General features: G+C 42.8%; 5 protein-coding genes and 2 long non-coding RNA genes across 14 annotated transcripts; 1 reads left to right on the forward strand and 6 right to left on the reverse strand.

The window, feature by feature from the left end:
* Positions 1-14,217: 14,217 nt before the first annotated feature.
* LOC9267670 (clathrin light chain 3) lies at positions 14,218-15,983 on the reverse strand. The gene is made up of 3 exons (XM_015790490.3): positions 15,434-15,983; positions 15,143-15,296; positions 14,218-15,041 (listed from the first exon to the last, which is right to left on the reverse strand). The coding sequence occupies exons 1-3, from the start codon at positions 15,901-15,903 to the stop codon at positions 14,574-14,576; spliced, it is 1,092 nt and encodes a 363-aa protein (XP_015645976.1). The 5' UTR covers positions 15,904-15,983; the 3' UTR covers positions 14,218-14,573.
* A 2,204-nt stretch (positions 15,984-18,187) lies between these two features.
* On the reverse strand, positions 18,188-28,341 carry LOC4343162 (uncharacterized). 7 transcript variants are annotated; one of them, XM_026027248.2, is made up of 10 exons: positions 28,073-28,341; positions 26,137-26,555; positions 25,819-25,955; positions 23,297-23,410; positions 23,154-23,222; positions 22,577-22,694; positions 21,582-21,742; positions 21,375-21,504; positions 19,427-20,906; positions 18,188-18,503 (listed from the first exon to the last, which is right to left on the reverse strand). In XM_026027248.2, exons 2-10 carry the CDS (start codon positions 26,452-26,454, stop codon positions 18,499-18,501), a joined length of 2,532 nt encoding a protein of 843 aa, XP_025883033.1. In that variant the 5' UTR covers positions 26,455-26,555; positions 28,073-28,341; the 3' UTR covers positions 18,188-18,498. The 7 variants fall into 7 exon arrangements, with proteins under 7 accessions (XP_025883033.1, XP_066168070.1, XP_066168069.1 ...); XM_066311973.1 differs by lacking the exon at positions 19,427-20,906; XM_066311972.1 differs by lacking the exon at positions 18,188-18,503 and having other exon boundaries at positions 18,697-20,828; positions 26,137-26,454.
* Positions 28,342-31,389: 3,048 nt separating this feature from the next.
* LOC4343164 (acetylornithine aminotransferase, mitochondrial) lies at positions 31,390-33,528 on the reverse strand. The gene is made up of 3 exons (XM_015792513.3): positions 33,034-33,528; positions 32,511-32,927; positions 31,390-32,149 (listed from the first exon to the last, which is right to left on the reverse strand). The coding sequence occupies exons 1-3, from the start codon at positions 33,487-33,489 to the stop codon at positions 31,697-31,699; spliced, it is 1,326 nt and encodes a 441-aa protein (XP_015647999.1). The 5' UTR covers positions 33,490-33,528; the 3' UTR covers positions 31,390-31,696.
* A 2,315-nt stretch (positions 33,529-35,843) lies between these two features.
* LOC4343165 (glutamate--cysteine ligase B, chloroplastic-like) lies at positions 35,844-40,485 on the reverse strand. 2 transcript variants are annotated; one of them, NM_001422137.1, is made up of 16 exons: positions 40,367-40,457; positions 39,995-40,266; positions 39,266-39,416; positions 38,964-39,071; positions 38,724-38,816; positions 38,514-38,597; positions 38,338-38,406; positions 38,174-38,244; positions 38,032-38,100; positions 37,781-37,874; positions 37,574-37,663; positions 37,399-37,479; positions 37,129-37,221; positions 36,829-36,909; positions 36,664-36,733; positions 35,844-36,524 (listed from the first exon to the last, which is right to left on the reverse strand). In NM_001422137.1, exons 2-16 carry the CDS (start codon positions 40,240-40,242, stop codon positions 36,436-36,438), a joined length of 1,491 nt encoding a protein of 496 aa, NP_001409066.1. In that variant the 5' UTR covers positions 40,243-40,266; positions 40,367-40,457; the 3' UTR covers positions 35,844-36,435. The 2 variants fall into 2 exon arrangements, with proteins under 2 accessions (NP_001409066.1, XP_066168071.1); XM_066311974.1 differs by having other exon boundaries at positions 35,921-36,524; positions 39,995-40,255; positions 40,367-40,485.
* Positions 40,486-43,122: 2,637 nt separating this feature from the next.
* LOC107281543 (uncharacterized) lies at positions 43,123-43,826 on the reverse strand. The gene is made up of 2 exons (XR_001547386.2): positions 43,688-43,826; positions 43,123-43,498 (listed from the first exon to the last, which is right to left on the reverse strand). It is a non-coding gene; the product is annotated as an uncharacterized lncRNA (long non-coding RNA).
* Positions 43,827-49,074: 5,248 nt separating this feature from the next.
* On the reverse strand, positions 49,075-52,980 carry LOC4343166 (protein MODIFYING WALL LIGNIN-1). The gene is made up of 3 exons (XM_015789123.3): positions 52,852-52,980; positions 52,545-52,750; positions 49,075-49,582 (listed from the first exon to the last, which is right to left on the reverse strand). The coding sequence occupies exons 1-3, from the start codon at positions 52,939-52,941 to the stop codon at positions 49,321-49,323; spliced, it is 558 nt and encodes a 185-aa protein (XP_015644609.1). The 5' UTR covers positions 52,942-52,980; the 3' UTR covers positions 49,075-49,320.
* Positions 52,981-67,445: 14,465 nt separating this feature from the next.
* Positions 67,446-69,798, forward strand: LOC136357181 (uncharacterized). Its single transcript, XR_010742356.1, has 3 exons — positions 67,446-68,135; positions 68,346-68,426; positions 69,563-69,798. It is a non-coding gene; the product is annotated as an uncharacterized lncRNA (long non-coding RNA).
* Positions 69,799-70,320: the final 522 nt, after the last annotated feature.

Raw genomic sequence — 70,320 nt, forward strand, 5'->3', positions numbered from 1 at the left:
CCAAATGGAGGTGCGCCATCTCCTTCCGTCATCGGCTACAACGCCCCCAAGACTTCAGCGCTTCTCCGAGGGCTTATCAGAGAACTAGCCGATGCCGGCAAGAAGCGGAAAACCAGATCATCGGCTGAGGATACTTTAGTCCCAGCTTTAAAGAAGAAAATTAAGCCGAAGAAGACCACACCAGCTGACGATCTGCCTGCTCTAGATCCATCCATCGAACAAGCTCTGGATGAAGAAGTAATTGGAGATGATGTCGATCAAGCTGCAGCCGAAATAAGTGACACAGAAAAAACACCATCGGCTTCACCCAAGTAGACCCCTCCAACTGCTTCTGCCCCAGTCCACTTCTTAAGAGTAAGCAGCTTTCTTTGACTCCTTTTGTAATCGTTTTACCTTATGGCCGATTCCTCACAGTTTTAGTAATTACAGAAAAAGAAAACTGCTATGAAGAAGAAATCGGCTGCGCCAACTCCTAAACCGGTTCCACCAGTAAGATGCTCTCAATCATCTCATTAACTGATCTGGGCCAATTATGTCTAACATTTGTCCCTTTTGCAGCCTCCTCCTTCTTCTTCACCTCTTGTGCAGATCGAATCAGGCGACCGCACCCCATCGGCTGCAGACAGTCATCATGTTGAAGAGGAAGAACAACCAGCTACTCCTGCTATTCCAGTAAGTTTTGTTGACATAAATTTGAGATCGGCCAATCATGTCTTGATCCTTAACCATCCATGATATTATCTTTTGCAGGTTTTAGCCGATCTGTTCTCCTTCGACATCAAAGATTACCTCGATGAAACGGAAGAAGACACCACCAGCAAGGCAACAGCTCCTCTGTCTGATAATGTGAAGAGAACTCTTGAGGATATCTCTAATCGGCTAGAAGCAACACTAGATAACCTGGTGACCAACTGTGGCTCGATCCGGGTAAGATTCACAGATATCCAAGCTCTCCTTCCAGATAATTTAGCCGATGCCCTTACTCTAGCCGTCTATCTTGAGCAACACCAATTCAAGCTGGAGAAGGCCAGGCAGAGGTTAGCCGATCGCCGGGAGCGCAAAAACATCGAAGCTACAATCCAGCACAATCGGCAGCTTGTGCATGCAGAGAAATCCAAACTTGATCAGTTGTCTGAGGGCCCGATCAAATCAAATATCGATCGGCTTGAAGCTCGTAAGATTGATCTCATGGCACAACTCCAAGAATGCAATGCTGAGCTGGATATGGAGCACAAGAAACTAGCCGATCTCCCGCAAGCTGTCGAAGAACAGAAGGCAAAGCTGAAATCGGCTATCAAGAACGTCGCTGATATGACCAAATCCTTGAGAGTCATCCCTGTAACCGACGCTCAAGATTCCCAAGCCATAGAAGAAGTAGAACAGATTAGACAAAGGGCTATATCGGCTATCCAGCGATATTTGTCTCAGTGACTTTCTATGTAACAAACTTTAGAAAACTTTTGTAATCGGCTAAGATACCCTAGTAACTTTGTTGTCTGTATAATCCTTGTGCCGATTAACATATTTCCCAAATACGCTTAAAAATTTGCGATTTTCCATGTATGTGCCCCCCTAATTTTAAAATGTCCAAAACATTGATAAAATTATAAAAACGACTAAGGGCAATATAACCATATCGGCCATTGCACATCGGCAACCTGCAACCGATTACAATAAAAAAAACTAAGGGCGATATAACCATATCGGCCATCTCAAGGCGATGTAAACACATCGGCTATCATGTATCGGCAACATCAGCCGATCATGCGTTAACACAAACACTAGGGTAATATTTCTTCAAGTATTTGCCATTTAGTGCTCTGCCATAAACTTCTCCATCGAGTCCTCGCAACATGTAAGCTCCCTTAGATACCACCTTATGAATCTGGAACGGTTCTTCCCAATTCGGCGACCACTTGCCGAATTTGCTATCTCGAGTCCCAATCGGCAAAATCAACTTCCATACGAGTTCACCTTCCGAAAAATCTTTGGGCACTACTTTCTTATTATAATGCCGGGCAACTCGCTCCTTATCCTAAGTAACTTTTGCAAGAGCTCGTAACCGTGATTGAACCAGATCCTCCCTTTCATCGGCCATAAGGTTATAATACTCATCGGCTGTTAAAGTAACTTGCAGCTCCGTTCTTCTTGAGCCGATTCTAACCTCCCATGGCAAAACGGCCTCATGACCATAAACAAGTTTATAAGGAGAAACCTGTATCGATCCATGACAAGCCATCCGATAAGACCATAACGCCTCAGCTAACCGAGTATGCCATTGCCGAGGAAAATCAGAAATTTTCCTCTTAATCAACTTGATCAAGCTCTTATTAGATGCCTCGGCTTGCCCATTAGCTTGTGCATAATATGGTGAAGAATTCAACAATTTAATTCCCATGCTATCGGCAAACTGAACAAACTCATCAGATACGAAAATCGAACCCTGGTCGGTCGTAATAGTTTGAGGGATACCAAATCGATAGATTATATGCTCTTCAACAAACTGTATAGCATCCCCAGAATCAACTTTCTTTAAAGGAATCGCCTCTACCCACTTGGTAAAATAATCTGTTGCCACCAATATAAACTTGTGACCTTTGCTCGATGGTGGATTAATCATGCCGATCATATCAATTCCCCAACCTCTAAAAGGCCATGGTTTTATAATAGGATTCATAGCCGATGCCGGCGCTCTCTGCATCGCTCCAAACTTCTGACAATCTTGACAACCTTTATAATATCTGAAACAATCCTCGAGCATCGTCAGCAAAAAATACCCGGCACGTCGAAGCAACCACTTCATTTTATGAGCCGACTGATGAGTGCCACATAACTTCGCCGATTGCAACTTTTGCCTAATCGGCACTCAAACATTTAAGCAACACCCCATCAATCGTCCGATAATAGAGCTCATCATCCAACAAGGTGTATTTCAAAGCCTTATAACGCAATTTCCGCGAAGCCGATTGAGATGGATTTTGTAAGTATTGAAACACATCATATCTCCAATCATCGGCTGTAACCGTAGCAATCTCTATCTCAATATCTTTTGTCATCGGCTTGTATCCTGACGCTCCTTGAGCCAAGTCATTAGCCTCTATATTCTGATCTCGAGATATGTGCTTCAAAGTTACTAGCCGAAACTCATTCATCAACTTTCAGCATTTTCTGTGGTAAATCATCAATGATCGTCCTTGCATTCATACTCTCCTGCCAATTGACTGATCACCAACAACGAATCACCCATAATTTCAATAGCATCGGCTTCAACTTCCTAAAGCAACTGTAACCCTTTTAAAACTGCTTCATACTCAGCCTGATCATTAGTTACATAATGTTTAATAGTATAGGCAAACTCAAAACTTGCCCCCCAAGGCGAAATTATAACCAAGCCAATACCACAACCATGAGTGCATATAGATCCATCAAAGAATAATGTCCAAGGCATAATGTCAACCAAGCCGATTGAACCATCACGATGATCCACAATAAAATCGGCTATAGCCTATCCCTTAATCGCCTTTGGTGACTCGTACCGAAGATCAAACTCCGTTAAGGAAAATATCCACTTACCAACTCTCCCTTTTAAAATCGGAGCCGATAGCATGTACTTGATCACATCGGCTTTACATACCACAGTGCATTCATTGGACAATAGGTAATGCCTGAACTTAGTGCAAAAGAAATACAAACACAAGCACAATTTTTCCACAGGAGAATACCTTGTTTCTGCATCCAAGAGCCGACAACTTAAATAGAACACTGCCCTCTCTTTTCCTTCAAGCTCTTGAATCAACACCGAACCAATTGACTTGTCACCAACCGATAAGTATAACCTGAAAGGTATCCCTTTTTGTGGAGGAATTAAAACTGGTGGGGAACTAAGATATTCCTTGATATTATCCAAAGCTTTCTGTTGTTCTGCCCCCCAAGTAAATTGCTGATTGGCCTTCAATCTTAATAATGGTGTAAAAGGCTCTAATCTTCCAAATAAATTAGAAATAAACCTCCTGACGAAATTTATCTTGCCGATCAACTCCTGTAACTTCTTGTCCTCTGGAGGTTGAATCTTTTGAATAGCATTAATACTCCTCTGAGCAATCTCAATCCCCCTCTTATGAACAAGAAATCCCAAGAACTGGCCAGCCGATACACCAAAAGCACACTTTGTCGGATTCATCTTCAAGCCGTATTTCCTGGTCCTCTCGAAAACTTTTCTCAAATCGGCTATGTGATCCTCTATTTCTTTAGATTTAACAACCACATCATCAATGTAGACTTCAACCAACCAGCCGATCAAATCATGATATATATAATTCATGGCCCTTTGGTACGTAGCTCCAGCACTCTTCAAGCCGAAAGTCATTACAACCCATTCAAACAAGCCGATCGCACCAGGACACCTGAAAGCTGTCTTATGGATATCTTCTTCAGCCATGAAAATCTGATTATACCCCGCGTTTCCATCCATAAAACTTAATATCTTATGTCCTGAAGCAGCATCAACCAACTGATCGGCCACTAGCATTGGATATTCGTCCTTTGGGGTAGCTTTATTCAAATCTCTAAAATCAATGCATACCCTCACCTTACCATTTTTCTTGATAACAGAAACTATACTAGAAACCCACTCAGCATATCGGCAAGGACGAATAAAACCAGCATCATACAAACGTTTGATTTCAGCCTTGACAGGTTCAAGCATATCGGCTTTGCATCTTCTCAGGGGCTGCTAGTGCGGTCTAACCCCTGGTTTGAGAGGTAGCCGATGTTCAACGATTGATCGGCTGAGTCCTAGCATCTCATAATATTCCCAAACGAAGCAGTCTTTAAACTCTTTCAAAAACTCTATCAGCTTGGTTCTAAATTCTGAAGATAAATTCTTACTAATAAATGTCTACCTTGGTCGATCACCCGGACCTATATCTATTTCTTCTAAATCATCAGCCGACATGAAACCTTGACCTTGCTTGTCATTGAGATCATCTACTGTATCCTTGGTGTAGACGTTTGAACCCTCCACGACGCCCTCAAAGTAATAGGTTGGGTTCTCCATCTTTAATTGGTTGTATATCAGAATCGGACACTTTTAGAAAATCTCCATCCCAAACCTTTCCAGATAAACAATCAAGGCCATCCATCTCCCAAAGAGCTAAATCAGCACTGGCAACATTAACTGACCTGTCGGCTGGCACAATCTCAATCTTGTCGCCTTGCCATTGAATCAAGCATGGATGCATGGTCGAAGGAATGCAACAATTGGCATGAATCCAATCCCTTCCAAGCAACAAGCTGTAAGAACATTTCCCATCGATGACAAAAAATGTGGTAGGAATTGTTTTACTGCTGACTGTCAGTTCCATGTTTAGAACACCCTTTGTTTCTAATGGATTGCCACCAAAATCTTTGAGCACCATGTTTGTCTTGATGAGATCCTCGGCATTTCTACCCAATTTCCTGAACGTAGTATAAGGCATCAAATTTACCGCAGCCCCACCATCGACCATCATCTTAGACATCAGCTTCCCATTGACATAGCCATTTATATATAATGGTTTAAGGTGTCGATTCTCTGTCCCCCTAGGCTTTTCAAAGACTGCCTGTTCTGGCAATAGAACCAACTTAGCCGATTCCTCTTCCACCTCGTCGACATCGGCTTGATCGATCCAAAATTCGGCCGGCAAGGTAAAAACCATGTTAATTGACGCTGTTACCACACTCTTCCCTTTTGCCAACCTCTTTGCATCATCGGCTGCGACATCATTGGCCCCAGGAGCTTGACCCTTAACATGCCACTCCTGCTTCGGTTTTGCCTTCCTCAGCCGATGATTAATTTCTTGCTCGACCTCCTGAAAGCGTTCCCTATTCCCCAACCTTTGAACCCTTCTCTTCTGATTCTTTGTAAAAATACCAGAAGGACACCACTGAGTCTTCCTATCTTCATCATCCTCCAAGTAACTATGTTGGTTTACTGGGCCCAATCTTTGATGAACAGGGACTCTTGTTTGCTTCAGCCGATTGTTTCCATTGTATGATCGGCTCGAACTTTCCGCAACATCACCGCATCCAGGACAATCCTCGATAGTTGGTAACCTCATACCCTCGTTCTAGCAGAACCTAAAGAACTCACAGCCCCAATGAGGATCAAAACTACCATCATCCTCTTTATAACATCTCTCTTGTTGCTTGTCATATTTCCTCTGATACTTATTTATAACCTTGGCCGAATTCATCTGAAAACCTCTCGTACGTCTAGCATCGGCTGTTCGGCCATCAACCTTCATCGGCCGCTTGGAATCATCAAACTTAATCTTGCCTCCCTCAATAGCCACCTGAATCTGCTGTCTGAAAACTTTGCAATCGTTAGTAGAATGAGATCCAGAATTATGCCATTTGCAATACCTCTTTTTGCCTAACTCCTCAGCCGATGGAATCGTATGACCAGGAGGAAGATGGATTTGCTTTTCTCGAAGCAGCAGATCAAAAATTTTGTCAGCCTTGGTAATATCAAAATCATACCTCTCTTCTTTCCCAGAATTCTTTACCCATTGGCACGGTATAACCTTTTTACTCCTTACCCATTCGGCTGCAGCTATTTCAGAGTCATCATCATCGTCATCCGACCCATACATGTAAGGACACACATGATTAACCCTCTTAGAGCTCTTCCTAGCTTCCGCAAACCTCTGTTCGTGCAATGTTACCTTCTGTATAAGATGTGACAAGCTATCAAAGTCTTCAGATGAGAATTTCTCCCTAATCAGACCAATCATGCCCTGAAAGGCTAAATCGGCTAATTGGGCATCAGTCAAACTTAAGCTGAAGCACTTATTCCTCATCTCCTTGAATCTCTGAATATACTCATGCACAGGTTCATTATGCCTTTGCTTAATCACTGTCAAATCGGATAATTTCATCTCATGAACTCCGCTGTAGAAATAGCTGTGAAATTGTTTCTCCAAGTCGACCCAACTGTTGATTGACCCATACGGCAAAGAAGAAAACCAAGTAAAAGCCGATCCAGACAAGGACAACCGGAACAACCTAACTCTCAGAGCGTCTACAGCCGATGCTTCACCACATTGAGCTAGAAATCAGCTAATGTGTTCATAAGTTGATACACCATCTTGTCCCGAAAACTTGGAGAAATCTGGAACTTTAAATCGGATAGGAAGAGGAACTCTTTCAAACCACTCAGGGTAAGGTTGCCGATATAAGTTTCCAGTATCTTTTGGTTTAAGCCCGAACTGTTCCCTCATCACGTCAGCAATCACATCGGCCCATGGTCGTTGCTGAGCTGCTCCTTGCGATTGTTGCTGCATTGGCTCGAACTGATTACACTGAGGAGTGAACTGAGGTTGAGTTAGCCCCCCTTGCTGATATTGGGCTTGCGGGGAAGGAGGTCGATATTGATAATTCAAATTGCCCCCTTGGTAGTTCTGGTAATTCGGTTGAATATTTTGCACCAAGTGCTCAGGTACAATCTGGGGCATTACCGTATGATCTGGCTGCATATGGTGAACCAAACCCTCTGGAACAACCTGATTCAGGACGTGTCTAGCCAATTGTCCGGCCGATTGATTCATCAAGCCTTGCTGGTGAATCGGCTGGATAGTTTGCTGTCTAGACGGCGTTTGTTGAATCGGCTGTTGCTGGACCGGATCAACAGTAGGTTGAGGGGGTAAAAACATAGCAGCAACCTGGTCTTGTGTCAGCCGATTTGTCACCTGCCCACTATGCTATGGCTGCTCCCTCATCAACAGCCGAGGATTAATCGGCTGGCCTGGTGCCAATGCTGCTGGAGCAGGTAAAGGAGTCAACGGCGGTACCGTCGGCTGAGCTGAAGGTGCAATGGGAGGAACTGGTTGGGCAGACAGTTGAGCACCAGTGATCAAAGGCCGATAATTTGGGAAGACACCCCCTTGCAAATAAACCGGGCCTGCAGCCTGATGCTCGGTTATTGATCCATCGGCTATTGATTTCATCATGTTTGACAAGGTATTGACTAATACCCCAGACTGATTGATCAAAGCATTGTGCACAACATAATCAACCCGATCTTGGAAATTGTTGAAGAAATCCTGCACTGTCTCGCCGTCTTGATTAAGATTTCCTCCTTGTGGCCCATGAACACCATCACCTTGAACTCCATGTACCCCTTGAGAGTTTTCACCCTGATTCTCTTGAGCCGAGCCGTCGGTAGCACCTTTGTCACTTGGTTGAGCCGATTCTGAGCCTCTCTTCCCTTCTCATTCCTTAGAAATACTGGTCTCAGGCTCATCAGGAACTACCTTTATCTTATACTTCTGAACCAATGTTCCTTTGCGAGTCTGCGTGAATGATTTTAAGAATTGATCCCGCGCTTGTTGCATCATTGCTTCGAAGTCCTTCTTTTGATCAGGTGTGAACTTTTCCGGATCAACAGTCACAACGTTCCCTTCATTGATGTATCTGAGGCCCAGCATCTGGATTTTCTCCTTAACAGAACCTGGACTAGCCGAGGATGGCGACAGCGGCAGCTTCTCGGCCATGAGGAAGGTTGTTTTCTGACTTCTAATCAGTCTCACCGGGCGTGCCAAAAGCGTGTTGACAGAAAACACGAGGCCTGGGAGATCTGCTTAACTTTAGTGCAGGTCCAAAACTCGCCTTCGGACGTGTGAGCGTGCCAGTTGATTTGATCCTGCAATCAACAAGAAATAAAGACAAAGAAACCACAATTAATCCTATAAACGATAGTCGATCGGCTAGGTGCCGATGACATATCATTTATCTTTGAGCCGATGTCATATATGTATCGATCGGCAATCATGAATAAATAAGAAGAAACTAAATCTACTCGATCGGCTGTAGATATTAACAATATATATATTCCCTATATCGATATATACTTAAATCAAGTGATTGGGATAGATCGGACGCCATGCCGAGACAGTATAAATCATTTAGATCGAAATATATACTAATAATGGGACTATATATATGTTTATAGCATAGCCGATCAAATAGATCTAGCGTGTATCGGCTAATACTCCGATACCACTCTATATCAAGATATTAAAGCAAGAAAAATATATCGAACAGAAGCCTAATATACTTAAATGCAACAAGATCTTAACATAAAGGGCACATTTAACATATCAATCAAGCATATGGAATAAAAGTAGTTAAATCAGGTAAGATCGGCTGAAACCCCGATACTACCCTAATAGGCAACCAGAAGGCAGGCTAGAGATTGATATTCTAAACACGACTTAATAGATCAAACTCAACTGATGCAGCATTAAGTATGAAAAGAAGAACAATATCTAGACAATCAAACCGCTGAAAGTTTCATAGAGTGGTGGATATCCGATATAATTTGAATCAACATCGATATTTAACCTAATCGGCTGTCCTCTACCAACAGATGTTAGCCAATTGTAGGTTAGATAACGATATTGCTAAAAATTATGTAAGATATATGATAACTCGACGAATTACATAAACAAGATTAGAGTGTCATGAAGATGGAAGCACCAATCCCGAGAATGCAAACCGCCATAACAAGTTTTACCTCTTGTTGAAGATCGAAACCGATGCAGCTCAACCCGAAAGCAAGAACTTGTCAAAATAAAACTAAAGCAAAAAGGATGGCGATGCGCCGAGATTGTATTGAACGTCTGTTTTTTTTTTACATGAGGCTCGGGGTCTATTTATACCCGAGAATTCTAAGATGTGTCCATACCGGACATGACTATTATCTCTAACAAACTCTAAAATACCATAAGTCTTTACGGCAGACTTTTGCCCAAACATATCTCTAAGGAAATTACATAAAATATCCTAATTAATAGATATAATTGCCTTCTCAGGACTCTATCCTTGCGTGGCAATCACCATGAAGCACATTAACTCAACCCGATATCGCACACCAAGTCGTATTATCGGAATCGGCTATATTGGCTAACCCCGTCCGACTCAAACTCTGTCGATCCTGACCGTATCCGTTGGATACAGCCGATTCTTTCTCTGTTTCCGCAACGATCTTCGTCCTGGACTCCACTTCGATCTAACCTTCTTCTCCGATGCTGACACTACCAAATTTGGTCGTTAACAAATTCCTACCAGATAAATCAAATGCCATAAGTGGCAGCAACAAAAGGAAGAAGATGGAAACTGAAACGGAGGTATCATATTTTTTTCAATTGTCTTCTTTGTGATTAAGCTTTTTTTTTTTACTATTCCTCTTTTTCATTGTATTTTTACTAGGTATCATTCTTTTTCTTTTCATTCTTTCTTCCATATGTTTTTCAGAGTAGCAATCTCCATGTTGCCCTTGACACACGAACAAACAGTAGCCCTTTTGGATTTGGTGACATCTTCATAGTTGAGTATCCTGAATCGCCTCACCAAGATACATTGTAAGTATCAACAATTTTTTTTTGATTTATCTCACTCACAGTCACATCCTTTTCTGTACATGTTTTTTTTTTACTTCACACTTTCATTTTTTATGTAGACACGACTGCGGGTTCTGTGTTATGAGGATGCTCGAGTGTCACAGTGGCAGGAGTCTTGTTGGATATACGACGGTACTGGTTTTTTTGCTACCAAAAATCGGTTGTTTGTTCCATCTCTAGAGAAATGCTCATTGGTTCTCATATTGTTTCATTTTTTTCCCCAGAGAGACACCATGAAATACCGCAAGCAGTTATGCCATAGGTTGATTTACCATCGCTTCAACGACCTACATCCACATCGCGTCATCTAAAGCTAGTGACGGTGTTTGTTTTAAAATGTAAAGGCAACTCCATAGTGCTTTTGAACCATGTACTGACCTCCCCCCCCCCCCCCCCCCCCCCCCCCCCCCCAACAAAAAACAACCAGGCCAACTATCTGGTGGTACCACCATTTTTTTTTGTTTTAAATCATGTGAATATGTGAACAAATGTCACCATGTAATGGCTACTGCAGTGTCACCATGTGAAATACATCCAGATTTATTTTTCATTTGCAGCACTCAACTTTTTTTATGCCTGTTGTGTGATAACTTTTTTTAAAAATATATATCGCGAATTTAAACCATGAAATCGAAATGTCAATAAGTATCTGGGGGGTTGGTACCTAAAATGTTTTTTTCTCTCGTATTTGAAAGGTATCAGGGTCTTGGTACCTCACAAAATGGGGTTGGTACCTACAAGCATCGGAGGCTTTGATTGGTACCTCCCAGTGAAGGTATCATGACATGGTACCTTGGTACCTCACACAATGGGGTTTGGTACCTAGTACCAAGTACCACATCTGAACCTAGGGTTACTGTGGAACATATGGTACCTGCTACCACCACCTTGTCTAAACTAGGTACCAGACCTGGTACCTCAAAGAAAACCCAGGTATCAGGTATAAACCTAGGAACCAGACATGACACCTCACAGGATAGGGGTACCAGCCTCACAAATATAGGTACCAGGGTCTGGTGCCTAGCAATAACCAAGGTACCAGACCTAGTACCTCACATAAAACCCAGGTACCAGGTCTAAACCTAGGAACCATACATGGTTCCTCACAGGATAGGGGTACCAGCCTCACACAATACAATACAGGTACCAGGGTCTGGTGCCTAGAAACAACCAAGGTACCAGACCTGGTACCTCACAAAAAAACCCGGGTACCAAGTCTTAACCTAGGAACCAGACATGGTTCCTCACAGGATAGGGGTACCAGCCTCACACAATACAGGTACCAGGGTCTGGTGCCTAGAAACAACCCAGGTATCAGGTCTGGTACCTCACAAAAAAACCAAGGTACCAGGTCTTAACCCAGGCACCAGACCTGATACTTTACAGCACATGGTCACTATAGGTATCATGACTGGTACCACACAGTCATGACCAGCTCACTACATGTATCAGTCATGACCAGCTCCGTACATCTCACAACAAGGTACCAAGATCACCTCACAGTACAAGTATCAGATAAAATTCAAGTCTCAAGTGCAACAAAATTTGACATTCTCTGACCATACATCACAATTGTTCAGAAGCTTTCAATTCAGTATCAGGCATCATCATCATGACTTGATACTTGTTCCATCGCTCTTTCAACAGAGACATCTTCCTTGCCACTCTGTTGTTCTTTGATACTTCTTTCACCAAGGAAATCACTCCCTTCATTTGCTATCTTTTCTATCATTCTTCCAGCGGATCCAACCGAGGAGTCCATTTTTTAACTGAAACTGCAACTGCATGAATAATTCACACATTTTTTTCAGTAATTTTTTTGGCCCCACACAGGCAGAACACAAACCATTATAGCTTGAAAAAAAATAGAGACATGCTGGTACCTACACTAGAGACAAGCTAATACCTAAACTAGAGAAAAAAAACTCATGCCCAAAAACTAGAGAAGATGATACCTATCTGGGAGGACGAAGGAGCACTCCTGCTCGGAGTGAGGCGTGCTGGGTTCTGGCTGGGGCCGCTCGGAGTAGTTGCGGCGTCGCGGAGCGTCACCGGTGAGGTATCGCACACCTCCGCGCGTGATACCGAGCGGGGTTCTGGCTTGGGGGAGTCCCTACTTGGAGTAGTTGCTGGCGGTGCCGGCGAGGTATCGAGGGTTCGGGGCCTCGATACGGGGCGGAGGAAGAAGCACTCCTGCTCGGAGTAGTTGTGGCGTCGCGGAGCGTCGCCGGCAAGGTATCGCGCGCAGAGGCGCGCGATACTGAGCTGGGTTCTGGCTGGGGCCGCTCAGAGTAGTTGCGGCGGCCCTCTGCGCCACTGGCGAGGTATCGCGCGCAGCTGCTTTCTGGTTGGGGTTGCTCTGAGTAGTTGCGTATCAGCCGGGTTCTAGATGGGGAATCGAGCAGAGTTGACCTTGGTCGGAAAAACGACGAAGTCTGGTATTAAATCTGTCGGGGTGGTTTTGTTAATTATCCCATGACTACTGCGTTGCAACGGAATCCCGTACGGTAGCTGCCCTCATCCTTCAAATGAAGTACACGTATAGTCATCTTGCTGCCATGGGACACTTGGCATACCATTGAAAAAATAATTAGGTACGTAGTACTTCCTCCGTTTTATATTATAAGACTTTCTAGCATTGCCCATATTCCAGGGGCGAAGCCAGGATAAATGGTCACCGGGGTCAGTATTAACCAGGGTTTACGTTTTTGACCAAAACCAACCAAAAATCATGTAATTTGATGTTTCGACGTGGGACGAAAAGTATATTTTGAGTGAAATTTTGAATGTTTTTTAGAATTCACGACAAAACTATATCAAAACTTATTAAAATTTGGTGAAAAATATCGTATCGCTACATTGGAATCCAACACTAACTCGGAAATGTCATCTAGTTTGTAATTAATGATCTAAGACTATACAAAATACAAGACAAAATAATGACAATACATTATGATAAAATGAAATGACTACAAATTTGTTAGAAACCATACATTATTAATTTGTAAAAGACACCAAATGAACCAAAGATTATCAAAACCACTGATTCTTGCCTTTCGTTCTGCTAGAAAAAAAATGATATAAGATGTCAAGATGTGCAGCGCTGGTGCGGGACAAAGTGCTCGAAGGAATATGATGGCGCAACAAGAGAATTTGTGGAGTTATTTTTGGACCCAAATCTCAATCCTATATGTATATTGGGCTGATGTATAAATCATAAGTGCTAGCTAATTTTTTATTTGTTGTTTGTTAGTATCGTTCCTAGTCACTAATTGGGCTTTGACAGAACAATCAGTAATATCACTAGGGTCTAGTTTTTCTCTTTGCTGGGGTCATAGATGGTAAAATAAAGAGGGGTAGGAGAGGTTCGCAAAACATCGTTCGAGTCAACTTATCCCTATGAATGGTTGTAGCTTCGCCCCTGCCATATTCAGCAATGCTAGAAAATCTTATAATATGAAATGGAGAAAGTATAACCATATAAATCGAAGTACTTGCGCTGGGTCGAAGACTCGACCTAAATGGATAGGTTCCACCAAAAGAAACATAACCGTCGGTAAAACGCACTCATGCTCACGCTGTGTGGATGCAAAACTGAACAACTCTTAACTCTGTCGAACATCTACAAATAACTGAAGAACAGAGAAAACAGTATGTGTGAGCAGAGTTTGCACTGCATATACTAGCGGGCTGATTCGCTTCAGATCGTATCTTCCAGCCAGCTGCTGCAAGTATACAGAATCCAGAAGAAAATTAACGTGCAGATACTACGTGCAACTAGCAAAGCAAATTTCAAAGTTACGAATCCAAAGGAACGCTTTTGGCACTGAAGATTATCAGCTCATAATCTGACAACCAACCGAGTTATTCGCTGCACACATATACAGTGACTAGCTGAGTGCCCGTGCGTTACAACGGAGAAAATAATTCACACCTAACTACGACTCAATATATAAATGATGCAAAATTGTGAAAAATGCAAAAGAGAAAGGAACAGCTTACGCCTAAATCTCTTATTCTAACATGAACATAGAAGAGAGAGAGAACCATGCATGATACTAGCTGTTTCTGAATTTTATCAGAGTCCACGAATTCCGTAGCAATTTGGCTGTCGATCAATGCAGCCTTGTCCGATCACTTCTTGGCCGTCTCCTCGGCTGCCGCCTTGTTCGCCTGCGCATCCGCCGCCGCCGCGGCGGTCACCGGCGGACCAGCCGCGGCCTCCTTCTCGCCTCCGGCCGCCTTCTTCTCAATCTCTCCAGCTGCCTTCTCTGCCTCGCCGTCCTTGTTGGCGTCCGTGTCGCCGCCGGTGTCCTTCGCTGGCTGCGGCGGAGGAGGCGCCATGTGCGGCGGCGGGGTCTGCTTGAGCTTCATGAGGACCTGGCGCATCCGGGAGAGGTCGGTGGGCTTGCCGGGCTTGGTGCCCTGGACGACCACCACGCCGGGCTGCTTCGCCTTGGCGTTGGCCTCCGCCGACTGCTTCTCCCTCCTCTTGCCCCGCTTCTCCAGCCCCGGGATCTCGTGCGGCACCATCTCCGCGATCGCCTTCCAGTACTGCTTCTCCGCCTCCCCGTGGAACTTCTCCTGCTTCGCCAAGAACAGCTGCACCATCCATGGCGATGATGGCGGGTCAGTCTGATAGTTCACGAGTTGTATGATGTGCAGCTCATCAATGGCGGAGAAGAAGATGGTGACCGACCAACCTTCTCCCGGTCTCTGTTCTGAGCCCGGTTGGTGTCGCCGTTGAGCTTGCGCTTCTCGGCGAAGGATCGCTTGAACTCGTCGGCTTCCGCGATGATCTCGCCGCGCCGCTCCCTCTCCTTCCGCTCCTTCTCCTCCAGCATCAGCGCGTTTTGGCTGCAGAATTAAACCCATCGATTTCTTGATTTCTTTTTCGATCAAGCTTTGGGGGAGGCGGCAGATCAGATCAAGAAATGCGCGCGAATTGATGCTTTTTGGGAGATTATGGGATGATCGGAGTGGAGCACACTCACCGGCGCCACTCACGCCGGAGGATGCCCTCCTCCTTCATGGCCTCGGGCGGCGGCAGGACGGGCCCGTCGTCGCCGTCTCCGGCGCCGGCGAAGAGGTCGTCGTCGATGCCACCGCCGTCGCCGACCACCACGCCGCCACCCATGACGTCGCCGATCTGGTCCACGTGGCCATTCATCACGTCCCCCGACCCGCCGTACCCATACGCGGCGCCGCCGTTCGAGCTCGAGCCCAGGGGAATGCCGGCGCCGACGCCGCCGTCGGTCCCGGCGCCGGCGCCAGCCAGGTCGTCCTCGGAGGCGGCGGTGCCGAAGGACGAGTAGGACGTGGCGAAGCGGTGGCCACGGCGCAGGGCGCCGAGGCCGCCCTGGGCGCCGTCGGCGGCGGGGTCGAAGGGAGCGGGAGGGAGCACGTCGTCGTCGTCGGCGTCGCCGTCGCCGGCGACGGCCGCGACGGAGTCGAAGGATGACATGGCGATGGCGCACGCGCGCGGTAGGATGGGATAGCGGCTTAGCGGATCTTTGGGAGGTTTTTTTGGATCCGACAAGAGTGTTGGAGAGGAAGAGGGAGGTACCGTTATTTTCTTAGAGACATTGCTCGGTTAAGTTTGACCGTTATTTTCTCGTTTTGACATTTTTTTTACATAATAATTTTTTTTTGGCTTTTACTTAAAAAAACTACGACATAATTTTATAAATGAATAATGATTACAAAATTACATCTTATAACTTAAGGAAAACTAATTACAGTGTATTGTATAAACTTTGCCCATCCTTTTTATTTCCGTAAGTTTTACTCTTTCCATTGCATACTTTGGATCACTTCCATACTCTTTTGTTAGTTGACCATAATTTTTTATGAAAATTAATACAACATATTTGCTGTAAAAGAAATCTATTTATACGATACATAAATAATTTTTAATAACAAATAAATAATACTAGTTTAGTCATTTCTACAAATAAATAATATATCGCATAATAAACTCATATATACTATTTAAAATGTTAGTTGTGGTAATATCCATTTCCACACCATCCTTACCAGGCTACCACTGACATGTGGGCTCCATAATCTATACTATTATATTATATTATATTATATTACAATGAGTCATCTCCCGTTTCATTATTGGCTCTCTCCAAATTTCAAAATCACCTACTTGTTCAATAAAGAAAATTATAGTATTGCCTGAACTAAATAAGTGCTTATTAATTGATTTAATAAGGTAGAGACTCAATTTGTTTTCTGTTACAATACATTGGCTCTAAGCTAGTAATTATAATATTATCATATAACAAATTTCTACCCTATAACAATATACTACATAAATTTATATGTTTCTTTATACCAAAATGTAAAATGGACTTTTTGATAGAAATGAATGGTCAGCTTAAGATCAACTGATGAAAAAGGAGTAAGAGAGAAAGAGAGAATCTATTATATGCCACCGAGTTTATCACAAGTCCATAATTTACCACTGACTTTGTCACGTTCTATAATATATCATCAACTTTGGCTTAACTTCTACGATTTACCATTGTCGTCCGGTTAGCCTTCGTTAGTACTGTACAATTTTGTCCAAATGACCAAAATACCCATATGATAAAAACTTTCAAAATTTGGACAAAAATTCTGAAATATCAGATATTAAGTTTTTGGCAAAATTTTGGATTTTTACAATCTTATATTTCTAATATGATATTTTGAATTTTTGTCCAAATTATGGAAGTTTTTTTCCTAGGGGTATTTTGGTCATTTGGACAAAATTATATAGTGCTAGGAGGCTAATCGGACAGTGATGGTAAATAGTAGAAGTTAAGTAAAAGTCGGTGGCATTTTATAGAATGTGATAAAGTCAGTGGCAAATCGTAGAGCCGTGACAAACTTAGTGGTATATAATGGATTCTCTCTAATAAAGATCAAAACTAAAATTCGAAGATAGACAATGTAATGAGCAAAACCCCACAGTATAAAAGGGATTGAGGAATATTTCAGGAGTATATAGGGAATATTTCAGTTAGCGTGAGTATGCATAACTGTTATTTCTCCCAATAGCTTACTAGAGCTATATATATTCCTTCTTTTTCGTAAATCAGAAAAGTAGAATCTTCGAAATCATCAGCCCATGAAGTAGAATCTTCGAAATCATCGGCTGATGATTATGTCGATCAAAGTTCACTCGTTTCACCGCCGACTAACGTCTAATCAATGTGGAAGACAACACAGGTAACTGAGCCGTAAATAAGTGATTCGTCCAAGCGAACCCAATCTGATGAGGACACCACCACAAGAGCACTATACTAATAGGGAACCTCCAGTACAACGCCTTTAAATAGATCGAGACATCTAGAATATCGTAATCGCTATCCCCGAACATATAGAACATTTTTTTTTTACTTGTAGGGTCTACCGAAGACATGGAAGAGAGACGGGGCATCACAACATCGTCTCTAGGAGGATAAATAGTGCCCACATGTGTCACTGATGTCTCTCCTCAAGTGGTAGCCGGCTCTCCCACAACAGCAATGGTGGCTACCAAACGGATGAATTGGCCGAATTGGCCACAGTAGGAGAAGTCTAGAATGGATGAATTGGCCGAGCTCTCAGTATACTGGTCCTTCAATTGCTAGTCTGGCTAGTCTGAACACGGTTTTCTAAAGAGGCAATTTCATTCTTACCCCTATTTTAATATCCAACATTAATTTTATCTCTGTTTTTTAGGTTTTTTTATTTCTTTTTTTTAAGAAGCCAAATTTTACTCCCACTTTGGACTGGAGGATGGATATGGACATGTTGACGGTATTAAATTTTTTATGAAAATACATCCATACCTTTACTTGCTATTACACATTTCACACTTTGTTTGTCAATTGTGCATCTGCCCCCTATTTGTACATGCAGCTAGTAGTTCTGATAAATTAACTTTGACAGAATTTCAACAAAATTTTGTTTCCGGCACCGCGTTCCAGAATAGCACATTCCACCGTCGCCGTGGACAGCTTGAGCTTGCTAAGCATCAACACGAACCATGAAGTCAGAGGCTGGGACATACGACTTCCAAGAATCAGCCTGCAAACGAATGGTTCCACGTGTTTCAATACCTTTGAATTGAATTTCTTATGACGATTGAGAAGATAGCGCATGCAAGAAAAAATAAATGCAGACATCGTCGTTTTTACAGATATGAACCATCATATTGGTTAGCCTTGTCTAGTGCACAAACCAAAATCAGTTAAACATTCCAGTAAAGTAAAATAAAATATGGCTAAGTTAGAGAACTCATTTCAAATAGAGTGAATAAAAATCGAATCCTCATGTCATTACATCTTAGGAATCAACAAGATACCTATCAAGCACAAGTTCACAACTAAAGAAAACTACTACATTCCCCTGAGAAACCTTATTTTGCTGAGAGGCCAAGACCTGAAACAAATTATTGAGACAGCCTCTAAATGGAATCTGGGACTGAAATTATTGAGGCAAAATAAACGGATCAACTGCAAAAAATGGGAATCCTTAGTTTCCAACTCTTTTCAGACTCCCAGCACGCCCAGATATATACATACAGGCATAGCAGAAATGTATGTACAGATATTCTGAAGCCACAACGTTAGAACAGCTCAAAACCACACTATGTTAGTTGGTGCCCAGAATCATTCTGTTCCAGCCCTACCTAGACTTCTCATTGTGCACCTCGATTGTACCTAAATCAACCTATTTCTAAAGTCTCAGGATTTATCTGGTCCAGGGACCTCGAAATTGCCTGTTCGTTAAGTTGGGCATTCCAGGATTCTGTTGTATCAGGTTTGTCCACTGCATGTTATTCAGAGAACCTACAGATGCTACATGACTGCTTGAACTACTGGGCAGATTCTGGGTGTAACCATATATACTAGGAGCTTGAAGATTTGTGCCTTGAGTTCTAGGAACAAAACTTCCAGACATAGGAACTTGGTTCCTTATTTCAAGGAGCTGGCTAGGGCTGGACCTACCAGATTGCATGTGTAGCGACGATGACGGTAGTCTGTACTGGGCCAAAGCACTGAAGAGGCTTCCATCTGTGTTGCTGCTTCCAACTGGAAAGGCCTGGGGCAAGCAGTTATTTGACTCCATTGCAGGCCAATTATCATGTGGCTGGTGCTCCTGAGGGAAGCGGTTATATCTATGATCCATAGAACCAGAAGAAGCGAAAGAATGCTGTTCAAGGATAGAATTGTTTCCTTTAGTTTGAAAACTCACATCAGAATACAAATTCTTGTGAAGTTCATCATAAAGGACACTGTTGCTCTGATCAACCAACTGTTGCTCCTGCAAGGGACTGGGAAAGTGAGTGGGCTGAGAGAATCGGTTGTTGTCCAAAGAATGCAAATCAGTTGACTGCCCAATGCAATCTGTATGTTCAAGGGAGTAAGGAAGCATTCCAATGTCATTTGCTACTGTCTGGACCTGACCATTGCTTTGCCGGTTTGAACAAGGTTGCATAAATGACGCTGGATTGTCCATTGGGAAGGCAGCCGCAATGGTGACTTGTGACTGCTGCTGACTTAAAATACCATTCTCCATGCAAACTACAGAACCCTGTTGTCCAGCAGGGAGATGTCTATGCCCAATCTGTAAGCCACCTGAACCATTATACACGCTACTATTCTCCAGTGGAAGGTAATAGGAATCATCAGGTTCAGGCAACTCCCATAAATCTTTAACACCTTTTGCTGCTTGACCATTTAGATGTTCTTCCACAGGAATTTGTCCCCCTGAGGTGTTGGAAAGCAATGTGGAACTGTTTGATGGTATCACTGTAGTATTCTCAACCTCTTTCGAATCCATAGTTACATCATTCATCTCTGGATAACTGTTTACTAAAGAAATATCATTTGCACTATGGCCTTTGTCTATCATAATTTTGTATCTGGTGCCTTTCAGGCCCTGATTTTGCTCATGAGCATGCATTGATGGCCCTGTGTAAGTAATGCCCTCAAGACTTTGAGCTTGTGTATTTTGGCTCTCACGAGTGTCAATGGGAGCGGTTGTATAACAGGTAGTCTTGATCTGCCGTCTCTCTGGGCTATGATCAATAATAGTTGTATCTGTATAGCTTATTTCTTTGAAATCTTCAGCTTGAACATCTGGACCATCATTACTGAATTTTGTATTCACGAAATCTTCATTCTGCTCCTCTACGTTGCTGGCACAGAATGAAATGCTTCTATCTGCACAGCTGGTGCCCTTGTAATCTTGGGCTTGCAAATCAGAGTTCTCCCTACCCTGACTATCATGATGGTCAGCAGATGTTTCAATATGCTTGGTTTCATCATCATCACAATCTTGACGAGATGGGCAATGATCATTACCACCTTGCAACATATCTTCAGACAACTGTTCTACCAGAGCATCCTGCAAATCAGTGCTGCCGTCATTTTCGCAGGCACCATGTTGACCAAGCTCTTTTGTTATGCCTGCTAACTGGTCTGCCTTCTCATCATAAACAAAAATAAATAAACCATAATCATCTATTGAGTACTCAAATAATTATTTCTTTTCAAAGGAAATTATGTCCGTATAAATAAGTAGAACCCCTACAACTAATCGAGTGTTATTGTGTTAACTTTCTCTAGAAAATGACAAGGTACTACAACATATCAGTAAGAAAACACTGCACAGCAATTTCCCTTCAGTAATGACAATTTTTTAGATCTTCCACAGTAGATCCATTACAAATCAGTATTTTATACACATGGTAACAGAGTTTTAGAATGAACATCATGTCGAATAGTAACTTTGCTGCTGTGTATGATATGATACATGAAAAATACAAGACACATAGTAGTAGGAACAAAGTGATATCATCCACTATATTTTTCATACATTCAAGTAAAATACCTTGATCTGGAAAATCAAAAGACTTTCAAACAAGAATTGAAAGGATTAGTCACAGCGAACCTTTCTCATGATAGATACATTCTTTTCGCCTAGCTCAAGACCAAGTAAATTTCTCAGTTTCTCTGTTGTCACCCTATTGTTCTTAAGGACCTCGAAAGCAGCAGGTATATCATTGCAGGATATGTTCAACCTATATGCAAATAATTTACCATAAGAATCTTGAACCCAAAAACAAGATAAAAATGTTAAAATTAAAATGTTACTAACCAATGTTCACGCAGTCTCCTCTGTTCATCATCTATTAATGTTCCATATGGTTTTACATGGAATTTATCAAGGTTACCAATTACACGAGTAAGATGCTTGGTTTTAATGCCATCACCAGACTGCTTCATGCTCTTAACAAGGTTGTGCTGTGTTCTGCTGATCTGAAAAAGTTAAACAAGCATTAATATCACAGAACATCGAATTATATATTCCATATAGTAAAGTATATTACATATGATTGGTCAAAATTAGATATCTGTTATTTTCTGTAAATATTAGTCAACATTCAGAACTATATAATTGTTTAGATTAGCTACATGCGTTAACTGGAAAGAATCATCAAATATACTTTCTAAAAGCTCTGCTGCAAAATATTATATATTAAATATTATTGTCTTTTTATGCTAAAGAAACAATTTGGCAGTTAGATTGCCATCTATCCAAATTTGTAATCAAATTTACACAGCTCTAGCTGCGGTTAATGTTACACAGTAAAACAAGACTATTAATTCTTCAAAAGAATTGGGAAAGAAGATAACAATAATTTAGGAACTAAATAAGAGAAAGGGGTTATATATGTGAGATAATGGTAATTAAGCAATTTAAGATTTTTATTATAGAGCTGATATCATTCATTAAGCATTTAATTTTGCTTTGTAATATAATCCTCAAAACTAGAAGAAAAGGAAATAAAACTTTGGGAGCAAAGAAAGCAAATATACAAATAGAAGGTTAGTTTCAGCAATATATACAAGTTTGGCAGCTAAATGTCTCCTTTTTTATTTTAAGATGGGCACTGAAACTAATTGCATGATTTCCATTTGGCTATTACAGAGGTGCACAAATACAAGACTGAGCTCATTGTTCTTTCTTAATGAAGCTCCAATACTCTCCCGAGAGAGAGAGAGAGAGAGAGAGAGAGAGAGAGAGAGAGAGAAGCTCAAATAGCCAATGCTGAACAAAAATACTTCATTATGGCTCACATAACATCTTACCTCAATATATGACATAAACTTCGAAACATCACTACTCTGTGCAACCTTCAAGGGCATTTCACTACTGGTAACTTTTGGTCGCGTATCTCCTTGCTTGTGTTTAGCAAGGTTATTATCCCTGCACACACATAACGGATAGAGGTTTTAGCAATTCAGAAGTCCTTTGTTGAAATTAGATAGCATCTCTCTACTTAAATATTTAATCAGATTATGTCTTTTTTTTCCTTAAAAAAGTCAATTGGTAAAAGAAACATTGATGACTGTTTATACAATTAGAAAACTAAGCTATTTTAATGCACAACAACGGCAGTAATTGAATATGTCGATATGATTAGCCAGAAAACTAAGGCACTTGGCAATTTTAAAGCACTGAAATGTTAGAACTACACATTGATCGTGTTACTTGGAACACCACTCAAATGTGAAAAAGGATAGTCCAACGGCAATATAATGTATGATTTGAAGAACAGAAGGATGAATAGATGATAATTTTGCAAGTGGAATTTAAAAGGAAATGAGAAACAGTAATTTATCAAGATACAGAATATAGAAGATCAAAAAATTTAAGAAGCATAACCTGAACATTATTTCTGGATCATCAGAACTTAGCCATCTCTTCTTCCATTTCTTCAAGGACTCAACCATGCTGCACAATTATCTTAGCATAAATATCATAGCCAAAATGGTACATTTATAACAGAATTGGATGGTTTGGTATACTTGGAATGGTAGTTATTCAGGTTAACACGATATGCCTTCTCGTCAGCTCTAATTTGCTTCTCCTTATTAAGTAAGGCATCTGGGTGAGTATCACCATAGCAAAGAGAGGAGGACCTGTAATTTAATAATAATTCAATCAGCAATCAACATCTTGCAGAAATTGAGAAGTATAGAAGTCTAGTGAACAATTTTAAAAGACAAAAGAAGTGCAGTGCAATATCATTTGTGAACAACTGAACAAACAGGCAGGCGTTGTCCTGGAGCAGGGCTGTCAGGGCGACTGTCCTGGGCCCCGGACCCAAGCCCACATGTGCACCACGAGTTAGTTATGTATCGGTAGCCAGGAGACTAGTAGAGGCCCGTGCAAGCCAATAATTGCTCTCATTCCGCTTCTGCCGCAAGTTACGAAAAGTTGACAACGCCTTGTTCCCTATTTTTCCAAAATGTACACTGATGCAGCTCCTAATCTCCTGTTTGGTTGCTTTCTTTCACATAATTGATTTGAAGAATTTCAACCCGGCCCATATCTAGTTTTGCAAGATCAACTCCAAAAAATTGGATCTTTGCTTCATAGTCAAAATAAAACATCGAGGTAAGACAAGATTATTAGATCCAAACATTGTTGCTAAATCGTAAAGCCGAGTCGAGATACCATCTACCGAATAGGAGACTAGTATTGACTAGTCATTGAGTTGACTATTCTATCATGGTGTTACTACATATATCGATTACTTCTACTGCTAGGATGTTATTACTTGCTGTGCCTAATGGACCCAGTGGAGCTCTCCTCTCATCTCCCTTTCACTCAATAGGGCCTGATAGGCCAGGTCTCCCAAACAACTCACTGTTGCAGCCTTCACTGCACTCCTTTGCGTCTTCTGTTGCCAGCAAGTCAAGTCGTGCCGCTGAAGTGGTGCTCCATGAAAGACTTTAGGATTGGTCATAGGTAGGACATGAAAACAGTGAATCCAGAATATTCTTGTTATTTTGATTTCCTTGGTATTGCTTTATTTCTATAATACATTTGCACTAATTTTTAATGGTAATGTGTCCTTTTCTCATTTCAGCACTCCTCTCAGAGCGCTTGAGGACTTTGTCTTATACGTATTTTTCTTTGTTCTATTTCAGTTTATACATGATCAAAATTTAGGTGCTTTTGTTCCTTATTCCTACCAAATCTTGTATTATTGTATGGTATAAATTACTGTATTTAGCTGATGCGATATTCTCTCATGCTCCAGAGTGTATATCCTAGTAGTGTGTAATATTTTTTGAACATTACATTTGTTACTATAATAAAATTACTGTTAGCACCTGCATCATAAACAGGACTTCATGATCCTTGGACAATCATGGTAGTAAACATCTGCTGGAGGGAGGTCGCTTGGTGACAACTTCAACTAGAATGGACGGTGATGTGAGGCAGGGATTCTAGATTAATCTGTAATAGAACTGGGGAAGACCAGGGCTCTGTTTAGGGACTTGTTTATTCGTCTTTGTTTGACAGAAAGAGATGCCAGCCCCATTTATAGATGAGTTGACCCACGGGATGCTTATCTCTAAAACTAAGGAAATAGATAACAACTCAATAATATCTCTAAAATAACAACTGAATACTGCTGATACAGTATCAAATGGGAAAATAGTGATTGTTCACATGCATGAACGGTCTATCGATTGTAATTCATGTACGTGACAGACAATGTGTGCAACCACATGCCTAATAGGAATTATGCATGAAATAGGATAAAAATGAACTCTAATGTCAGCAACTAGCCCACTATATCACTTTTAATGGTGTGGATCAACATGTATTGCCTACAAAATATGATGAGTGTAAAGGGAACATTCTGGGGTATCAGTGGCTTTTGGTGTTAGTATGAGCCTTCCAGAATGAGTCATAGTCCCTCAATTTGGTAGCTCTTGAAATCCAATTTAAAGGTTTTGTTTGATATGCAAAAGTACATTTTGACATTATGTTAGCTTATGCATTATTCTATTAATCATATATTCATATTGGAGCTAGTAATTGTTCGGCGTACATAAATACCAGGTAGAATATTTTAGAAAGCTGATCACATTTACGTAACACTTAGAAAGAGAGTTGGCATGTGAGCTGGAGCAACACATCCCAAGCCCCAGCTTTAGCAGGACAAACAATTATATGTTCAACAAAAACACAAAATGAATAAGGGACAAACTGCATGACTTCTATGATGGATGTAAAACATACCTAACTTGTTCCCATGAGAATATGCCAAACAAAATAAAATAAAATATTCAAATGGAGAATCACGCCACATCTATGCAAGGCAAAAAGGAGTTCTACGAGGAAAAGCATATATCCACCTGTTTCAAACCTTATTGATATTTTTTGAACATACACTAGAATGAAGATGAAACAAGTAGGCCCCTACAGAGGCAATTTCTAAAATTGTACTAGAACGCAATAAAAAATGCAGCTAAAATGTCTAGAAGTGCAAATGGAAGTGATCACAGAAATCACATCATAGAGAACTTGCCAGCTGAGGGAAGGATTTCCAAAGTGATAATTTTGGCCTTTAAGCAATAAATGAACATTTTCTTCTGCATCAATCTCAGTTGGAAGAAACTGTATGAGAAACTTTCTGTCAGCTTCTGTCAGACATGTATCCCAAACCTATAATCAATTCACAATTGTCAATATTAATATGTAATAAGAGTATACCCCTGTAATGGGGCATCAAGATATCAAGATCATTATTCTAAAGCAATTAAAGCTTTAGCACGAAAAGGCAGGCATTGTGAAAAATAGATGGCAAAAGAACAAAGCTTACATACAAAGGATAAACTAATCACACCTTATAGGACAGCACACTTCTCAAGTTCTCCAAGGAAAATGTCTCTGGAGGAATATATGTAACATCAGCCAGCCCTGAATCATGCTTCTGTCTGGAATCTATGAATGGTGCCAAGTCTGACCACAAAATCCCAACTTGTTCCTTTTGGGGAACCACTCTCTTTTGATAGTCATCCCATTTAAGAGCAATTTGAGACTTCAAACTTATATGGCAATTAGAAGACTCAACTTTTGACTTCTTCCATGTCCTGTTTTGATCTGAGTTAGTAGACCTTATTATACGTTTCTTTTGCTTGCCTGCTGCCATTCTGCAGGTCATCTGATCATAAAATGGAGGTTGTAAATCTTTTTACCAATATATGACTCTAATATTGCCTCTACACTAATGTATGTCCCATGTCAATGAAAAACAGGCTGCACCTGAAATGTACAATAATTTGGTTTGGTTGGTAGCTCAAAGACAATTGGTAACAGGAAAAAATATATATAGATTTTTCAGTCAACTTAACTGTGGACCTAGGTATACCAGTTAAAGACAGAAAGATGATGTAAGAAAGTAAGAAAAAAAAAGCTTCCCGACCACCCAAAGCTTGTTACAGCAAGTTTGACACACCCAAGCAACAAGACATCCTACAAGGAAGACGATTATCATGCAATGTTGTCTGGGTGACACCACACGGCCTCCAGGCACCCGGCCACCCACAGAGAGTTAACTGAGGTGATCGCAAGTTCCCCAAGTTAAGCAACCACTGCAAGCCCTCTGCAGCCTTGTTCCTCCCTCATATACCTTAAACACCTTTTTTGGATAAACATGACAGCATCAAAAGAAAACTAAATTTTACATCTTACTGTTTAGTATTCACGAGTCGTAGCAATTCATAATCCATTTTAGCATTTCAATTTTCTATTTTGCATAAATAGTACTTTATATCACAATTAAAATTTAAGAATGCAATTACATAAGAAAAGTGCCACTTTGAAGGAAAAATACCAAATCAATATATAGAATCACGAAGGATATTTGTCAGTAATGTAAATTATTTCATAAATAAGATTGTGACTGTCCAAATGAGCAGTCATGTAATTCCAACGAACGCTAAAAGTTAAGATAAGTTTGTGTGTATTGACCCCGTGATGAGTATAATAACTGTCTAATAAAAATTGACCAGATTTTACACCAAAGAAAATCAAATTTTAAAATTTAAGATAACTAATATGGCTGCAGGCTGCTAGTATCTGAACAAACTGTTCCTACAAAGTTAAGATACCCAAAGGTTTTAACCCAATCCATCGTGTCATTTGGCTGGCATTGCTAACAGGTGTGCCTAATTTAAATTCATAACTTCTCATATATCTGCGACTCAAGTATTCATCACAGCCAAATGTCATTGTCAGTAGTTCTCCTACTTTCCATATCACTTCCATGTTAAAACAAACTATAGGTTGCAGCCAATCAAAGTGTCAACAAATCTAGGGCCATCAAAGTTTAAACTTTGTCCTTAAGTTGAGAGGGCCTATTGACACAACAGCGGCCAGCAAGGGTGAATCCCCACAATAAATGTGCTCTCCCAAAAGTGCCAGCACTACGAAATCCGGAGCAACATAAAGTCAATATGAACCGCAATCCGTGCCTAGTGTTTGTTCAAGAAATACACGGAACCACAACAATTAGCTGCTACCATTATCGAATTATAACCAAATTCATGGAGTATTCCTCCCCCCAACCCCCCTCTACACGATTCTCCAAGGGTTCCATCACGAACGCAACAGGAACGGACGAGAACCCTACCGCTCCCCCCGAGGGCAAACCGACCGCATCGATCCCTAACGCGTCTACTCCCAAGTCCCAAACCACCCACCCACCCACCCCACCCATCCTTCCATCCATCGGATCTAGGAGGCCAGGACCAGATGCCGCGGAACGCGCGTACACGTACCTCGCGGTCGCTGCGGGAGAGGGCTAAGCCTCTCCTCCTCCCTCGTCGTCGGTGGCGGCGGCAGCGGCGGCGGCGCGGGAGCCTCGGCACCCAGTTCTGCGGCGGGGGGAAACCCTAAACCGGCCGCGCCCCTGAGGGCTGAGGCTGAGGTCTCCGCCGAGAGGAATCTGGGGCGGCGGCGGCGGCGGCGGGGGATGGTGGGGTGGAGGTAAGCAGGGGAAAGGCCCTGGATAAAGTAGAGAGCGGGGATAGGGGAAGCGACGCCACACGAGGAGGGAGGAGGAAGGAGGGAGCCTTCTATGTGGAGCGGTTTTGCGCCCCGATCCGGGTAACAAACGGTCATAGACTTACCTTCAACTTCAATATCAAAAATCAAAAGAGAGACGCTACAAAACGGAATGCTGTTCGAACGGGACAACATTAATATGGTAGTTACGATTCGGTCCCTGCGATTTACGGTGATATGTCCTAAATATCCCAGATCCAAAAATCAAGGTGCAAAACCAGGTTCCTCCTCGGCATCGCGCGCGATACCTCGTCGGCGTCGGCGACACCCAGATCCTCGTCGGCGACGGCTGGCAACCTCATTGGCGACACCCAGATCCTCGTCGGCATCGCGCGCGGAGCGCGTGATACCTCGTCGGTGTCGGTGACACCCAGATCTTCGTCGGCCACGGCCCGCAACATCGTCGGCGACACCCAGATCTTCCTCGGCATCGCGTGCACGATACCTCGTCGGCGACACCCAGATCCTCCTCGGTATCGCGCGCCACCGCACGCGATACCTCGTCGGCGACGGCCGGCAACCTCGTCGACGACACCAAAAACATCCTCGGCATCGCGCACTACCACGCGCGATACCTCGTCGGCGACGCCAACTATATCCTCGGCTTGCACGGGCAATACCTCATCGGCGCTGACCACAACCAGAACACTCCTCGGCGTTGATAGGTATTTTCATCTAAACTTGATACCTAATACTAGATGTTTTGAAACTTGATACCTAGTACTAGATGTTTTGAAACTTGATACTTGATACTAGATGTTTTAAAACTGGATACCTTATACTAGATAGATGTTTTAAAACTTGATACCTGATACTTCTGTAAGTAGAAATGCTAAATTTGTATCAAAATTGGTGAAAAAAGAAAACTGGTAATATTGTCCATGGTAATCTTACACTTATGTTTTGTGCTCATTTATCAATGTTTGTGCTCTTGCAAAAAGGCTGATAATTATTTTTTAGTAATCTGGTACTTCTGATTGTAGAACTGAAAAAAGTTTGATGAAAATTGGTACTAACCTGATAATGGTATGTTTGTCTAATTTGAGCCGTATAGAATTTAATGTTTTTTTTTTGTTTTGCACTATCAAAATGTGAAGGGGGAGTGGAAAAAAGTATGAGTTCGTCAGTTAGTTCTATTGAAAGAAGAATGGAAGATCTTCAAAACATGGGTGCTGGGGCTTGTGTTTCTGCTGAAACAAGTGTGAATGAGCAGGCTACAAGTGTGGGTGAGAGATGCTGAAGTTCTGAGGACAGCACTGCTTGAAGCTGGAATAGTCACAGGACCCACAAGTATTTTGCAAGTTGATGCTGGGGATGGATTTGAAATAGAACCAGTAAATCGAACTGGAGGATCTGAAATGGAGGCTGAAACAAGTGTGAATGAGCAGGCTACAAGTGTGGGTGAGAAGGATATAGATGCTGAAGTTCTGAGGGCAGCACTGCTTAAAGCTGGAATAGTGGCAGGACCCACGAGTATTTTGCAAGTTGATGCTGGGGATGGACTTGAAATAGAACCAGCAACTACAACTGAAGGATCTGAAATGGAGGGTGTCCAATCACAACCTGTGGTACCATTTGTTGGTATGGAGTTCTTTTCAGACAAAGAGGCACGCGTGTACTACAATAGGTATGCAAAAAATTGAGGTTTCGGTAGAAAGGTTTCGAGTTGCAAAAGAAGCAATGTCACCAAAGATTACAACAGATATGAGTTCGCTTGCTATTCTGAACGCACAAGTAAGGAGCAGAATGCAAAATCAAGTATTGGAAGCAGATCCAGGAAGTGCAACAGCATACGGAAAACTGATTGTAAGGCGAGAATGGTGGTCGTTAAAAGGGCTGAAAAGTGGGTGGTGACAATAGTAGACTTAGATCACAATCATCCTCCTTTGAGCCCCAATTCTCTAAGGTTCCTAGAATCACACCGTAACGTGTCGGATGAAGACTATGAGCTAATAGAATTACTGCACAACAACAACATCCCCACTAGAAGAATCATGTCTGTCCTGTCTGATTTGTATGGTACCATGCGTAACATACCATTCACAAAGAAAGATGTTAGCAATCTGAGGACATCGATGAGAAAACGGACTACTGCAAACGGAGACATGGCTGAAACCATCAAGTACTTCCAGGAATTGCAAGCAGAAGATCCATCGTTTTTCTATAGCATGGAACTGGACTCGGATAATACGGTTGGTAGCTTATTTTGGGTGGATGGTGCCTCAAAAGAAGCATACAAGAAATTTGGTGATTGTATCGTCTTCGACACAACATACTGCACAAATAAGTATAACCTCCCATTTGCTCCGATAATCGGGGTAAGCAACCATGGCCAGACTGTCCTATTTGGGTGTGTATTCCTGAAAAATGAAAAGATTGAAACTTTTGAATGGGTGTTTGAAACATTCTTGAAAGCAATGGATGGAAAAGAGCCACAATGCATCATGACTGATCAGGACAAAACAATGGAGATTGCAATTGCAAAAGTGCTGCCAAGAACTATTCATAGGCGCTGTATGTGGCATGTGCATAGGAATGCTAGTACTAACCTTGGTGTGCTGTTAAACGGCAAGGAAGGGTTTGAAACAGACTTGAAGTCATGCATTGATAATTCTTTGAACGAAGAAGAATTTGATGCAAGTTGGGATGCAATGATTGATAGACATGAGTTGTGTGGGAACAAGTATATGCAACACCTCTATGATAACAGGAAAAAGTGGGTCCCCTGTTTTTTCATGGATTACTTCTTCCCATTCATGAGCACCTCCCAAAGGAGTGAGAGCATGAACAAATTATTCAAAGATTTTGTCCACCCAGCTGATTTAATCAGGAATTTCATCTTCCAATATGAGAAACTTGCCCAATCTTGTCTTGACAGGGATGACAATCAGCGGTTTATAACAGTCCAAACAGACCCAAAAATGTGGTCTGGCTATCCAATGGAAGAACAAGACTCAAAGTTCTATACACGTGCAATGTTTGAGGAGTTTCAAGAAATGCTATACAGAGCTACCAAATACAAAACAATAAATGGGCCGGAACCTGGATCATATTTTGTGCAGCTAATTTTGGATGATGACAACAAGAAATTCTTGGTTCATTATGACATAAACAATGAAATCTACAGTTGTGCCTGCAAAAAATTTCAAAGGGATAAGATACTGTGTGGACATGTTTTAAAAGTGATGACACAATTGAATGTGTATGTGGCACCAGAAAAATATATGTGTGATCGCTGGACACTAAGAGGATCCGAACACGCTACAAGTACTCTTGTACCAGCACAAAATGATGAAGGAGCAAGCAGGAAGATGAGATATATTTCACTCTGTAAAAAATCAGCAACATTGCCTCACAACATTGCCTTTCCCGGCTGTCAGCACTATGACACCGCGGTCCAAGCATGCATCGACCAAAGGACCCGCTGGAACATCGAGCTCGATGCCGACGATGAGACCGATCCCCCGGATCTCTTTCACATGGGCGTTTCCACTCAGCTTGGTACTGAGAAGCTGCTTGAAGTTCTCTCCTTTCTTGGCCACCTCTGCTAGGAAGCCAGGTTTCTGGATCTTGTCCAATGTGGTCAATGCAGCCTGGCAAACAAGAGGGCCTCCCCCGAATGTGGTACCATGGTCGCCGTAGTTTATCGCTGAAGCAACCTTCTCGGTGACCAAGACTACACCGATGGGGAGACCACCCGCCAATGGCTTTGCCAAGGTCATAATGTCAGGTACTACTCCATAGGCTTCATACGCCCAGAGGTAACCAGTGCGTCCCAGACCACATTGCACCTGTGTTTAGTAACCATGTAACAGGAGTGTTAGATTAGATCAGCGCCCCCTTTCTGAATGCAACAGAGACATAGAATTTCAGAACTGTTCATTGATGATCGGCAGCTTTGGACATTTGCACTGATTTGAATAAGTATGAAAATGAAGGTTCCTATGGAGTGTGATCTCTGGTCTAAACTAAATGCATGTAAACAACTTTTACTTTGTACAATTCCCTCTGTTTTAATACAAATTGTGTAGTGGTTACCAATAGTTTTATATATATTTGGATTCAACTTGTGAGATTAGCATTGATTACTCAATCAACACCAACCCACAACATACTAAACATAAGGAGTAATAGAAGAAATATGTTTCATACCTCATCAAAAACCAAGAGAGCTCCAGCCTCATCGCAAGCATCCCGCAGCCCCTGCAAGAACTCCTTGGTGGCACTATGGATCCCACCCTCGCCCTGCATGGGCTCGACGAACACGGCAGCAATTTTGCCGGACTGAATCACCTTCTTGGCCTCCTCTAGGTTCCCGTACTCGGCGAACGTCGCGCCGGGCATCACCGGCGCGAACGGCTCCCGGTACTGCACCTTGCTGGTGAGCGCGAGCGACCCCATTGTCCTGCCATGGAAGCAGTTGGTGAACGACATGAACTCGGTGGGCGCGTCCCCGTCGGGGCGCGCCACCCTCTGGTACTTCCTGGCGAACTTGATGGCGGCCTCGTTGGCCTCCGTGCCGGTGTTGGCGAAGAAGACGCGGTCCGCGAAGGAGGCCTCCACGAGGCGCTTGGCGAGCGCCACATGCACGCGGAAAAAGAAATGATCACGGTGAGCTTGGCGTGACGAGAGGGTTGGGCAATGCGTCGAACACGTGGTGAGCGGTGGGCGTGACGCGTTCGAGACTGGCCTGGGGGACGGTGTACTGGACGTTGCTGGCGTGGACGAGGGTGGCGGCCTGGGCGGAGACGGCGGCGACCCAGTCGGGGTCGGCGTGGCCGAGCGCGTTGACGGCGATGCCGGCGGCCATGTCGAGGTACTCGCGCCCGTCGGCGTCGTACAGCTTGCAGCCGCGGCCGGCGACGAGGACGACGCGGGAGCGGTTGTACGTCCCGACGATGTACCTCGCCTCGTCCTCCACCACGGCGCGGCTCGCGGCGGACAGCTCGCGGCGCGCGGCCGCGGCGGGGGCGAGGGGCGCGGAGGTCGGGGGCGGCGGCGTGGGCGTGGGCGTGGCGAGGCACGCGGTGACGCGCGACGGACGGAGGCGCGCGCCGCCGAGGCCGAGGCCGCCAAGGGCGGCGGCGGTGGCGGGCGGGTTGAGGGCGAGGAAGGATTGGAGCGAGTTCATGGCGGGCGAGGAGAGGAGGGTTTGGGTGGAATCGGGCTTGGATGATTTGGGAATTGGAGGGATTAAATACGGGATTGGAATTGGGGGTTAGGTGTCGAATCGGCTGCCTGCTCTGCTCCTCGTGATTGTTTGTGTGGAGGCGGCTATCGCCTATCACGCTTTGGATCAAACAAAAGGTGTTAAGAGGTGTTTTTTTTTTCGTTGTTATACCACCACTGTACGTGTAACACCAAACTTACATACTTACAAATGTATTTTCTAACACATGTTAAAAGAGATGAAAAAAATGATGTAATATTCGTGAAATTTAGTTTTTAAATCTTGGTGGCATGCACCCACGTTTCCAGCACCACATCAGCGGCGTCTTTTCTGTGTCCTTTGTTTCAATAAGCTGATAGTTTTGCTGGCAACGTTTTAATTAGTGAGAATAAATATGATGGCTAAAATTTAATACTCCCTCCGTTCCAGGTTATAAGACGTTTTGACTTTGGTCAAAGTCAAACTGCTTTAAGTTTGACCAAGTTTATAGAAAAAAAGTAGCAACATTTTCAACTCAAGATAAATTTATTATGAAAATATATTCAATTATTGATTTGATGAAAGTAACTTAATATTATAAATATTACTATATTTGTCTATAAACTTAGTCAAACTTGAAATAGTTTGACTTTGACAAAAGTAAAAAATGTCTTATAACCTGAAATGGATGGAGGGAGTATTAAATTAGAGTGAATATCTCTCTATATATAGCGGTAGTTTGAGTTTCTTTTATACGTCTAATGTTGTATAATTATATCATTTCAAGAGTTATTAATAAAAGATTAAGAACTTATAGTCAGAATTTATCAAATACCAAACAGTGACAGTATCATTTTTTTTGAGCAGTTGTCTTTTTCTCGAGGAACCAATACTTTCTACCAGATTGATGTGTAGGATTTTGATGATATGGATAAGGCTGAAATATGGGGCATCATAGGCCTATCATGTGACTTCAACTAGGATAGAGTTCAACGACTTTACTGTTGTGTCTAAGGGTGTAAGTGGGTCAGCCGTGAATCTATTTATAGGTCAAGATAAACGGACTCGTGGTTTATTTTAGTCGATAAGTGAGTTTCGCGGGTTTGTCACTTACACTTCTAATTGTGTCACGTAGATAAATTGTTGATAGTGGCGAAACAAAAAACACAAACTTTATTTGATGGAGAGGATCCACGATACTTATCTTTTTAAATCTTACAAAAACTACAACAAATGTAGTGTAGTTTTAGGGGCTTAGGGGAGGCGATCGAGACCCCTGCTCACCCCCTCCCTATCTTCTCCACGGATAGTTGATGTATCACTTGAGTTAATATGAAGAGAATACATGCGAAATATGCAAAGATTTAACTCGGATGCTACAGATAAGACATAAGACATGATATAAGAGAGTTACTACCTCCATCCCAAAATAATAACATTTGACCGTCCGTCTTATTTGAAAAGTTTATAAAAAAATAAAAAAAATAGTGACACATAAAATATTTTTTTTCATGTTTTATCATCTACTAATAACAATAAAAATACTAATCATAAAAAAATTTCAAATAAAACAAACGGTCAAACGTTGGACATAAATAATATAAAATTACATTTATTTTAGTAAAATTATATTTATTTTAGGACGAAAGGAATAGCAGTTAGTGTTGCCGTGTGCACTCTAGTTTTTAAGATGCCGTGGATGATATAGACACTACTGATAGTATGTTTCGATGGAGAAATTATTATATGCTTTTCATTATCCTTTTTGTCTTTTTTTTTGCGGGGATTATCCTTTTTGTCTTTAATGTCTAGCTAGTAGCATTGGTATCTTTCTTTACACGCACTTATTTTTTTGGAAGCGTATTTATTTCCAGTAAAACACTATGATAAGATTAAGCACATCTTGGCCCGTTTCTTTACAACACATATGTTCCTCTTGCTTATGGGTCCCACATGTAAGTGAGAGGGAGTAGGTGCGAGTAAGGGAAATGTTCCAAACCAAGGTTGGTGGTTGGTGGTGGGTGGTGGCGTGCGTGCTTTCAGGACAGGAAGACGGGCTTGGTCAGAAGACTAGGGACAGAGAGCATGCACGCCGCACACGTTTGTTTTTTGCTTATACATTAACAATGCACAAACTTGATCATGTTCTTGAGACGACGACGACGAAATTTCGTTTATGCAGCATCATTCACCAGCTTGTTGATGAAAAATAAATAGAAGATGGGCATAGGCACAGGGAATAATAAGAAGAGCCATGTGATCTAAGAGAGATAAAACAAAGGAAAACCATGCAGTAATATCTGATTACTTGTCATATAACAAAATGACAGGGTGAGTACCTATCAGGATAGCATATATAGATTGATAGAAAGGTCCAAAAGGAAGGCAGCAGGAAACAACCAGTCAAGTCATATAAGTACCGAATAAAAAGGCACTTTCATGGAGACCACCAAATACACCAGCCATTACATCTGCAAGATATTTCTTTTAGCTGGATGAACTAACTCCACGTGCTTGTCAAATACTTATTCCAACATTTTCTGGAACCATATATATATAGTTTCCATCATGCACCAGATGGGCTTATTTTTCATACAAAAATCATCAGGAACAAAAGAGGGTCTGGTACAAACAGTGGTTTGTCCCATCTCCCTGTTGACGAGGGAAATCGGAAGTTGTAAAAGGCCCCAACAAAGACAGCACCTACAAAGGCTTCCGAACTCAAATGTTCCAGGAGGCAGAAACAATTGAGTCCGTGAAGCTGAATTGCTGCACGGCGGTTATTTTTCCCTCTTCAGGCTCAAGAAAAAACGGACGGCGGACATTAGCTGCCGAGGCATGGAATAGAATGGACATGAGTTTTTTTTCTGTATGGGGGGAGTACATCTACAGACTGTCCAGTTTTGCTGTGTAAGAGGTTTCTCAGCATCAGTATAACAACTCCTGGAAGACAGGATCGACGCTGCGTTGCCACTTCGTCTCGTACAAATTGAGCAGCCTCTCAGCTGGGGTCACTCCTGCAACAAAGTAGGCTACGAATTATTGTCTGAAAACAGAGTTAAACTCTTCATTTTTATTATCTAGAGCCCAGCAAAACCATGAAAATGTTTATATCATCATCAATGAAAAGAGATGCTGGAATGTTGAAATCTTCACCTGAACTGATCACTGCATCAACCTCTCTTAAGAAACCAACCTCCTTGTACCCTCTTCTTTCTAATCCATTCTGGAATAACAAAAAAAGGAGCATTACAGACAGGCAGATATAATCTGCATGCACTCCGTGTTATAAAAGAATGTACATTCAAGAAAGTAAATAACCTTGGACAACTGCAGAATTTCTTCAGCTAGATCTCTTACATATCCATCCCGGAAGGGTGTCTTCAAACCGGTTACAGGTACCTAATCAAATTAAATACAGTAAGGCCGAGGTGACTCTAGTAGCATGTTGTAACTTCCGAACCTGGGTTACTTTGCTAATTTACAAATTATTCTGACAAAAAAGATTGTATAATTCTGTTAAAACTGGTGTGATTGTAAGGCAAAACAAAAGTTTATTTATGGATCAACAGTATATTATATAACTTGGCAGGGACAGAGAGCACAAATAACTCAAGATACCTTTCGCCTTAGCATTTCTCTTTCTTCATTTGTCCAATCAGAGGTCATGTCCGAAATACTTTGCAGTGATTCCTCATCATACAACAGCCCAACCTGTATACAAGTACCAATTCCAAAACTGGTTCAAAATTCTTCCTATAGAACATGGAAGATATAAATTACTACAGTACCCATGTCCAAACTCTTTGTGTTTACTTCTACTTGACACCAAGACCACACTGCAAAGTGTACAGAAATACAAAAGAAGTGCAAAGGAGTAAGCTAACGAACCCAAAATGCTGGCAAAGCACACAATCTCCTCCATGGGCCACCATCAGCACCTCTCATCTCTAGATATCGCTTCAGCCTGACCTGCAAGCCAAATACAAAAGAACAAATAGTTATTACATTAAGCTTACAGTGTCAACATGCCATGATGATCAGCTATACAAATTTAAGGGCAAACCTCAGGAAATATCGTTGTTAGATGGTTCTCCCAGTCATTCAAAGTAGGCAGCTCCCCGGGAGCTTGTGGGAGTTTTCCTACCATAAAATCCTGCAAAACAAATATAAATCAAGTTAGTCTAGTTAATAACCAAGTTCTGTATTCTATAGCCAAAGCTCTACTGCATATAACAGAACAAGCACTAAGGTAACACAAACAGGAAGAGACCCGAAATGACATTCCAGTACAGTCAATGTACTTCTTATTTCGATAGACAAAATACATCGGGACATCTAATGCATAGTCCACATATCGCTCAAACCTGCATCAAAGAAACAAACTATAATCAGAATTTCAGTAACATGGAAACCTTCATTTCATGTGTAAAATATCTTTGGCCAAAATGAGGTCTTCAATCAAATTGCCAGTGTTCTGGGTGGGGGAAGAGGGTCGAATGGTATGAAATTATATATACTAACCCAAATGAGTCATCGAACACAAAAGGAAGCATCCCTGAGCGGTTGTTGTCAGTATCAGTCCAAATATGGCTGCAGATCATGAATGATGTTGGCAACTTCATACAACAAAACAATGTACTTTTAAAAGCAATAAAGCAATCACCTTCTTAAGCTAAGATACCCATTTGGTTTTCCTTCTTTGAAGGGAGAATTAGCAAATATTGCTGTTGCAATCTGTTAAATGGCAACAATCCATTAAATGAATAAACCAGGTTCATGTGAGAGAGGGCAAAGTAAATGATCAGGGAAGATAACAAAAGTACCCACAGGCTGTAATGCAAGACCAGTGCGGAATTTCCTTATCATATCTTGCTCTGAACTGAAGTCAAGATTAACCTTCATGACTCAAGTAAGTAAAGTTGTTTAGAGAAGTAACAATAAGTTTTCAAGTTTCTTTAAGATGGAATTCCAAAATTAGTACATGAACATATAATTACACTCACCTGAACAGTGCATGTTCGGAACATCATATCAAGCCCAAGAGAGCCAACTTTAGGCATGTAATTCCTCATAATTTCGTACCTTCCCTATAAAGAAAAAAAACTGAAGCATTAAAATTTATAGGAACCCTTCTTGTAAGTTAAGTTAAATATGTACGCGACACTGAATTCATACAAAAACTAAAGCTTTACAAGGTCTAAGGCCAAAACTACCTTGGGCATTATTGGTATGTCACTCAGTGCCCACTTTGGCTGAAAACCAATTCCGAGAAATCCAATCCCCATTTCCTCTCCAACTGCTTTGACCTACAAGAATAGACGTTTCGGATTGGATCAACTGCTGGCAAAAAAAAAAACTTTCGGACTGAAGATATATATGGCATGGCAATGCACAAATCATAACTGAAAATCACATAAAGCAAGAAGTTAATACAGGGATGCAGTGCGCATTACCTGGTAAAGATGTGAATTGACCTCAGCACAAGTTTGATGTAATGTTTCAAGAGGAGCACCACTAAGTTCAAACTGACCACCAGGTTCTAGTGAAATGCTTTGCTTTCCCTGCAACCATATACAAGTACCTCGAATTAAGGAACAAACTAAAATTGTCAGAACAAACTGTAATGTTTTTGTTTGTTTTTCCATTAGAGTTAATTACGGCACTCCAGTGAAGCACATGGAAATTTTCTCCACGTTAATTGTTGGTCTAAGTCATGTAAGGTGGTATTATAGGGGAAATAAGAGCAGAATACTACCTGCTTGAGACCGATAACATTATTTTCTTCAACTATCTTGTCCCAATCAAATCTCTCAGCAAGTCCATTCAGGATGTCACGGATCTGATCGTACTTTATAGGACGCAATGTATCAACTTCAAAACCGAACTTCTCATGTTCTGTGCCAATTCTGTGAAATCAGAAATTTATTTATGGCATAACCAAAATAACTAACTGGAATACTCCATATCAAACAAAGCGGGAGTAAATTGAACAAACAAGATGACATTGCCAATGCCACAAAAACTGAATGCAGGCACCAGCAGAACTTTCATGCCCAACGAATGGTGCTAGCAGATCAGGTAGAAATAACAATCACAGCTAAAATTACCAATAAAAAAATGATCAAACAGTTGCATTAACAACGCATAAGACTAAACAGTTTGTCTGCACAACATTAGAGTACTAGAGCCATATAAACCAGTTCATCAGTCATCAATAGAAAGCCCGAAATCAATCGATTTATAACTAAAACTGCAATTGCGTAGCTAAAGCAGCGAGTTAGGCTATGCCAATAGGAAATTCTCCAATTCCACATTTCCATCGAACCCGATACGATAATGATGTCTCCATGCGAACCATTCTACCAACCCCTAGTTTTTGTAGAGGAAAAAACTACCTACCACTACCACTAGTGAAGCAGTGACAAGCTATCCAATTTCGCAAAAAGAAAAAAAAAACAAACACAAGGGAATCTCCTCTCCTCACCTCCAGTTCTCCTTGGGCTTGCACCCGGAGACGAGGTAGGCCATGAGGTCCTCCTTGGTGAGCGGCTCCGTCATCTGCACCGCCTCCTCCGTCGGTGGGCTCGCTGCCACGGCCCCGCCTCGCCCCCTCCCCCTCCCCGCCGCCGTCGGGACCGCGACCACCGGCCGCCCCCTCCTCCTCCTCCTCCTCCCCGCCGCTCCCCCGTCCGGCGCCACCCGCGCCACCGCGAGCCGCGACGCCACCGCCATCAAATCCGTACACCTAAGAAAAACCTTGAGAATCACAACAAAAAAAAAGGGAAAAAATCAGCCGAAAATTGACGCGACAATACGTGGGCTCGGCTCACGAGGCCGCGGAATCGGGCTCACTCACCTCACCTCCCCTCCCCGCCGGCGAGAGAGGCGCCGCAGCGGCGGCGGCGGCAGCGAGGCGAGTGCGAGTGAGAGACAGCGAGAGGGAGAGGCGAGCGAGAAGATAGAGAGGAGGAGGCGAGGCGGCGAGGTTATAAAAGCGGTGGGGTGGGGGCCCACACGTCAGTGGCTGGGTGACGCCACGTCAGCTGGGCTCTCCCCCTTGAAGTGCGCGCTGTTTGGGAGTACCTATACATCTTTCGAAAGATTTTTATGATTGTATCACACATATTTTTAATCTTTGAATTAAAATCCGATAGATATAATAAAAAGCAAAAAGCAATTAAGAAACACCATAATGGACACTAAATTACCATATCCTCAAGAAAAAGACCAAATCCAATACAAAATTTAAAATTTACATGCGAAGATTCAAAAATTACAGTGTAACTTACAAAAGTTACAGTGTAAGTTTCATAAATTACACTGTAATTTATAAGAAAATGCACTGTAAATTTGAGTGAGAAAATCGAGTGAGAGATAAGAAAAAATCTTTCGAGTGAGATATAGCAAAATCGCGCTGTTTTTGCTGCTGCTGTTGATGATGCATGAGGGCAGTCTTAATTCATAGTGTTCATAAGTAATGTCTATGATGCCATGTCAATAAGACATCACAATAAAAACTATATTTTACAACCCATGGTTTCTTAAAGTGGGCCATTAATAAATACATCATCTCTTTTCTCTACCATATTTATTCTTCATCTATTAGGAGGGAGCCTTTTATGTGGAGCGGTTTTGCGCCCCAATTCGGGTAACAAACGGTTATAGACTTACCTTCAACTTCAATATCAAAAGAGAGACGCTACAAAACGGAATGCTGTTCGAAGGAGACAACATTAATATGGTAGTTACGATTCGGTCCCCGCGATTTACGGTGATATGTCCTAAATATCCCAGATCCAAAAATCAAGGCGCAAAACCAGGTTCCTCCTCGGCATCGCGCGCGATACCTCGTCGGCATCGGCGACACCCAAATCCTTGTCAGCGACGGCCGGCAACCTCGTCGGCGACACCCAGATCCTCGTCGGCATCGCGCGCGGAGCGCGTGATACCTCGTCGGCATCGGTGACACCCAGATCCTCCTCAGTATCGCGCGCTACCTCGTCGGTGACACCCAGATCTTCGTCGGCCACGGCCCGCAACATCGTCGGCGACACCCAGATCTTCCTCGGCATCGCGCGCACGATACCTCGTCGGCGACACCAAGATCCTCCTCGGTATCGCGCGCCACCTCGTCGGCGACGGCCGGCAACCTCGTCGACGACACCAAAAACATCCTCGGCATCGCGCGCTACCACGCGCGATACCTCGTCAGCGACGCCAACTACATCCTCGGCTTGCACGGGCAATACCTCATCGGCGCTGACCACAACCAGAACACTCCTCGGCGTTGATAGGTATTTTCATCTAAACTTGATACCTAATACTAGATGTTTTGAAACTTGATACCTAGTACTAGATGTTTTGAAACTTGATACTTGATACTAGATGTTTTAAAACTGGATACCTTATACTAGATAGATGTTTTAAAACTTGATACCTGATACTTCTGTAAGTAGAAATGCTAAATTTGTATCAAAACTGGTGAAAAAAGAAAACTGGTAATATTGTCCATGGTAATCTTACACTTATGTTTTGTGCTCATTTATCAATGTTTGTGCTCTTGCAAAAAGGCTGATAATTATTTTTTAGTAATCTGGTACTTCTGATTGTAGAACTGAAAAAAGTTTGATGAAAATTGGTACTAACCTGATAATGGTATGTTTGTCTAATTTGAGCCGTACAGAATTTAATGTTTTTTTTTGTTTTGCACTATCAAAATGTGAAGGGGGAGTGGAAAAAAGTATGAGTTCGTCAGTTAGTTCTATTGAAAGAAGAATGGAAGATCTTCAAAACATGGGTGCTGGGGCTTGTGTTTCTGCTGAAACAAGTGTGAATGAGCAGGCTACAAGTGTGGGTGAGAGATGCTGAAGTTCTGAGGGCAGCACTGCTTGAAGCTGGAATAGTCACAGGACCCACAAGTATTTTGCAAGTTGATGCTGGGGATGGATTTGAAATAGAACCAGTAAATTGAACTGGAGGATCTGAAATGGAGGCTGAAACAAGTGTGAATGAGCAGGCTACAAGTGTGGGTGAGAAGGATATAGATGCTGAAGTTCTGAGGGCAGCACTGCTTAAAGCTGGAATAGTGGCAGGACCCACGAGTATTTTGCAAGTTGATGCTGGGGATGGACTTGAAATAGAACCAGCAACTACAACTGAAGGATCTGAAATGGAGGGTGTCCAATCACAACCTGTGGTACCATTTGTTGGTATGGAGTTCTTTTCAGACAAAGAGGCACGCGTGTACTACAATAGGTATGCAAAAAATTGAGGTTTCGGTAGAAAGGTTTCGAGTTGCAAAAGAAGCAATGTCACCAAAGATTACAACAGATATGAGTTCGCTTGCTATTCTGAACGCACAAGTAAGGAGCAGAATGCAAAATCAAGTATTGGAAGCAGATCCAGGAAGTGCAACAGCATACGGAAAACTGATTGTAAGGCGAGAATGGTGGTCGTTAAAAGGGCTGAAAAGTGGGTGGTGACAATAGTAGACTTAGATCACAATCATCCTCCTTTGAGCCCCAATTCTCTAAGGTTCCTAGAATCACACCGTAACGTGTCGGATGAAGACTATGAGCTAATAGAATTACGGCACAACAACAACATCCCCACTAGAAGAATCATGTCTGTCCTGTCTGATTTGTATGGTACCATGCGTAACATACCATTCACAAAGAAAGATGTTAGCAATCTGAGGACATCGATGAGAAAACGGACTACTGCAAACGGAGACATGGCTGAAACCATCAAGTACTTCCAGGAATTGCAAGCAGAAGATCCATCGTTTTTCTATAGCATGGAACTGGACTCGGATAATACGGTTGGTAGCTTATTTTGGGTGGATGGTGCCTCAAAAGAAGCATACAAGAAATTTGGTGATTGTATCGTCTTCGACACAACATACTGCACAAATAAGTATAACCTCCCATTTGCTCCGATAATCGGGGTAAGCAACCATGGCCAGACTGTCCTATTTGGGTGTGTATTCCTGAAAAATGAAAAGGTTGAAACTTTTGAATGGGTGTTTGAAACATTCTTGAAAGCAATGGATGGAAAAGAGCCACAATGCATCATGACTGATCAGGACAAAACAATGGAGATTGCAATTGCAAAAGTGCTGCCAAGAACTATTCATAGGCGCTGTATGTGGCATGTGCATAGGAATGCTAGTACTAACCTTGGTGTGCTGTTAAACGGCAAGGAAGGGTTTGAAACAGACTTGAAGTCATGCATTGATAATTCTTTGAACGAAGAAGAATTTGATGCAAGTTGGGATGCAATGATTGATAGACATGAGTTGTGTGGGAACAAGTATATGCAACACCTCTATGATAACAGGAAAAAGTGGGTCCCCTGTTTTTTCATGGATTACTTCTTCCCATTCATGAGCACCTCCCAAAGGAGTGAGAGCATGAACAAATTATTCAAAGATTTTGTCCACCCAGCTGATTCAATCAGGAATTTCATCTTCCAATATGAGAAACTTGCCCAATCTTGTCTTGACAGGGATGACAATCAGCGGTTTATAACAGTCCAAACAGACCCAAAAATGTGGTCTGGCTATCCAATGGAAGAACAAGACTCAAAGTTCTATACACGTGCAATGTTTGAGGAGTTTCAAGAAATGCTATACAGAGCTACCAAATACAAAACAATAAATGGGCCGGAACCTGGATCATATTTTGTGCAGCTAATTTTGGATGATGACAACAAGAAATTCTTGGTTCATTATGACATAAACAATGAAACCTACAGTTGTGCCTGCAAAAAATTTCAAAGGGATAAGATAGCAGTTCGACAGGCCGTAAAAAGAAAAAGCCAAGTGATAGCAGCAAGTTCTAAGAAGAAAAAACTTGATGATACCAGCTGTTTGGTGAGCCATGAAAAGATATCATCTAGCAATCAAGGCTCTGCGTGCTAATATGAGGTAACAAAAAATAGTCAATTTTTATTCATGTTTGCATCGCCAAAAAAAAAGAGAAGAAGATTGATGATTTTGGTACTGTCCTCTTTTTATATGCAGGATTGTGATGATCCCACCAGGTGGTAAAACCCCACAGTTCATGTGATTCTTCAAAAAAAATGAAACATTCCTATGCTTCTACTTTTAAAAAAACAATGGTATTGTAATATTTGATATACTTTGTTGTGGTGTGGCTAAGAAAATTATGTTATCACTGTGATGAATGTGGGCACAAAAGTGTACTTGTGTTCTGATATGTTGCGTTTATGAATATTTGTGCTATAACATAAGTACATTGTGTTATGACATGTTGCAGTTATGCATATGAATTTGTGCTATGAGCCAAAAAAATATTTTTCTAACTAAAAAGGATACCTGGTACACCCTGGTTTCATCTAGCTAGTACCAGGTACCAGCAATATGCTCTGCCTGATAAAAAAAGGCATGCTGGTTCCTGGTACAAAATGGGATACCCTGGTACCAGTATGGTACCTGGTACCTGATACCAATATGGTACCATGCAGGTGCCTGGTGTAAAAAAAGGTACCAAGGTGATACCCTGGTACCAGTATGGTACCTGGTACCTGATACCAGGGTGATACCCTGGTACCAGTATGGTACCTGGTACCTGGTACTAGTAGTATGGTACCAGGCTGATACCTAGTACCTGGTACCTGATACCAGGGTACACCAGTATGGACCTGATACCAGGGTGTTACCCTGGTAATAGTATGGTACCTGTTACCTAATACTAGTATGGTACCAGGCTGATACCTGGTACCAGTATGGTAGCATGCTAAATGATTAGCTAAAAAAGAATACCATGCTGATACCAGTGTGGTAAGTACCTGGTAAATGGCACAGCATGGTGACTTATTGGCAAAAACATCATAGGCATCATAGTTGAATTTTTTTTTAAAAGAAGGGTTGCTGATCTAGAACATCAAGTTGGATGAAAAAGATACCTTTTCGAAGCAATATATGAGTTAGTAAGTTGAAAATCACATGTATTAGTGCAAACTACAAAATGATACTATTTGGCTAGGGAGTGTCAGTCTACAAAACACACTGCTTTAGTTTTAGTGCAAACTGTATCAAGATCAGTGAGGGAACCTATACAAAAGAGTCTACGACCTGGCATTACATCTTGGCACTTTTGCCCCCAAACAACAAAGGATAAAAAAAAAACAGTTCTTCAAATGACGCGATGAGGGTGTAGATCATTGAAGCGGTGGTACAACAGCCTGTGGCAAATCATCGCACGGTATTGTCGCTTGTCCTTCTGAGAAAGAGAAACATACAAACAGTCAGCTTTTAGAAGCAGAAAAAATGTATGTATAGGGTGAAAAAAATTAAAAAATGTCAAACAAAGGAATAAAATACCGTGTTGTATCCAACAAGAGTCCTGCCGTTGTGACACTCAAGCATCCTCAAAAGGCAGAAACCTCAGTCATGACTACATTGGAACAGAATAGAAAAAAACAGTGTGAAAAAAATGGTAATTGCATCTGATTTATGTCAAGTATCACATGATTACTAGAAAAAAAATCAAAAACAAATACAGTATACTTACAACCTATCTTGGCTAGGGGACACAGGATACTGGATTTTGAAAAGGCAAAATCCAAGGTGGAGGTGACAGTCTCCGGCGAGGTCAGGTACCAGGCGCACTACACCAAGTGCAAACTCCCGCGACGTGCCCGCTCAAGCTGCAGCTTGCGCCGCCGGCGGTGGTGTTCCGGAAGGTCAAGTGCAAGCTTGCCACTGCCGACAAGAACTACTAGTGCTAACCTTGTCGTGGGCATCCCCATGGCTGTGCCTAGCTTTGCTAGTGATTACACGATTGATTTGTTTGTTCCTCTGGTTGAGTTTGTGATTTAATTCCTCTCTGAATTTGTGGTGGATTTGAAGGAATTGCACTATTGTAGTGTTTGATTCAACACGGTTCTTTGATGATTGTGGAAAGGGAATTTCTCCTCTTTTATTTTCTCTCCCTCATTCTCTCTCTCTCTGCTATTTCTTCAAGCAAGCCTGAGGAAGAGAGCGCCGGCGCCGGCACGGCGAGGCACGGGCTGGTGCGATGCCTCGGCAGGGACGACGCTGCACGGTCGTGTGCAAGGGCCAGGGCCGGCACGACGAGTCACCGCTCCGCTGCCCCATCTAGAAACAAAGAGGGAGAGAGGGGCTTACATGTGGAGCTCCGCTCGCCTTGCCGGTGTTGTGCCCAGGGTGCTCATCCGCCCGCCAACACCAGGTGACGAATCCGACCGGGTTTGGTTCGACCGGGGACCCAAGTCTAGGATAGATGGTGAGGCGCAGGGGCACTCCGGTTATTTTGAAAAAAAAACTCACCACTTTCAGTCTGGAAATAATAAAATAATACGTCCGGTGTCCTACGGCCAATTGCACAACTTTGATAGTGTCTATGAGCAGTGTCACGTTTTTGCGGTGTCTCTCAGCTAATTACATGATTTTTGAGTGTCCTGTAGCAAATTTTGCCTAATAATAATACGGTGATGATGGTATTTTTGTTAAAAAAAAGACATTTCTACTTTTTTTATAAAAGGGAAAGGCATGTGTACTTGAATATGTTTTTTTTTCAAAAATTCAGTGGTTTTAAAAGCTTTTGTCTAAACCATGGGTACATATGTAAAATTATAAAATAGAAAATGTATCGGTGATAGTATTTTTTTTGTCAGCTTGTGGACAAATAACTACATATATAGTGTGGTTCTCGAACTATAATTTATCTAAAAACATTTTACTCCAATACGACGTAGATAATATGGTCTATACTATATGGCGTCCTGACTATTCTACCGTTCCTATCACGATGTCTGGATATCGAGGTCGATCTATAGGTGAACGCAGGTCACCATCTACATCGAAGCATCTTCTCTAGTCAATGCGTTGGGGGCACAATTGCAATGCGTACGGGAGGCGGCAAAGTGCCGTGGCCAACGGACCTTTTTATATCTTGTTTTGACTTTTTTCTAAGTTAAACATTTTTAAGTTTAATCAAGTTTATAAAAAATATAGAAACATTTTTAACACATAACAAACATACTATCAAAATATATTCAATATTAATTTTAATGAAACTAATTTAATATTATTATTTTTTTATAAACCTTAGTCAAACATAAAAAGTAAGTTTGACTTGTAAAGAAATGGAGGGAGTATAAGATACGATAAACTGACTAAAGTATTTTTTTATTTAGATAAATATACACATATGAATTTCGTCCTATATCATTTTCTATGTAAAATTGTGTTTGATAGTAAGTTCCTTTTTTTTAAAAAAAATGCATGTATGGCCTCGTTACCTAATAGGTTATTGCTTAGCTAGTATATTATAAATATCAAAATTTTAATCATATATTAAATACATTGGTTACCTTTTAACTATAATGCTTTAAACTAAATTTAGAAAAAGTTCAAATCAATTACAACTCATTGATTAGTTACATTAAAACTGAAAATTAAATTAACAAGATACTAAATTGAGAGCATAAGATGAACACAGCTTCATATCTACGATCATTACAAACCAATTCAGCCAAAATTTTCTTGAATTAACATGGTAGCCATTTTATATTAGAAACTTAGCCTATCAAATAAGAAACTTAGCTCTTAAATTTATTTTAAGATAAACGAAAGAGGCGAAAAAATTTATTTTAACCTAAATTGAAATGGCTAAAAAGTACGAATGAAGGAGTACAATTTAGTGCCTGTTTGTTTCAACTTAGGATGGTTATAATCTGGATTATTATAAGCAAGCTGAAACAAATAGATAGCTTATTATGATATATTATTACAATCTATAAAGCCAGATTACTATAATCTAGTAATCCGCTTTAAAGGAGTTTATTTTAGATTATTGAGTGGCTAACAGCTAACAAGCATCTAATAATCCAAACAAACAACTAACAGCTTATTTTATGTCGGTTTATTATAATCCAGCTTATAATAATCTGGTTCAATAATCTAGATTACAATAATCTTAAGTTGAAACAAACAGAGCCTTAGTGGGAAAGGTGGTTCTAGTTCCCTCAGGGCAAGTACTATAATGCTACATATACTGTCCCAAAGAATGTCACATCGGATTGAGTGATGAGGTAGATAAGAGAAGTGAGAAGAGAGATAATGAGCCACCCCTAAATCAAGTGATAACCTCCACATAAATTTCAAGAATAAAACGTGAGAGTATTAGATATATTGGTATTTGTGTACTAGAGTTAACATATTGTATGAGTTGTCTCTTAATTTATCAGTGAATGATATAAATAAATTTAGAGATGGTAGTCACATCAACCATAGCACTTGCTCTTATGGTTCTAAAGATGAATAAATGTCGCATCCAGCATGAGTAAATTATTTGATACGAATTTTTAAAGAACGCCCTTTCGTTTAGCCAGAAATAAAACAGAATTTGTGAAGCTTTACTTTGACCAGAAACTGTGATACATAGTCATATAACTCAATGTGTGCGTTAAGTCAACTAATAACACACATGACTACCATGCTACCTCCATTTTACCAGCATCTCGTATTAGTGAAGATCTGGTGACAGATTACATCAAGCAAGAGAGATGACCATGTCAGCAGGCAATAGCGCATCATCATACTAGGATACGTGTATTCCATGTTCAGAATCCAATCCAATAATCCGAATAGTGTACAACCCAACCAAGTAATCTCATACAACCTAACGGGATAGTAAACCCCAACCAATTACACCGTAACTAAGGTAATGTGTTAACAAGAACAATGCACTCCACGATCACATGCTCCACCTTGAATCCAACAAGCTCAAGGACCGGATCATCCTGTTCAGCAAGCTCCTTTTAGCTGTAAGTGCCCATGCCAATGTTGGAGCCACCGTACGGGGCACCCCCAGCAGCATCGCGGGACTTGGAGTAGCTAACGTAGTAGAATTCGCTGAGGATGGCTGTGAAGAAGGTGAAGGCCGCACCAGCAGCAAAGACACCTTTGCGCACAGTCTCGCAGGAGACGGACTCGCCAACGAACATCCCCCTGTACCGGGTGTGGTACGCATTCCGGATGGATCCGGCCATCAAGCATGCCTCAGCAATGAGGAAGGTCAACCTGCCAACGATCAGAAAACATCTTATTGAGTAATCATTTTATGGCAAGTACATTTGATTTGACTTATTAATTGGCGTATACCCTAATTTTTCCATATTACAGATTCAGGCAGTAGTAGTTAAATTCAAATAAATGCAGAAATGAGAAACAAAGCTAAACCATTTACCCTATGTACTTTGGTCAATCAAAAACCAATAGATTAGAACATGAAGAAGCACCGGGAAAAGGGAACATAACAAAAACTGTTGAACGGATGCACAGTTGCATATCAGTATATCTTTAAACCATAGGTGTTGAAACATCTGTTCATATTGGAACACCTAGAATATGATGGATATGCAGTTCTGGATTAAGTATATGTAGTGATGGACACAACAAGCATCGTCAGAGCAGGAAGATGAAGGGAATTAGATTTGATGACATTTGGCTGTAGACTATGACAGGTGTACACTACATGAAGGTTTGGCTAGCCAAGGACACCAAGAAAGCAAGCTTTCAATTGATGTTGACTTCAGAACTTTTTTGGGATATCCCAATTGTTGATTTCAAGGAAGACCATATAACCAAGTTAATTAATTTAACAATTCATTAAAGAAACAACACAAATCAATTATAATTTGTAAAAAGATAATCACAAGTGCATGGCTACTATTAAATACTACTCCCTATGATCCCACAAAACTAGTATAGTGAGCTGTGTCAGGCCAGGTAACATGGTCTCATTACTTTATTTAAAGTCAATGAGCTAATTAATAACACAGGTACCACCCACGGAACAAGACAGGCTGTGTTCGCTGGAGGGGGGAGTTTGGAACTAAACTCTCCGCACGGAAAACGCAGCAGTCCATTAGCACGTGATTAATTAACTATTAGCTTTTTTTTTCAAAAATGGATCAATATGATTTTTTTAAGCAACTTTCGTATAGAAACTTTTTTTTTAAAAAAAAACACACCGTTTAGCAGTTTGAAAAGCGTGCGTGCGGAAAAAGAGAGGGGTGAGTTGGGAAAGGGGGATTCCGAACACACCCAAAATAGTTGTTATCAACGTCTGCGTAATGTTAAATTAAAAAATAAAAAATATTTAGTTCAAGTGTGCACCTACTGTAGGAACACTAGTTCAACTGTTAAATCCTACTCCCCCATTTCATAATGTAAGACTTTCTAGCATTACCTAGATTCATATAGATATTAATGAATCTAGACATATATAGTGTTTAGATTCATTAACATCTATATGAATGTGAGCAATGCTAGAAAGTCTTACATTGTGAAACGGAGGAAGTACCTAGTAGTAGTACAAAGCAACCAGTGACAAGCACTTTGCGCTTTGTGGGGCAAGTAAATTTGAGGCAGTTGGACATATGCAGTGACTCATGTAGCAGTTGGACATATGCAGCCACTAATGTAGGAGTAGCAATTAAACATATGCAGGCCACTCATGTAGAAGTCCAGTAGATCTACCACTTATTCAAGTAAACTATTGCAACTTTGAAAGGATAAATTCTTGAATGGGAGGTACTACCTTAAAATCCCAGAAAAGAATTGTTCAATTGTATATAGAGCTTCCGTGAGACTAATGAAATGCAAAAGCACAGCTTTAGTTCACGTCAAAATTGGAAGTTTGATTGAAATTGGAAAGATGTGAAGGAAAAATTGGAAGTTTGTGTGTGTAGGAAAGTTTTGATGTGATGGAATAGTTAGAAGTTTGAAGAAAAAGTTGGGAACTAAAACAAGCCTAAGAAAAGTGAACAAGTCTCCCCCACTCTTGGAGTTTTAACTGTTTAGCTTTTGTGACAGAGGAGCTGCCATAAAGTGAGGAATATTTAACCATTTGCCACATTTAGATGTGGCAATTAACTTTTTGCCACTGGACCCACATGTCATAGACACATGTGGACCCACATGTCATTGAGATAGGGGTGGCAAATACTCCCTCTGTACTCGTAAAAGAAGTTGTTTAGGACAGCGACACGGTCTCCAAAACACAACTTTGACTTCTTTTTTCTATAAAAATATTTATTGAAAAGTGATATATGTATACTTTTATGAAAGTATTTTTCAAGACAAATCTATTCATATAATTTTTATATTTTCAAACTCAACAACTTGAGAGTTATTCATGATTTATATTCCCAAGGTTTGACTTAAACATTGTCCTAAACGACTTCCTTTATGAGTATGGAGGGAGTAGTTATTTGCCAAATCTAAAAGTGGCAAATAGTTAAAAGCCCCCATAAAGTGAAAGCTGCCTCTTGTGCGAGCTGAAAAAAATAGTAGTACTAATTTCCTTATAAGTGGACAACAAATCACCACTTTGAGTGTGCCACAATTCAATTTGACCCTTCACCAACAATCAGCGGAATGAGGCAGCAGTCATGTGCTTAAAATATATTTTTGGTTAGCATGAAAGAGATAGTAAACCTAATAGATCTGAAGGAAGAACCTCTTTGCTTCTGAATAACAGCTGCCCGAACTGATGCTCAGTTTTTTCAGACTAAAATTATACTAACTGATTAGGTAGTGAATGAGCAGAACAGCTCAATAGGCCCGGTCCACTGAAGCAAAATGGTTATGAGCTCTAAATTAATAGCCAATCCAGCATAAATAAACCATCCAATAATTGTCCTCTAGATCCTCCCCTCACTAAATGCTTATGTGCAAGCATTTGTTGCAGTAGATCTGCTCAAACCACTAGATCCCATCCTCCATTAATTGCCCACCAACAACCGGATCTGAACTGAAGCTGCGCGTTCTGTGCTCAAACCACAAGTGGTAGATCTAGCTAAAAATTACCGCGGAGATTAAACTACCAGCAACCCAGATCCAGAAGCAAGCAACGAAGAGGCGCGAGATCCCAAAATATGAGTAGAAAGAAAAAAGAGGCAAAGCATTCGTAATGTTGTTTGGTTAATGTGGTGAAGCATTCGATCGAGTAGTAGCAAGCGGAGTGATGGTGATTTACCATGCGAAGAGGAAGAGGATGAGGGCGCAGGCGCGGGATCCGCCGGGCTTGAGGCCGCGGCCGCAGCAGAAACACTTGCTGGCGAGCATGACGACGGCCTGCGCGGCGGCGAGGAGGAGGAGCGCGCCGACGCCGTAGCCGGTGGCGATGTCGGAGTCGTAGACGCAGTAGTCGTACAGCTTCTCCGAGTCGGGCGTCACCGTCGCCTGCAAAAAAAGCAACCCCCGTACGTACGTCAGCAGACGGCTCCTCCAGAGGCCGGTAGGAGAAAGGAAGGGGGTGAGTGGGAGGGGGGGGGGGGGCTTGCCTTGCTGCGGCGCTGCTCGGCGGCGACGGCGAGGCCGAAGGCGATGACGTCGAGGAGGAGGACGGAGGCGAGCACGATGATGGACGCCATTGCTGCCGCTGCTGCTGCGTGAGGTGGTGTGTGGTGTTCGCGGCTGCTCCTCGTGGGGAGTAGTAGTTAAAAGGAGAGGAGAGAGAGAGGGGCGCGCCGCTGCGGCTGGTGAGCGTGTCTTTTTTTTTTTTTTTTGGCTTGGGGAAGAGGGAGATTAGCTGGGTGTGCGTGTCGGTGTGGTAGAGTGGAGAGGCGGTGGCGCGCGGTAGCACATCACCTCACCGATCTGGTGCGGTGGTGACTGGTGAGTGTGGAAGTGGACGGTCTAACCGAGCGAGGGATGGGGTCCACCTGTCGGGGAGTTCTTTATTGATTTTTACGTCGCCTCGGGTTGGTGGCTGCTTTCCGAGTTCCGACGGGGATGGCAGGAGTATGACTTTTTTAGAATTAAATTTTGCTAAATTTAATTAAGTTTATAAAAATAATTAATCTCTACTTTATAAAAATTATTAAGATGTTTATATGTTATTTTGGTACGTCATTCGAGTATGAGTAGTTTGTTCGTTTTTGAAAATATAGATGTGTATTGAGTCGGTTTTTTGAGTTCGTTTGCTTTCGTAAATACAGAAGTAATTGTATAATAATTCTCTTTAAAAAACTTGCATGCTAACCTAAGACGATCGTACTCCTAATTGCCGCTCATAATTTTCTTAAAAATATATATATCCAAACGAGTTCCCACAGTAGATTTTACCTTAACTAAAACGTATAACAATAATAACATTAAAATAGCCTTACCCGTTGCAACGAACGAACATTTGTTCTAGTAATATCTAATATACCAAATTAATTTCATTATATCTAATATTAAATATATTTTAATAATATTTTTATTTTGTGTTGAAAATATTAATTTTTTCTATAAACTTGATTACTCCTTCGGGCTGATAATATTTATCGTTTTAGATAAGAATGAGGTCAAACATTAGAACCTTTGATTATAAATCAGTTTTAAAATATTTGTCTATCAGATATGATGATTACATGTATCGATTAGGCTTAAAAAGTAATGTAATAAAATCATATATATATGCCAATACTTTTATATTATAATGAAAAATATGATTAAAATTGTTTTTAGAGACTGTGTTCTTGTCCAAATTATTAATTCGGAGCGAAAACTCAAACTAGTAGTTTGACTTAAAAAAGATAAAGCAATGCTCGTGATAAATTTGCTCGTGGGATACCTGTGTCAGTGGAGCATGTTGACGATGAATTGAGTTGTTTTTATTTAGTACGGCAATTTTTTCGCAGCAATTTTCTGCGAGCACTTGCGTCCGGCAGCTTTGCGTGCCGCGCCTAGTTTAGTTAGGTCGTTTCGGTGTGCGGCGCACCAGGCTGCGTTTGGTGCGTTGTGGCGGGGCATGGTTGGCCGTGCTCCTCATTAGCTCTCACCGTCTCACACTCTCACGGGACAATCGCCCAAGCACCACGACGCGTGCCTAGTGCCCTTTACTCTTTCCGTTCTACAGTAATCTACCCTATAATTCACCAACAGTGTGTTACATCCTCATTCCTCATCGATCGGTCAGGATCGCCCCAATCAAATCCAACGCTCCACGTTACTCCCACCTCCCCCATACTCTCTCCCTGCAAACCCCGCCCCTCCCGGATTGCCCCTCTCTCTGCTTCCCAATTCCCATCCCCGTTTCCTCACGTGCAAACACAATTTGCGCTCCCTCTCTCCCGAGCACAGCCGCCGCGCAATCTCCGCTCCCTCTCTCCCATCGCTCCCTCTGTCCCGAGCGCAGCAGCCGCCGCCGCCGCTGATTGATCATCGCCGGTGACCCCCCACCCATCCCCTCATGCGCAATCCCTCTCGCCCGGAGCGCAGTTCCTTGTCGCGGTGACCGATCCCCCACTACGCCGCCGCCTCCGAACCCCGACGCCGCGTGGCTTCGTACCTACCTTGCCAGCCAACTCGAGATCGACGGCGAGCCCTTCCACCAACAACGGCGCCATCCCCTACTTCGACGGAAGCTGCTCCGTCAACTTCCTCCTCGGCCCTCCCCAACGTCCTCCAGATCAATGCCACCGACGCGTCTCAATCCGACCGCTTCGCCAAACGCCGCCGGTGCCTCTCAATCCGGCAACGCCAGACGCCGCCGATGCCCCACATTGCTTCGGCATACATTTGACCAACGAAGGACATCGCGCCAACATATATAAATGTTCGTCTGAATATTTATGAATTTGGCTTTCCTCTCTGAATATTTCTGAATTTGGCGATATCATTTCTGGGTTGTTCTGAGTGAATTTTGAATATACTCATTTTTATTTTAATCATGATTGGTTTGCACACTAACTTCGTCATCTGGCAGGAGCATAAGCTACCCAATCAAAAATCGTCGTTAGCCAACTACCTGCTTCTTGGGACCCCTTGCTGTTTACCGCCGACGACGGTTCCTCCTCACTTGTAGGTTCTACTCTTTTTTTCCCCTGTTTCCCTTGTGTGTTTGCTAACTATTATGAACAACATGTCATCTTGGCATATTTCTTGCGGTAAAATGGCTAGCTTTTATTGTACATAGGATTCGTGCCACTGTGTACAGTCCCTGACTCCTACCGGCGGATACGTTCACTCAAGCTTAGCTGGTTTTATGTTGGCAAATAAAATGGGACAGTGATTAAGGTTAGTGCAAACGACGATGACATGTAGTACTTCATTTTACAGGTTGAGGCATAGGTGTTTTTTTTTTTTGGCAAAAATACCTGTGTCATATAGCTGGTTTTGGACACCAATTCTGTGGTTGTATGTGTTTAATAGTGTGCCCGTGCATTGCAACGGGAAAACTAATCATTAATCAGGGTTCAGTTTTCGTGATATGAAGGGGATATTTTCATCTTTGTCTTTATATAGGAGAAAAAATTGCCCATGATTTATTTATCTCAATTGCATCATGCACATCATGGCAAGAAATAATGTCTACCTGGAAGCTGCAACATGGCAGTCTTATTATAGTACTAACCTAAAAATTATATAAAGATCAAATAAGTAGGCGTCACCGAAAAATGATCTGGTGAAATGGTGATGTCAAAATCAGTAGGCTTCTATTTAGAAAATGTGGCTACATTCCAAAGTTGCATGAATTCCAGTTTGCTTCATCCAGATAGACCACTTAACTTAATTTACGAAAATTGAGTGACTGAATTTGACCGACTCAAAGCTTATCAAACGTACTGAGTGGGAGAGGAATACAATTTACTTAATTCAGAAGACCGGTTTATTGTGGTGAGCAGCTTTTGTTTTCTTATTTACTATTTCAACCATGCTTAATTGTATTTGTTAATCTTCCAGCAGTGCACTATATTTTGCAATTTCAGTACCCTATTAAGTAGCACACCATTTCAGTACTCGTTAGTCTTCCAGCAGTGCACATTATTTTTCAATTTCAGATGTTAGCTTTAAATTGACATGTGTTAGCTCTAAATTGACATTATTCGACAACTTCCAGTACTAAAGTCTTGCTCTGAATTCACATGTGTTATCTATAAATTTCAGATGTTTCATATAGATTGTCCTTGGGATACTGTCGAAACAAGATTTCGGCAATAATAAAAGGGGGTGGCTATCAAGTTAGGAAAGTGGATGGGTTTGGAGACAAAGAATTTTATACAGGTTCAGGCCTTCTTATTCAAGAAGTAATACCCTATTCCTGTCCGGGGATGATTCCGCCGAGTATGTTATTGATTGTATAAACTGGGAAAAAAGAATCGCGCCCTAAGAGGCACACGGACCCTCCTTATATAGGGGAAGGAGTCCGCTTTACAAAATACAGTCCATATCCTAACGGAATATGGGATTACAGATAAAATACAATCGTAACCGACTAGGATCCCGGGTATTTTCTTGACATACAAGTTTAGAATCTAACCCGAGTACTCATAGAGATATTCTATCTATATTTGGTACCATATATCCGACTAAATTATAACTGTCGTGTAGATATGGGGTATCCATAATCTCCACAGTAGCCCCCGAAACCTTCGCAGTTGACAGTAATAGCCTTCTCGAAACAAAAAACAGTAATCCGAGTGCTTCAATTCAACTTGCCGAGTGCTAAAATCAAAGACTACGAAGGGCAAAAATAAAACATGGTGCATCGAGTAGATGCACCTAATTAGGTGTAGCCCCTGACTATGTGATTAGTTGAAAAAACTAAACATATAGTCAAGAACCGAGTGGTTATATAGCGAAGCACGCATGGTACTTAGTAAGATACCCAGCCGACTGCTTCTCAACTTGAACATACCAAGAACAAAAATACAAGAAGGGCCGAGTGATAAACACTCAAAGGTCCAAAAATAGGCATATTTGATAGGAATCTGAGTAAGAAACTCGTAAAATGATCCACCAAATATGATAAAGATCATGGCAATTAGGAAGTTTAATAGCCTAGGCTATAACCCTTACCATAATCAAAATAAGCATATAACATGCTAGGAGAATGACTACTAATAAATCAGTCATCTCAAATTAACCCAACAGCTTTTGTAGCCTAAAAAAGCTTACAAAAATAGTATAACACCTTTCTGTCGGGTACCTTTTTATGTGCATCATAATAATTCCAAAGAATTATTGAATTGCGTTAAAAAAGATTTTAACAGCATCGGGTCACATCATTGTGAGCACATATTGCCAAAGCAAAAAGCGCTTAAGTCCCTAGGGATCACAACGGGCCACGCTGAAAACAAAATTGGGCTGAAGTACCGTACAGGCCCAGGCCCATTAGTACTCCCGATACCCTAAAAACACCGAAGTCCAAACGTCATTTCGTCTTCCCCGCCGAGACTCTCGCCATTCCCCGCTCCATGCTACAGTACAGAACCGCGCCGACGAAGTTAGGGTTCATCAATCTGCTCCAATCCTCCCTCAAAAACTTCACAAAATTTCTCCCCGCGTCCACCGCTCCAATTCCCCATTCCACTCTAGCCATATCTCGGACCAAATTAAACCATCCAGTTTACATTCATGGCGGAAGAAAGAGAAAGCTTCGAGAGTCAGTGGGCGCCCTCCGATGTAACAGAAGATAATCTGAAGGAAATGGTGGCGCACAGCGTTCTTCCGGCGAAGGAAATCATCGGGTGGCGACCGGCGTTCGGCGAAGCATTCCCGACCCCCGACACGCACGAAATCGTGGTATTTGCTCATTTCTTCTACGACGGATTTTCTCTTCCAACCTCAAGATTCTTCCGGGGGATTCTGAACTTCTACGGGATTAGCTTGCATCATCTGAATCCAAACTCCATAGTGCATATCGCCAATTTTGTTCATGCCTGCGAAGCTTTTCTGGGCATTAGGCCTCATTTCGCCTTATTCCGCCGAATCTTCTTCCTCAAGCCCCAACCGAATAAGAGCAAACCATGTGTGGTTGGGGGCGCTGGTTTCCAACTCAGAGGAACACTGAGCCAAAAGTATTTCTCTATGCCCTTCAAGACCTCACACAAAGGCTGGCACGCAAACTGGTTTTACGTCCAAAATCCTGAACCCGCACTTCCCGAGTATTCCTGTCTTCCTCCGGTTTACCAGGACACATGGAACTCATTGCCTATGGGAGATGAAGCTGCTCAGGCAGTGGAATTGATGGAACGCATGCTAAAACTGAAGGAACAAGGTTTGCAGGGAGAACAGATCACTCGACACTTCATCAAAAGTCGATTAGCTCCAATCAAAGAGAGATCCCGCACGGCTTTTGAGTTTGACGGCAAGCATGATCCAAATCAGGAAGATCCAGATTCTCTTGACTTTAAGGTCATGAAAGAAAGAATGTACAAGATCTTCTCAAACGCTATTGTTGTCAGCTATTCACATCTGCTGCCCATTGTGCCATTCAATGCATTCAACCCTCCTCCACCGGTATGCATTCAAACATTTCAACCTTCCTCAAAAGTATGCTTTTGTCCTCTATTAAGCTAATTGAAAATTCAAAATATCATGCCCAGGAATTTGCCTTGATGAAATCGGATCCTCCAATTGCTCAACGCCGATCACCTTGCCAGCAGACTGGTCAGGCGAGTGGAGGACCAAAAATTCGGTCTGACGCTCAACCAAGTGCTTCCGATCCAGTCGGCCAGTCAGATTCTTGCAAGAGGAAGCTAGTTCTAAGCGACGACGAAGGCGATGATACCGGAAGGCTCGGAGACAAAGGAGCGACCGGAAAACCCCCGAAGCCAACTAATCCGAAGAAGAAAACCTCCAGTCGTCCTTTGCCAAAAATCAGAAAATCTTCCAGGTACAAATCATTTGGCCATCTTCCTTGTCTTGCAGCTTACCCGCTGTTGAAATAATACTAACAACATAACTCAAATTCGTAGGAAGCCGTCTGACATAGATCCTTCTGAAAAAGACCCTGAGCCGGCTGACATAGAGGCAAACCCTTCAAAAGAAACCGGGCCAACTGCAGAGGATTGCCCGAGTGACAAACAACCGGCAACCGACAATGTAGAACCCAGCAACGAGCCCCCGACTGCGAACCAGTCGGCCGAAGCTGAAGTTGGCGCTAACCAGGAGCCCCCGACTGGAAACCAGTCGGATGTAGGGTCAAGCCAAAAGATTCCCGAGGTTGAAGCTCAAACGAACAGGCCTCTCGGGAAGGATGCTGACAGTGAATCAGAAACCAGATCTCCTGTGAAGACACCAAAGTCCACTCGTCCCCGACCGGGAATCATCACAGGTAGACACGCTATCTGAAATCATTTTGATCCAACAGACTTTATTTGACCGCTTCATCTTCATTCATGGATACACTAGGGCCAATAATTGGTGATGAAGAAGAAATCCTCCGGATACAAGCAGCTGAGGATTCACGCCCTCCTATTCTGGTCAAGTGGTGGGATGACAACATGCAGCCTCAAGGGATCGTGATAAATAAGCAAAAAGAGGACGAAGAGTTATGCCTACTGAAGGAGGCACTTGGTCAGGCAACCTGCATTGTAAATGTAAGCTCTCTGGCACCTGATCTCAACCATCTTGTTTGCCATTTAATTCATGCGCTAATTAAACTGTCTTGCAGAGGATTCATCTTAGGAACGAAGCCAAAACGGTAACCTTAGAGAGGTTAGTCCCTCATCTCGGAACCCTCGAAGCCACCAGGAATCAACTGCACGAAGCAAAAGAACTTGCTAGGAAGAATGAACATGATCTGAGGGATCGGATTGCTGAGCTCCAGGAATCAAATTTTGAACTGAGTGGCTCGTCAAAAGGTATGCACAAACTCTGCTCAACTGACTCATACTGTTATCTTTGCAATCTTGATTAACCGTGATCAATGTAGTGCAAGCTGCCAAGATATCTCAGTTAGAGAAGCAGATTTAAACTCTGGAGAATGACAAGGCAGAGCTAGCAAGACAAAAAGACTTGGCTTTAAAGGAAGTTGAAGGTATCAACAATCAATACCTCAAAAGCCATTATCCTCCAAATGCTGACTCATTAATGTGAATCTGTTGATACAGACCGCAATATCAAGTCTCAAGCTCAATTCGACGTCCTGGTTGGCAAGATCAAAAAACTTGAAGGAGCCCGAGATGAGGTTGCTAACGCTGCTGCCCCAATTGTTCAAGCGATGTTCTTCAATAACAACGGCCCGAGTGCACTTGATGCTTCTGAAATCTTCGACAAGCTGAGAGTTGCTCCAGATACATATTTCAAGAGCATCAAAGAGGTTAGAAGTATGGGAGCAAGTCTGGCGTGCGATGACCAAATCTCTTTATCCGAGGGTTGACGTTGACGCCATTGATGGCTTTGCAGACGGGACGAGCGAAGAAGCTGCTCTTGACCTCATCAGCGATGCACAAAAATCTGCTGATAAGATAGCAGTTGATGTAGTTGAGAGATTTCAGGACACCGATCTTCGACCGACTGGTCCTGATAATTCTGATAATGAAAAGACTGATATTGATTAATATACCAATGATTTTGATGATTAATGATGATGGAGGCACAATTTGTACAATACTGATGAATTTATGTTGTGCTTGATATCTCAACTTAGTTCCTGATTTCTTAAAAGTTTTTGTCAAACCTTGTTGAGCCTAAAACCCGCAAAAGTTGTTAAAAAACTTTCAGTCCTCATTGACTAAGCCAAGAAATCAAACAGGGCAATGATACATCAAGTAAGCAAATTGAATTGATAAAAAATCACACTCCATTATTATTATAGTAGCCCCTCGACTGAAAACTTCAAGGAAAAACTTGAAGTTAGCAGTCAAAGAGGAAAGATACAAACGAAATGCCTAAGCATAAAATCGACGAAGGTGTTCAATATTCCAAGAATTGTTGATGAGAGTACCATCTTCGTGCTTGAGTCGATAAGAACCTGGCCGAGTGACTCCAGCAATTATGAACGGTCCTTCCCATAAGGGAGATAATTTATGCCGATCCTGTGTGGTTTGAATTTTCCTCAGAACCAGGTCGCCGACTAAAAAGGCTCGCGATCGAACATTCTGATTATGATAACGGCGCAACCCTCGCAAATACCGAGTCGACTGAATTAAAGCTACTTCACGGGCTTCTTCTAGTCGATTGATGTCATCTACTCGGCCCTCTTCATAGCGCTCCTCGTTGAAGTTCCGAAATCATAGTGATTCAAATTCCACTTCACTCAGCAACATTGCTTCTGCACCATAAACCAAAAAGAACGGCGACTGGCCGGTAGCCCGACTGGGAGTAGTGCGTAAAGACCAAAGTACGGACGGCAGCTGATCTACCCACTTGCCAGCATAGGGACGTAGTCGGTCGAACAGTCGTGCTTTTATCCCTTGAAGTACCATGCCATTGGCGCGCTCAACTTGTCCATTACTCATGGGGTGTGCCACGGAGGCATAACAAATTTTAATGCCAAAGTCTTCACAAAAGTCTTTAAATGCTCCGCCAGTGAATTGAGTGCCATTATTAGTGATGATCCGATTAGGTACCCCAAACCGATGCACAATGTTGATGAAAAAATCTCTAGCTTTATCTGCTGTGATCGTGATGACCGGTTTAGCCTCAATCCACTTGGAGAATTTGTCGATAGCCACAAAGAGATGCGTGTACCCGCCGACTGCCCTTTTAAACGGGCCGACCATGTCAAGCCCCCAGACCGCAAACGGCCAGGACAACGGGATGGTTTACAACTCTTGGGCTGGCAGATGAATTTGTCTGGCAAAAAATTGACAACCTTCGCATGTCCGCACAATCTTGTCAGCGTCAGACACAGCTGTAGGCCAGAAAAAACCTTGCCGGTAAGCTTTGCCGACAATAGTCCGTGTAGCAGCATGATTACCACAAATACTAGAATGTATATCCTTCAACAATTGTCTCCCTTCTTCCAAAGACACGCAGCGCTGCAGTATTCCTGATGGACTTTTCTTGTACAACTCCGTCTTATGAATAATGTAAAGTCTGCTGCGCCTGGAAATCCGCTCGGCTTCATTTTTATCTTGAGGTAGTTCTTGTTTGCTCAAAAATTTTATGTGAGGTTCTCTCCAATCGGTTTCGATTATGCTTACGCCTTGAGTATCCATGGCTCCGATTGTTTCTTTTCTGGGTACGGTTGGTTCGTAAAGATGTTCGACGAACACATCAGAAGGGGCTGCCTCCCGTTTGGAACCAAAATTGGCCAGTCTGTCAGCTTCCTCATTGTTATGTCGGAGGATATGGGTGAGCTCGAGTCCATCGAATTTATCTTCCAACTTGCGTACCTCTTGTTGATAAGAGATCATATTATCATCTAGACATGACCACTCTTTCATGACTTGATTGACAACCAACTAAGAGTCTCCACGGACAATTAGTCGGCGAATACCTAGAGATATTGCAATCCTTAGTCCATGGAGTAGCGCCTCGTATTCCGCCATGTTATGGGACGCAGAAAAATGTATCCACAATACGTAGCTCAATCTTTCTCCAGTCGGGGAGATTAAAACAACCCCAGCTCCAGTGCCTATAAGCCTCTTCGACCCATCAAAATGCATAGTCCAATATTCCATCTTTTCCTCTGGCATGTCTTCTTGGCACTCGGTCCACTCGGCAAGGAAATCAGCTAAAGCTTGTGACTTGATCGAAGTTCGTGGCTTGAACGATATGTCAAAAGACATCAATTCTAAGGCCTATTTCGCGATCCGTCCATTTGCTTCGCGGTTATGAAGTATATCCCCGAGTGGAAACGATGTGACTACCGTGACCGGGTGACTTTGAAAGTAGCGAGATAATTTCCTGATGGTAATCAAGACACCATATAGTAACTTTTGAACCTAAGGATATCTTGTCTTGGAATTGGCTAAAACCTCGCTAACGAAATAAATTGGACGTTGGACTTTTTGAATATGGCCTTCCTCTTCACGCTCGACAACCAGGACCGTACTCACAACCTGGGAGGTCGCCGACACATATAACAGTAGCGGCTCTTGCGGATGTGGCGAGGCCAAAACTGGTGGAGTGGTGAGAAGTTTCTTGAAGTCTTCAAAGGCTTTCTGTGCTTCGGGTCCCCACTGGAAATTGTCAGTCTTCTTCAACAGCTTGAAGAAGGGCATCCCCCGCTCGCCGAGTCGTGAGACGAACCGGCTGAGCGCCACCATGCAACCAGTCAGCTTTTGGACGTCTTTTTGGGAGCTTGGCGGTTTCATGTTGAGGATGGCGTTGATTTTCTCCGGGTTGGCCTGTATGCCTCTTTGAGATACCATAAATCCAAGCAATTTCCCTGACGGTACTCCGAAGATGCACTTTTCCGGGTTTAGTTTCATCTTGAAAGCACGAATGCTTGTAAAAGTTTCTTCTAAATCCACAATCAGGTCATCCTTCTGCTTGGTCTTGACGACTACATCATCAACATAAGCTTCAACATTGCGACCGATCTGAGTTGAAAAACATCTTTGAATCATGCGTTGATAGGTCGCTCCTGCATTCTTCAATCCAAAGGGCATAGTGATGTAGCAGTAGGCCCCAAAGGGCATAATAAACGAGGTCTTCAAGCAGTCGGATTCTTTTAGTCGGATCTGATGATATCCCGAGTAACAGTCCAAGAAGCTGAGTAACTCGCAGCTGGCCGTTGAGTCAACCACCTGGTTAATGCGAGGTAACCCAAAAGGGTCTTTGGGACAGGATTTGTTGAGGTCGGTATAATCGACACACATGCGCCATTGCCCCGTCTTTTTCCGAACCAGGACTGGATTAGCCAGCCAGTCGGGATGAAGGACTTCCTTAATGAAGCCTGCTGCTAACAGCTTGGTTAATTCCTCCTTGATTGCATCCTTCCTGTCCTGTGCAAAACGGCGGAGTCGTTGCTTGATGGGTTTGGCGTCTTCCTTAACATGTAAAGAGTGCTCAATCACCTCTCTGGGGATACCAGGCATATCAGATGGTTTCCACGCAAAAATATCTTTATTATTCTGAAGAAAGGTGATGAGCGTGCTTTCCTATTTACAATCTAACTCAGCGCCTATTACAGCAGTCTTATCAGGATCGGAGGGATCTAAGGGAATTTTTTTCGTCTTGGCATCACTTTCTTCGGTCTTCGTTAGCTTGGTTGCGGGCACTTCTCCCTCGCTTGCTGTGGTCGCAGCCAGTCGGACCTCTTCGCGGGCGAGCGTAGTCTCGTGGGTTTGGGCCATCTCGCAACTTTCTTTGTCACATGTGACGGCCTGCTTGATGTCGCTCCGTAGTGATATGACTCCTCGAGGACCAGGCATCTTCATCATCATGTAGGTGTAGTGTGGGACGGCCATAAATTTAGCCAAAGCCGGTCATCCAAGTATAGCATGATATGTTGTCTCGAAATCAGCAACTTCGAAACAAACATTTTCTGTGCGAAAATTCTCCCGAGTGCCGAAGGTAACTAGAAGAGTGATCTGGCCGAGTGGTGTAGCTGACAATCCTGGGATAACACCGTGGAAGGGTGCATTACTCGGCTTTAATTCCGTGCGAGGGATCTGCATATCGTCCAGGGTCTTAGCGAAAAGGATGTTGAGTGCGCTGCCACCGTCGATGAGAGTCCGTCAGAGCTTGACATTGCGAACCACTGGGTCTAGTACCAGGGGGTACCGCCTCGGGTGGACCACTCGGTCGGGATGATCCGAGCGGTCGAACTTAATTGCTATCTCTGACCACCGAAGATATTAGGGCGTGTTAGGCTGAACCGCATTGATCTCCCATTCTGTTAGCTTCTGCTTTCTCTTAGATTCATAAGCTAGGGGTCCGCCGAAGATGTGATTGAGTTCTTTGCGATGATCTTGAAAACCAGTCGGGGCATCGTCTTCATCATCTTTCTTCTTTGATGTGCCTTGATCTCCGTTTGAGGGCTTACGTGCGTTCTTGACGTATTGCTCCGCAAACTGTTTGTTGACGAAGCAATCTTTGGCCACGTGGTTGGAGTTGGGATGATGCGGACATTGGGAGTTCATTATCTTGTCGAAGGTGTTGACGCGGGAACGTTGTCGGGAAGATGGAGAGGTTGTGGCCACAAGTTCTTCGGGCTTACGCTTGCGGTCCTTGTGGTTGTTACTTCCACTCCCTCCTCCGGTCGGCGTATCCTTCTTTGGTTTCCAAGTGGTGCCCGACTGCTTGGACACCGTAATAGCATCTTCGGCTTTGGCATACTCGTTGGCTTTTTCAAATATCTGCTTGACTGTCTTGGGAGGTTTGCATCCGAACTTGCCGACTAGGTCCTCGTGTCGAATGCCTTTAGTAAAGGCGGCGATGATAACGTCGTCGGTGATGTCGGAGATCTTGTTGCCTTGCTCGGAGAAGCGTCGAATGTAATCTCGAAGAGATTCTCCAGACTTCTGAACGATATTGTAGAGATCGAAGTGTGTACCAGGCCGTTCAAAAGTGCCTTGGAAGTTGGCGATGAAGTGGTCGCGTAGCTCTGCCCATGATCCGATCGTGCCGCGGGGTAGCCCGTGAAGCCATGACCAGGCAGAATCTGCTAGGGCCACAGGCAGATAGTTCGCCATGGCTTTGCTGTCTCCTCTTGCTGCGCGGATTGCGAGACCATAGACGGTGAGCCAAGACTCAAGGTTGGTGGTGCCGTCATATTTCTCAATTCCAGACGGCTTAAAGCCGGCTGGCCAATCCACTCGACGCAGGTCGCTTGTGAAGGCAGCAACTCCGTCCACGTCGTCGTCATCGCGATCTGGTGAATGATGGCCTCTTGCTGCGTGGCGCTGGTTGATGGTGTCGCGAAGATCGATGGGGCGCCTTCGATGTGGGGAGTGTGGTCGTTCAACTCGACGCTCCCTATATCATTCGGGAGGCGAACGAACAGACCGTTCATCATGTCCCCTGCTCCTGCGACTAGATCCGGCGCCGGCAATGCTGAGGCTTGGCTGGTGATAGTCTTGAGATCGAAGATGAGGGACTCGGCTACCAGTCGGGGTGCGGGTGCTTGCGGAGTTGGCTGGAACCGAGGCGGCGATCATGGTCTTTGTCTGGTTCAAGATGTTGACAACATGATCAGCTTGGTTGAGTGCGTCTTCCTTGAGGAGGGTGTTGAGGAGAGTGATTGCTGCAACCGTGTTCTGCTGGGGGGTGCGAAAGACCGCTGTCCCATCGACGTCTTGTTGCCCAATGAGCTCTCTCGCTCGCCGCCCAGATTCTAAGGCGCGTTGTCGTCGATCTTCAGCCTCCTTTGCAATCCGTTCGCGATCTTGTTGCTCACGCTGTAGTCGTTCTCGCTCCTGTCGCTGTCGCTCTTCCTCTAGTCGGCGACGTTCAGCTTCTTGCCGTGCACGATCTTGGTCCGCTTCTCGGGCTTGGCGCTGTTCCTCCGTTTCGTTGTCAGCCATGAATACGCCGAAGAAGAGGGGCGTGTAGTTATCCTCATAGCTGTCGTCGAAGTTGTCGAGGTCGCCGTGGTCGTAGTGGTAGCCGAAATCGTCGTAGTCGAGGATCTCGGTTGGTCGAGAACTGACGCCGGGGGAGCTGAGGTAGCCATCCAACTCTTCCGTCGAGACTGTCCCGAGGGGTTGGAGTATGTCACATCCTGAATTTTTGTTTCAGGATTTATAAATTATTTAATAAATTATTATTAGAATTTATATTAAATGTTCATTAATTTACAAGTGAAGTTAAATGTGGGAAATAAAATTTCCTAAATTTAAAGCATGGATGGATTTAATTTTTATTAAATTCTCCATGGTTAATTATACTCTCTGGAATATTCTCGGATTTTTCGGAGCTCAATTCCTAATTTTTAATCTTACAAAGAGCATTTCAGTAATTACCCACATATTAAATTAATCATTAAATGGTCTAATTGTAATTTTTTTAAGTACTTTGAGTGTCCAAGTATTTTGAGGATTTTTCTTGAAATTATTTGAGCATTGGAAGTATTTTTAACAATTCAAAGATCATTTAAGTGATTATTTTAATTGGGAAAGTAATAAAATCCTCCTCCTCAGCTTGGGCCATTTTCGGCCCATTCCTTCCTTTCCTTCCTCTCTCTTCCGCCGGCCCAACCTGAGCCGCCTCCTCTCCTCTCAGCCTAGCCGGAAAAGTCTACTTTCCCTCCCTGAGCTACTGTTCATCTTCCAACTCAGGCAGAGCCCGAGCCAGCCGTGCCGTGCACAGTGCCGCCGCCTCTTCCTTCCAAATCTCGCCTCCCCGTTGCTCTTTTTCCAATTTAGTTGAGGGGAAATATTCCTCTTATCCTCCTCTATCTTTACCCCAAAAATCGGAGCTAATCGTTGAGTATCTTATCCGAATCGAGCTCGTTTTCGAGTTTATCTCCAAAACCGAGTTTTTGATTTCCCGGATCGATTTCTTGCGGGAGGAGTCCGATCTCTTCAATCCAAGGCTATAAATAGGACCCCCTAGTCCTCCTCTTTCGTTTGCCCCCTCCCCCGTGGTCTCCCGTGCCTCGTAGCGCCGCCGCCACGTGCTCCACCCCGCCGTCGTCGCCGGCCGAGCTCCATCCGCGTCGCGCCGCCGCCTCCGTCGTCGCCGCCGGTCGCCGTCACCACCGTTAGGTGCGCGGGAGGGTGGACAAGCCCGGCCGCCTGACCCCCGAAGCCGCCGACCACCGCAGCCCCGTCGCCGCCGTCGACCGAAGCCGCGCCGCCGCTAGACCTCGTCGCCGGCCGTCGTCGTTCGCCGTTTGGTTCGAGGGTGGGTACCGTTGGGTTCGTCTCGTCGTCCTCTACGTGTTCTTGTCCTCCAAAGTCGCAGCCGACCATCCAATCTCCGGCGAGGTCGCCATCTTGGTTCGGCCATTGATGAGGTCATCATCATGACGTCATCATCGTTTTTTTCTTTTTCCTGTTTTTCTAATAGATTAAATCTTCGGAAATTCATAACTAAATCATCGTAACTCGGTTTTGAGTGGTTCAAGTTGCTAAATTCATCTAAAATCATGATCTACATGTTTGTTTACTTTATATGTACTGTTTATTTGGTTTTTATTAGTCTTTTTCTTCGTTTTGCGTGTTAGTTTGTCGTTTCCGTCGTTGCGAAGGTTCGTGAGTGCGCCGGAAGTATTCAAGAAGATTAATTGAAGACCGATTATTGCAAGGCAAGTCACACAGATCCTAAACACAATCCTTTGAGCATGTTGATCCTATATTTAAATTCTCTATTTATTTCAACTGTGCATTTATTTTCGAATGTCACCGGGTGGTGTGAACCTATTCCTTTGTTATGGCCAATTTGCATTGATTACTTTATTCCTTGATACCTTGGGTAACAAATTGATTAGCTTGAACCTTATATATTGGTTTGGTTCAGCTAAATGCTATGTATATATAATTGCTTAGCCATGCTTAGAAACATTATCACATAATTGGGATAACTAATGTTACACTATCACTTATGATTATATTTAATGGTAGCTCACGATGTTTAATCGTGTTATGATAATTAATTGATAACTAAAACTTGACAATGGTGGGTTGTGAGCACATGGTTTTGAAGGTCGTGCTCATGACAATTAAGGACCGGTTCACGAGCTACTGTTGTGAAATATTAACCGTACCAACCACAAGCCAGCATGGGCAACGGCTTTACCTTCTGTATAGCATGATTCATTGCGGGGCACCAGACTGAGAAGCGGCGAGAAGTCCGTGGGGGTCGCTGGGGAGTCCATGCCTCTGGTTATATTTATAGAGGGGGTGATTATGATCCAGGAATGGTGCACTGTGGTGAGTTGTGTTGTGCAAAGGGTATTGTCACAGCCTCTATTCGGGTACTTTCCAGTATCGCGACGCATGGTAGACATGATGATGAGGCTGTGTCTTGTGGGTACAGTGGTACACCTCTGGCCAGAGTAAAACTATTCGAATAGCCGTGCCCGCGGTTATGGGCGGGTTGAGCAATGTTTTTCGTGATTAGTCTCACACCTCTCACAATAATTATGGATGTTATACCTGGTAATAATTTGCTTAGCTCCTGGTTTGGAGTTAGATCTGTACAGCCGGGTATGGTTGTTCAGGATGGTTGGGCCTGTGCAGCATGGGTGTGTTGTTCAGTGTTGATTAAAATTTTTAATTAATTACTCTACTGTTTTACTACTCTTAACTCTTTGCTAAATGCTGCTTTCGCAAATGAGCCTATATTATGCCATCCTTTGGTATCCTTGTGCACTTGCATATTTGCTGTGTGGCTTGTTGAGTATGTCATATGCTCATTCTTGCAATAATCAATCAACCTCAGTTGAAGATAAAGGATCCAGAAGGAGAAGACGTTTGGCTTATACCCCAGTTGAGTTGCCTGTGGGAGTGGAGCTGAAGCCATCGCTAGACCGTTAATTCCGCTGCAGTTTTCTTTTCTTTTGAAAGTATGTAACACTATTATTGATGATTCTGTATATTAAATTGTCAGTTTGTGTACCTCGGCTGATTCCTGGACGAGGATTTTATGCACAAATAAGTTCGGAAATTACTAGTGAATTTCTGGGCGTGACAGAGTATAACGCCAACCTCCCTGGATCTAGATCGGATCGGGGCCAAAGCCGGAGCTCGCCTAGATCTTCGAGTGGGAGATGTCTTGACTGTGAAGACAGCGGCCAAGTCATCATGAAGTTTCATCAGGATTGAGGGATAGGACCCGTCGTCTTGATCTGGTCGCGGAAGAGTAGATTGGATCTCGTCCGAGTGGTTTGAAGCCGACTCGGGAGAGATGATCTTGGAGTAGGCCTCGACCGAGTTCGGAATACCGAACGGCACGGGGGCCTGGTCTCTCCCCGACTGGTTTGAATCCGAGTCAAGGAGAGAGATCTTGCCGAAGTCGTTGGTGATGAAGTTGAGGCTGCCGAACTTGAATGCCTGCTCGGGAGGGAAGGCGAAGTCGTCGATGCCAGAGACGGAACCCATCGCACTTAGTCGGCAAAAAACTTGACGCTACCCTACCTGGCGCGCCAACTGTCGAAACAAGATTTCGGCAATAATAAAAGGGGGTGGCTATCAAGTTAG

The sequence above is a fragment of the Oryza sativa genome, chromosome 7 (assembly GCF_034140825.1).
Source record: "Oryza sativa Japonica Group chromosome 7, ASM3414082v1".
Classification (NCBI taxonomy): domain Eukaryota; kingdom Viridiplantae; phylum Streptophyta; class Magnoliopsida; order Poales; family Poaceae; genus Oryza; species Oryza sativa.

What these genes read in the sequence shown, in the direction of transcription:
- LOC9267670 (XM_015790490.3), bottom strand. Translation starts at nt 15,903, where the DNA reads ATGTCATCCTTCGACTCCGTCGCGGCCGTCGCCGGCGACGGCGACGCC. An exon ending in CTCCGGCGTGAGTGGCGCCG is followed by an intron (nt 15,297 to 15,433) that starts GTGAGTGTGCTC and finishes TTAATTCTGCAG; the next exon opens with CCAAAACGCGCTGATGCTGG. An exon ending in AGAACAGAGACCGGGAGAAG is followed by an intron (nt 15,042 to 15,142) that starts GTTGGTCGGTCA and finishes TGGATGGTGCAG; the next exon opens with CTGTTCTTGGCGAAGCAGGA.
- LOC4343164 (XM_015792513.3), bottom strand. Translation starts at nt 33,489, where the DNA reads ATGAACTCGCTCCAATCCTTCCTCGCCCTCAACCCGCCCGCCACCGCC. An exon ending in CCCAGGCCAGTCTCGAACGC is followed by an intron (nt 32,928 to 33,033) that starts GTCACGCCCACC and finishes GCGCTCGCCAAG; the next exon opens with CGCCTCGTGGAGGCCTCCTT. An exon ending in CTCTCTTGGTTTTTGATGAG is followed by an intron (nt 32,150 to 32,510) that starts GTATGAAACATA and finishes TACTAAACACAG; the next exon opens with GTGCAATGTGGTCTGGGACG.
- LOC4343162 (XM_026027246.2), bottom strand. Translation starts at nt 26,454, where the DNA reads ATGACCTGCAGAATGGCAGCAGGCAAGCAAAAGAAACGTATAATAAGG. An exon ending in GAAGTGTGCTGTCCTATAAG is followed by an intron (nt 25,956 to 26,136) that starts GTGTGATTAGTT and finishes AATTGATTATAG; the next exon opens with GTTTGGGATACATGTCTGAC. An exon ending in GATCCAGAAATAATGTTCAG is followed by an intron (nt 22,695 to 23,153) that starts GTTATGCTTCTT and finishes ATGTGTGTGCAG; the next exon opens with GGATAATAACCTTGCTAAAC.
- LOC4343166 (XM_015789123.3), bottom strand. Translation starts at nt 52,941, where the DNA reads ATGGCGTCCATCATCGTGCTCGCCTCCGTCCTCCTCCTCGACGTCATC. An exon ending in CCGAGCAGCGCCGCAGCAAG is followed by an intron (nt 52,751 to 52,851) that starts GCAAGCCCCCCC and finishes CTTTTTTTGCAG; the next exon opens with GCGACGGTGACGCCCGACTC. An exon ending in ATCCTCTTCCTCTTCGCATG is followed by an intron (nt 49,583 to 52,544) that starts GTAAATCACCAT and finishes GATCGTTGGCAG; the next exon opens with GTTGACCTTCCTCATTGCTG.
- LOC4343165 (NM_001422137.1), bottom strand. Translation starts at nt 40,242, where the DNA reads ATGGCGGTGGCGTCGCGGCTCGCGGTGGCGCGGGTGGCGCCGGACGGG. An exon ending in AAGCCCAAGGAGAACTGGAG is followed by an intron (nt 39,417 to 39,994) that starts GTGAGGAGAGGA and finishes CTGATTTCACAG; the next exon opens with AATTGGCACAGAACATGAGA. An exon ending in TAACAACGATATTTCCTGAG is followed by an intron (nt 37,480 to 37,573) that starts GTTTGCCCTTAA and finishes TTTGGCTTGCAG; the next exon opens with GTCAGGCTGAAGCGATATCT.